General features: G+C 38.2%; 2 protein-coding genes and 1 pseudogene across 3 annotated transcripts; all 3 read right to left on the reverse strand.

Annotated features, from left to right (window-relative positions):
- Positions 1 to 2,383: 2,383 nt before the first annotated feature.
- On the reverse strand, positions 2,384 to 22,665 carry LOC140934521 (NFX1-type zinc finger-containing protein 1-like; annotated as a pseudogene).
- A 9,003-nt stretch (positions 22,666 to 31,668) lies between these two features.
- Positions 31,669 to 35,904, reverse strand: LOC140933287 (extracellular calcium-sensing receptor-like). The gene has a single exon (XM_073382820.1). The coding sequence runs from the start codon at positions 35,521 to 35,523 to the stop codon at positions 32,686 to 32,688; it is 2,838 nt and encodes a 945-aa protein (XP_073238921.1). The 5' UTR covers positions 35,524 to 35,904; the 3' UTR covers positions 31,669 to 32,685.
- Positions 35,905 to 40,862: 4,958 nt separating this feature from the next.
- Positions 40,863 to 60,433, reverse strand: LOC140933288 (neuronal calcium sensor 1-like). 2 transcript variants are annotated; one of them, XM_073382821.1, is made up of 10 exons: positions 60,294 to 60,433; positions 58,109 to 58,249; positions 49,297 to 49,362; positions 46,165 to 46,286; positions 45,410 to 45,479; positions 44,827 to 44,897; positions 44,345 to 44,452; positions 43,428 to 43,538; positions 42,914 to 42,976; positions 40,863 to 42,054 (listed from the first exon to the last, which is right to left on the reverse strand). In XM_073382821.1, the coding sequence occupies exons 1-10, from the start codon at positions 60,331 to 60,333 to the stop codon at positions 42,007 to 42,009; spliced, it is 840 nt and encodes a 279-aa protein (XP_073238922.1). In that variant the 5' UTR covers positions 60,334 to 60,433; the 3' UTR covers positions 40,863 to 42,006. The 2 variants fall into 2 exon arrangements, with proteins under 2 accessions (XP_073238922.1, XP_073238923.1); XM_073382822.1 differs by lacking the exons at positions 58,109 to 58,249; positions 60,294 to 60,433 and adding an exon at positions 49,443 to 49,568 and having other exon boundaries at positions 40,868 to 42,054.
- Between the last annotated feature and the right edge of the window lie 11,656 nt (positions 60,434 to 72,089).

The following is a 72,089-nucleotide window of genomic DNA, read 5'->3' on the forward strand; positions in this document are numbered from 1 at the left end:
TTGCTCCATAAACTGAAATAATTTTCCTTCCATTTCAATCGAAAGGAAAGAAGTCGCACAAGTCGAAAGAGGGAGGAGGAGAGGAAGCAAACCAAGAATAGTTAAAGAAACGTCAACTTAATTGGTAAACACTTAATTTAAACAGTTTTTTTCGAACTCTGTCTTGAAGAACTGAACTTATATTCAACATTTGCTTGAATAAGCAAAGACGCGGTTATCCCTTTTGCTAGAAACGGCACACAAAAATGTATACAAGCAGAAATAAAGATTGTTGATCGATAGGAGAGGAGCAATATTACCGGTTAAACTCCGCAATGGAGAGGTCCCTTTCGTTGTACATTCATGGATCTCAATTTTTGTTTTAAGATTTGCAATTATTGCATTTTAAGTTTTGCTTAACGAGAAATGGAAATTAATTTTGAAGTTCAAATAATGCGCAAATAGTCGCGAATGTTAATTTGTTTGAAAATTTGAAAGTAAATAAAATTATTCTCACCAAAAATATGCTGTTTCCTTTTTTTTTTTCAGATAAACAGCAGTCACGTGGAACATGCTAGGAAAAAAAGTAAGAATCTCGAAAGGCAATCACAGAGTTAGGAGAAGAGCTTCAAAATTAAGATAAGAATATATTTTTTTTAATATCATTAACAAAATAGTGGCCGAAAAAATGTGCCTTTTACACTAATTCCCTGGGGTAACAGGCCACATTAGAGGCACATCAATTAAAAAACTACGTTTTCCATTCGTTAAAAGCAGGCTACTGAATTAAGGTCAGGTATGATACAAGATTTCTTCTCACAAAATACTTTTATCAACCTCTATTATTCCAAAAGAAACTGGATCACAATTTCAAACAGCGTCCTAATTCAGCTTCAAATAAGGGATGGAAAATGCTAAAGATGATCAAAATAATTCACAAATGTATCGACAAAAAGGTTTCACTTGCAGTTTCAATTACTTAAAGCCTAACAATCTGTACCATAAGAAAACGCTACTCTGAGCTTTCATTCGAACTGGTCGCGCTTTAAGATTTTCATCCACGACTTAAACCTAACATTGATTAAGGTTGTTCCTTGTTATTGCATTGCGCATTACTGCTGTGCATAATTTCACTCGTAATAAACGCGCGCACATTTAAACGTGGTGACTTTTGCGTTAAGGCTGTAGCTCCCCAATGATGTAAATCTGTTGCCGCGTGCAAGGGAAGAGGACATGCGTAAAGCCTACAGGTAGTTACCATACAACCATTCTCGTCGCCAGAGCGACTCCAAAGAAACGAAGGGCTCTGGGGACCAGAATCAGTGCCATATACAACAGGGGCGAAACTAGAAATTTTTCAGAGAAACTCTACCCTGTTTCCTAAATCGTTTTCACACCGGGTGACTTGTCACAGTACAGTGAGGCAATCAAGGTTTCTTGGTCTTAGAACCTTGTTCTTCAAGCGGCAGTTGACACTTCGGCTGTGACAAAATCGGAGATAACACTCTATTCTGTTTTGAAACATAATCTGAAGGAACAAGTTGCAGTGGCGTTACATAGGTAACTGTGCGGTTTCTAGCTATCCCTTATTTACCCTCTGATCATTTTGCTTTTTTTCAATTTTTTTGTTTTCTTTTGTCTTCACTTTTCTTCGACATTTTGCAAATGGCGCACAGGTAGCAGTAAGCCCCTGTACAATTGTCTTTATATCATCCAAGTTATCAAAAAATTTGTTCAGGCGTTCGCGACGATCACATGGAAACGCCTATAAAGCGATGCGTAAGGGTCCGGTCAACTGGGCGACTTTGTTATTTTACTCTATCTAACAATACCAGAGGTATGGCGGGGAGTTGAAGCTTCCGATCAGTCGCGCAAGTCTGTAGGGAGCTTTAGCATCTGCGACAGGAACGGCAGCGAAAACGTCAAACAAAATGTGAAATCGCGCTGCTTCAAACATCTTCGCTCCTATTCCACCTCGTTTAATTTAATTTTCAGAAGTTAGCGAACTTTAAAAGACTGTACCTAAGTTGAAGAATGGAAAAAATTGAATCGTTTTCTCGTGTTCACGTCCCTTTAAAATCGTGAACTGTGGTAGTTTCACGTCCACTTGTTATCGTGCAACGAAGGCAAAGAAATGTACCAAATGAACATACTCATTGCTTTCTTCCGCTCTCATTCCCGTCACCGTAGTCGTTACTAAAGCTCCCTTGTGACGAGGGGGAAAGGCGCCCTGCCCATATTCCAGGCCTTGCGTGGAAGTCTTCTTGTTGTATAACCTGACACTCAGGTATAAGGTTATATTATTCAGTGTCAAAACAGCCCCTGTTGTTCAAAGTTTGAATAGCGGTATCCAACGGATAAATCACTCCTAGCGGACACATATTAGGAAAACGGTGTTATTTTATTGCCCTGTCCTTTATTCAGTGGATAACACTATAGTTTCAAGCTGAAGTGTAGAGTTCAATATAATGACACAATTGCAGTTTTACTGACCTAAGTAACTGAGGTAATCGAGACAGGTCAGTCGTCTGAAGTTCTTTTTATACAGTATTTGAAACATTTACAAAATGTTAACAAAAATTCAAGAGTTCGCGGAGCTTCCCGCCACACTCTCAACTATTGCTTTCCTGAGAAGAATTCATCAAAAATGAAAGTATTACGTTGCTGTTACTGTATTTAACTTTATTGTAGTTGCAGAGTGAAAACAGTAAATTTCTTGTTTTTATTATATGACTTGCTTTTTTTCCCTAATTAATACAATCAAGGTTCGTGGTGAGTTAGATAGACATTTTTTAACGCAAAAATTAGAATTTTAATTTAATACCAACAACCAAATGAGGTCAAGTTTATGGTTCAAAGAAATCAACTTTAACAGTTTCTGAAAGGAGGTTTAAACGATTCATTCATGATTACTCCGTAAGGTGTGGACTTAGTACTCCAATCTTTCCTTCTAATATATAATCATATAAATGGTTTTAGGACGAAATTACCACACCCGCCTAATTAAAGTTTGAAAAGCTAACTAAAATATCCAATCTGCCAGCGCCCAGTCGCCATCCTTATAATCATAAAGTGAGGTCAAGATTGCTGTATATATACCCATATTTTTGTCATGTTAATCAATTAAAAAATAGATAATATAAGGTAATCACAAGAAAAAAAAAACCTGAATCTCGTTGTGCAGGAGTTAATCTACCATGCAGTTTTCGCTAGTGGCCAAAACTCTGTCCACACTATGAAATGCTTTTTTAGAAAGCTTCGTTTTCCCTTTCACACTTAACGTCCACTTTAAGCCATAGAAAGCGAAACCACATGTTTAAACTAAATAAAAGACCTCTATTCTCTATTCAAACGTGCCCACTAAAGTGAGCGTTTTGTTTTCTTTTTAAAAAAAACGTGAGTTCGAAAGCCCCTTTTTTTGGAGGCTTCAGTGTCGGTTTTAAGACCCAACCATCGAAGGATTTTGAATCTTCTTCCACGTCACATTAACAAACTTTCAAGTCCATTAGCCATACTACTCCACAATTCACCCCCTGAAGGGGACAACGACCATCCATTCCTTTTAGGATAACAGTACTATTTACGAGGTTTAGAATTCCTGCGGGGCCGTGTTGTTTTATTTCTTGTGACCTGCCGTGAATTAGTTGGTTTAGAAATAGAAGCCATAGCCATCATCTCACTCAGTGTAACTTGAGACGACGCTTGAGTCTACGAACAGGTGGAAAGAAAACAAAATGAATTAACCACTCATTAGATAGTTAACAGAGAAAATATATATGTATTTTTAAATTTGGAATGTTACGGCCGAGATCTATCCTAAGCTCAAATTTTATTTTCCTAACCAAGAGCAAGACATTCATTGACTTAAAATGACAAAATAACCTGTTAAACTAGTTTAACCACCATAAGATAACACGTGATCTTATCTTAATGAACTTCCCCACATTTTATTTAGATATAGACAAGAGGCTATGACGATTCGACTTTAATGTATTTCTGTGTAAGTATATGAGATTCCCGCAGAAAAAAGGTTACATTTGTGCTCCCTATACTATTACTGGTATCTTTCGAACTAAGGGAAAGTTCATTTAATATGACAAGGGGGGGGATGAAGATATTGAGGGGGGGCTCCGAAAATTTTTAGACACCCGAAGGGGGGGCTCTGAAAAAATTGTTGCGCTAGGAGGGGGGGCTCCGAAAATTTGTATACTTCAAAACCAACACATGACATCATCATACAGATCGGATGGTTTTCAACTCAACAATTTAATGACCTGTGCAACTCAGCTATATCACGTGGTTTACAGATATAACAAATGTAGTCTCAGTAATTATTACACTCTTGTTCATCCCAAAAATGCTTTAGAAAATTGTATCACAACTGTATCTCAAGTTTGTCATAGTATAAACCATTGAAGACAATAACGGTAAATATATTTAATACAGTCTAGCGATCTTTTTTCAGGGGAGCAAAGGAATTGAAGGAGGAGGGGGGGCCTCTGAAATTTTTTCGACTACCAAGGAGGGGGCTCCTAAAAAATTGAACCGCTAGCGAGGGGGGCTGCTAAAATTTCAAGCTTCAAGTTTCAATATCTTCATCCCCCCCCCCCCCCCCCCCCCCTTGTCATATTAAATGAACTTTCCCTAAGCAATCTAGGCGGAATCTGGAGTGTACATTTATGTCTTAAAAAAGACATGCATGAGTAGTCAAAAAGTACAAAGTGGTCAAAAAAGTTTTTTCTATGTATGATGGTCCACTATTTACCTTTGTGCAATTTTTTTTACACAGTACGTACCTGTTGTGTCACGTGGTCTGTTGTGGCTGCAAAACAATCTGGGCACTTAATGACGCCTTCCCCTTCAATGCGCTCAGCAGTAGAATAAACATGCGCTGTTTAAAAGATCGAGGAGGTCAGTTTTTAAGTAGTTTAACGAGGGAGTTATGGGATTAGTTTAAGTTGTTTATACAAGGGAGTTGTGAAATATAAGAAGTGCATACTTAAATAAAACATTCAATTGGGTTTGGGGTGCAGGCGCGATGTTTCTGATGTTTCTTGTCTTGTTTCAGTGTTTCTGGTTTTTGTTTTTCGATAATAATTTATTCATGGATAATTGGAAAAGGTGACTTGTCAGGGCGGAGAATGGAAAACTAGTCCATCACAAAAGGCTCCGTCCCATTAATTACTTACACGTATAACACGTAAAAAGAATCTGATGTTGTTTTGACTTAATTAGTCCCGGGAACAGCACTCGGCGAACTTAATAACACTTCTTAGTAACACTGTATAGTTGTTTTAAAGATTTTTATAAGATACCTTTCCCACACTTGTACCAGGGTCCTTTTACGAGGTTCCTGGTCTTCATGATCACTTTCTGTAACTTTGCGTCGAAGCCAGGGTCCTCCAAGCTCTTGGAGAGCCCGTATTTCTGCTTAAGTTTGTTAACATCAGCCATAAACTCTTCTATTTTCTGTCGATCTATAAAAGTGGTCATATTAAGCCGAGACTAAAGTAACTTGTTTCCGTTATCATTACTTGTAAGTTAGAATGAAGGGAAATATAACTTTCTAAAATTGGTACATTAAATTGAATAGGCTCTACGATAATCAGATCAAGAAAACTGAATGGATAGCATTCAATCAAGTCAAGAATAGAAAATGCATTAACTCTTTACTGGGATTGCTGTACCTCCAATTCGGTGGAGTGTTGCATGGAAGTAGTGCTACAGAGCCGATTTCAAAATTGTTTTCAAACCAAAATCTCAACGGCTAAAGAAAAGAATACGGATTAAATTACACAAAATGCCAACGAAAACACATTGAAGTAAATCTTAGTAGTCCGTGTGTCTGTAAGGATTTTTTGTAATTTATTTCTCGGTCGAGAAGGAAGCAATGCAATATCAAAGAATTGGGAACTTTATTTCTACACTCGATTAAAAACCTCTATCACAGTGTTGCTTAGCCTGAGAACACAGTCGACATTTGGCGACGCTACCACTGGTTTTCCCGCCAAATGAAGTCTGAGAAACGAGCGCAGACATTCCATACTGATGACGCGTCACTACCCAGATCTGGGTAGTGCTTCCGATTGGTTGAATCAAATTTTTCACGCGGCACGAACAATCAGAAGCACTACCCAGATCACGGTAGGTGACGCGTCATCACTATGGAATTTCTACGCTCGTTTCTCGATCAGACTTCATTTGGCGGAGAAACCAGTGGTAGCGTCGCCAAATGACGGCTGTTTTCTCAGGTTATATGTTGCTATCTTCGTTTACCTATTGCTTTTCCCGACTCCAATGCAGCTTGGGTACAAGTCACACAACTATTGTCTTCAGAATTCAACTTTACGGCTTTGCTCTCCAAGAAATTCTTTAACCCTTTAAAAGAAACTAAGAGCCTTATTCTTAGAAGTTCTTCACAAAATTCTTTGATTTCCTGCTCGCTCAAGTGAACACTTTCCACCAATCGAGATTTCAAAGGTCTGAGTTTTTCAGAAAGCTTTAAGTCGTGTTCATCCTTCGTCGAAAGACTGTGAATGGTATCCAGAGCCTTTAACAGAGTGACTTGATTTTGAACCTTCGTAACTTCTTCAGATGTTAAACTTCTTTCAGTATTGATCGACCGAGTTATCTCTGAAGCCTCCTTCTTGAATTCTTTGATGTCTTGGGCATCCACCAAAATCTTATGAATTTGTTCTCTGTCGACCACATTTTGGAGAAGTATTCGACGCTTTATAGCTTCAAAATCAGCAAGGGTCTTTGAAATAGTCAATCTGTATCTATGACTTGACAGAATTGGGGTTTGACACTCAGGTTTTGGACATAGCTTGTGTTTGATTTCAACTTCTTTAGTTTCACTTCGTCCAAATTCTGGTCCTTCAATCCACTTGTCTAATTTCCTCACTTCAAATATATGACCACAGTCATTTAGCTCGATGAACATAGCTCGGGAATCATTCTCCTTAAAGCAATCAGCTTCTTCATTGCAAACGCGGCACAGCTTTGGACACTTTTCACCACAAACACCGATACACGAATGACCGCAAGGTGTCTTCTTTTGGCATGGTTCCTCACAACTTGATCTATCATCGCTTATTTCTCCGCAAGGCACCAACAGTTTTTGATGTGAACATTCCCAGGAATATTCATTTTTACACGGCTCACAGGGATCGCCACAGCCCCTCTTGCACTTTTGGTGTTCACAGTAGTTTCTGCATGGCAATGAACAAGGTGGACAGGCACGGACACAGATGTCTTGACAGGTGTGACCGCAAAACAGGACACGACTGCACCTGGACTTACATGGTAAGTGAAGGCGACCCTGTTGACACTTACTGCAGTTACCTGTTGAAAAACAATAAGAACTCTTGAGCATTTTCGATACAAAAACCTTACGAAACTACAACGGCGACGGCGACGGCAACGGGAACGTCAAAAATGCAATAGGTTTAATGAGCAAAACAACACATCTGCACGTGCATCACGCTTTTTGTAAATTTCTTTGCCATCTCTGCACGACTACGACGTGAAATGACCAAGTGAGGGCGCTTTCAATTCAATCCAAAATTCCGGAACTTTCTGTTGGTACATCAGATGGAAAAGTCCCTTTCGGTTTGGTCGGACCTGATATTCGGGACCAGCTTTGAAGGTGGTCCATTTTGACCGGTCTGGTCATTTCCGTCGGTCGGTCGGACCGAAATGACCTTTTCCATTTACCAAAATTGTTGTCCCCAGTATCGCTCTTTTGAATCCTGCTTACAAAAACAACTAGTTGTTTCCAATGGAAAGTAACAACGTATATGACACTGTTAATGGCAACTATTAAAAATTCGAAAGAAATTGCAGCTGATTCAAACTATTTGATACTCGCAGCACCAACACAACACGACACGTAGGTGAAAAAAGTGTGTGTATCAAGCTACAATTGTATAAAAGTCCGTGAGAATAAATTCGTATAATTCGTCTGAAACCTGTCCACGATAAGGTTTAGAGCACGCGAGCGGTGGAGTGAATGAAATAGTGAATTTCCAATCGAGTTTCAATATTAAACTGGATCATTACGATTAGCTAGCGTACCAAATCATTTTCAATCTTTGCTTCTGCTGTGTAGAAAACGTTTTAGTACCAAGGAAGAACAAACCAAGTCATACGTTCCAGAAAAGCTCTAACTAGAGCAATTTATTTTAATTAGTTAAAGTTAAGCTTAAATGAAAATACAACAAAACCTGGCTGAATACAAATTTGGCCAAAGTACCGATTTCTTTACCGTAGAGTTCCAGGAATTGATTCGAATATTCTGAGAAACGTATCGCTTCAATTCACCAGAATTTTTTACCTTCACTTGTATTCATACTCTTCGCTTGCGAAAACGTGGCTTTCTACACGAAACAGGATTTCTCCGCCTTTAGTTTTCCACCGCCCTTTTCGACAGTCGAGTGTTCTTTAGGATATGTACAATATTTACTTTTCCCTTTTAGAGTGTAATTTTGAGTCTGCTGCGAGCAATAACCAAACGCGCCCGTCGCCTGGGACGGGTCTGTAGAACCGGAATGTACCGTTTCATTGAGCACGTCAAGTTTGCGAAATTTCAAACCAGAATTTTTGCTGAATGGTAAGTGCCCTTCAAAATTTAAGTTTACTTGAGAACGGGAACGGCAAGGCGGTAAATTCTACCATCTCTATCTGAACTCGGACGAGGTCCCTTCTCCTCAGATCCAACCTTCTTTTAAGTAGCAGGGCGACTTCGGATAATCACGAAATAGTTTGAAAGGATGCGAAGTCTATTTTTCAGTGGAGTTTCAATGGACGAGGCCGTTGTCCGATCGTACGGTCTCCCTATGCCAACGGATATTGACGAGATTCAGTTAGGTGATAACTCGACGTCTGGAATGCCCTCGCTAGTGGTATGTTAGGCTCCGTACCTGAGCTACCCTGGAAGAGCTAACTTTTCATACATTTCCTTACAATACAAGGCGAGAAACAAAAAGTAGAGTCTGCGAGAAGGTTTACCCGTCCATTCGGGTCTCCAAGCTGGATTTTATAGGTTTAGCATACTGATAACATATTGCCCTCAATACGTCTTAAACCATACTGAGCATAGATCCAGTTTCTTACCGACACATGGGTGACCACACTGTAATTTACCACAGGGCTCTTTGCATTCGATGTCATCAGGTGATTTGGAACAGGGCACCTTATTGATGTGGCCACAGGCGGAGGCTCTCTTTGGCACCATCTTTGTACACTTGAATGTAGACTTATCTTGAGAACAGGGGACTTGTTGCTCATGTCCGCATTCGGGGATAATCTTTTTCACTTTTTCCATGCAAGGACCACACGGTTGGCCGCAAATCTTGTGACACCTGTGCCCAAGATCGCATAAAGTTTTAGAGCAAGGTTGCTGGCAAGCGAATTGGTCCATGTGTTCGAGATCTAAGGGATGACAGGGATGTTCACAAATGTGACCACACGTCAGCTTTATTTCGCATGGTTTTTAACAGCCTCCTTCGGGCGCTTTTTCAAAATCTTCAGCAGTTGATGCCAAGATCACATTTTCTGGATGGTTCTGACAGGAAAGCTTCAGCTCCCCACCCATGTTTCCTTGTCTCTTCATATCTGCGAAGATTTTTTTCCACAGATCGCTGTTCCGTGCCAACAGTGTGGCGTTTCCTATGATGTAAAAGCCTTTACGAGCACGGGATAACGCGACACAGACCCTGTTTGCGCTCTTAAGGAAGCCAATTCTGTCACTGCGAACAAGTGATAAAAGAATGATGTCATTTTCTTCGCCTTGGAAGTTGTCTACTACTGTGACGCGGACTCCCTCAAAGAATTTTTTATCCTTCGAAATTGCAATGTTTGACATCACTTGTTTCAGCTGGAAAAGTTGTCCACTGTAGGCGGCCAAAATAGTAATCTGGTCCCGCCGATAACCTTGTTGGATAAGGTAGCGGCACAAAGCAGCCAGAAATTTTGCTTCGTGTTCGTTTTTCTTACTTTTTCCCTCATGGACAAAGTCCTGCGGACATAAAGATGAAGGTTAAAGTCAAAGGAGTTCTAATCAAGAAGTCCTGTTCAGTAATAATATAGCATGTCTTTTTGTTTAGTCTTGAATCGGCGTTTATTTGCTGACCCAGTACGACAAATTTCTTGAAAATAATAAAAATGGTAGAGAGGTATGCCGGTCAGTTTTCCTACTTTGCCTGAATTGAACGATTCCTCGTTCCAATGACATTCATCACGAAATTATTATGGAACTGGAAACTTAATCTTTAAGCACTAATTCAGCGTTTTCAAAATAAATTAATGACCGGTATTCCCAAACATTTTGAAGAAGGTTCAAGATTTTTCGAAGCTAAGAATAGCAAAGGGTAGTAAAAGAGATCATCCTTTTCCTATTCTTTATGAGGCGCAAAATGAAAGGCAAATGTAAGTTAAGCGTCGTGTATACATCAGCATAAAGCTTTTTTTTCTGCCTAGAACCTTTCATCAAAGGCAACCTCTAACTGAGTTTAAGACCTTTTGTAAGGAATAATCTATTATACAGTAATGAGATGTAACTATAAAAGTTTGACTGAGCATTTAGTGCCATCTATTCAAATGCCATTTGGCGGTGTTTTCTACCGTAAACAGATAATTCCCTTTTTCATGAGGAAAAAACAGTTTTTAAATCACCTCAGGTGTATTGTGATCAACAAAAAACAAATTTCGCTGCACTCCTTTGATGGACTCAAACTTCAGTACAGACTCGTGGTTTTGTAGTTTTGGGTTGACGTAAATGTGATCCAGCATCGTAGCGATTTCGGGCCGCATTCTGTGCTGTAAACAAAGCCTTGAAAACTGTATATCATTCTTGATCATTCTCTCAAACAGAGACACATCAAAGTTGTACTCAATCTGAAGATCGTACACCGTGGGACTGGGGCGAAGTTGTTGATGGTCACCAATTAAAATCAAGTGCTGGCATCCAGGAGTTAGAGATGTAATTATATGTGCTTCAAGCACTTCAGCGGCTTCCTCCACAATTGTAATCGCTGGTTTTATATTCTGCAACACCTGGTGGTACCGAGCTGCACCTAAACGAAGAAGTGGACGTTGCCATTACTAACAGTGCAAATGTGGACGTTTTAGTGGTTAGGGGCATGTAAACAACCTTCAATAGGGCTGAAGGGTTTGTTTTTTCTGTGGTGTTTTACATTAGCGTGCAACAGCACTATGTGTGATAGCCGGCATTAAGGGCGTATTTTCTCGGAAGCAATGTAATACCGTGGCCGCCACAACTGAGGAAACCTTGTAAGAAGAGAAATACCCCCCCCCCCCCCCCCGGCCTGGTGTCGAAAGGAAGAGACCGAGGAGGGAGGAGAGGTAAAAATTAACCTCTTGTTCATTGGGATATACTTTTCATTTTATATCATTATGGTACAGACCCTGACCAGCACTTTATCAAAGATTACTAGACATCTGTACATTGTCTGGGCAACTTTAAAATGGAAATAATACTGTTTTGCAATGTATGAATTTTAGTCTCTTTATATACTGGTAGTTTACTTAACTATTTGTGTGTGTTTCTCTGTTTTCTTTGTTCTTGTGTCCCTGACCTAAACATTTAAACATCTTTACTTTTAACTGGCTGCCTGGCATTTTTAACTCTTAGGTTATTTCGGGCAGCCAGCGCCCCTATCGTCCTCTGTACTATTGTTATAAATTTTTATTTCTTGTATATTATGGGGTGAAATAAAGTGTTGTTGTTGTTGTTGTTGTTGTTGTTGTTGTACCAAATAAACATGTCGTATGTCGATTTGATGAAACTCCGAGCTGAGATATAGAGTTAATTATATTCAGACATGAAGCCCTGCCATGTAAAAAATGTGCACAAGTTCTGGAGCCAGTTGCCAAATCACTTGAGCTATTGATAGTAGAGATAAAAACGTGTCTAGTTTTAGTGTTTACCTGTCGTGGTCATTCCAATGACATCGGCGAAACTAAGGATCTTAAAATCCTCTATGTCTTTTATTCTTTTGAGCTTGGCCGCTTTGACGTCAAACATTTCTTGTAATTTTAAAATGTTTAAGTGCCATTTCTCACGAGCATCGTTTACCCATCTGCGATACAGCCGCCAGCGATCTATTTCAGACAACTTCCACGTATCCTCAACCTAAATTTTTAAATTCTTAATTTGTTAAATAATTCAGTAAGTAAAGGATTTCAGTGACGTATCGATGATAACAAAAAGTGACTTAATACCAGCTGAATACTAGGCATATTTGTAAGGAAAACAAAACTGGCAAATTTTAAAAGAATTCACAGCAAATGTTTCAATTTACTCTATTAATTAGCTCTTGGCTGTAATTCGTCAAGTTTTATGAGAAAAGCAATTTACGTTATAAAGGGTTATCTACAAGGCGTAGCATTTGTTTCGTAATATTTTAAATTTATCTTATATTTAAGTGCAAAAAGGACTTTTCACATTTGTCACCAAATTGCATACTATCAAAGCGGCCACAAGAGACGAAAACGATACCTGATTAGCTTCTTCGTCGCTCATAACGTCTTCACTATTAAGTTCTCTCTGAATTCGCCGCTTGATCCTCTGTTTAATTCGGCTAGGATTCTGGAACTGCCAGCCACCACCGCGACTGTATCCTGCACATGTCGTATCAGGACTATCCATTTTTGTTTCCGTCTCTGAGCGCTTGTCGTTAAATCGAATGACGTCTAGATCATCGTCAAGGATCCTCTGATCTTGTATGACAAAAGCGTCAAACCTGACATCTGGGACTCGTCCGACTCCGTTACTAATACCTTGCAACTCCCCGTCTGTTACTGCGCCTTCATCGGTGTCACCGACAAGACCATTGCCATAGATATTCTCATTATCTTCATCTTCATCCATATACTGTGCTATGCCATTTCCAAGCTTCTTATCAGCTCCGACGTTTTCAATTTTCTCGTCCAGCTTGCATTCCTCTACGAAAAAAAGAAGATCCTCAAAGTTTCTTGTTAAAATAAAGGGTGAATGGTTTTTGGGAAGAAGGCGTTGAGGCTGGTGAAAAATATATTGGGACAATGAATCTGGTAATAGAAGGACATTTCCTTTCACAAAGAACCTTAAAGAGCTCACTGATCGATCATTAGCCTGTGATCAAACGTCTATTTACCTATTTATTTATCTTCACTTTTGGAGGGCATGATCGCAGGATAACTGATTACTGCCAACGGGAGGGGTAAAAAGAAACTGCAACCCATGTTCATGCAGGTACGCTTTTCGTTAAATTCAAAACATTTATCGATCTTAGAAAAAAAAGCTAATTGACAAAGTGGTCGAAGTTCTTTAAAAACATCAATGACGACAAATAGAAAATCGACCTTTCTCTGAATTGCATCCAACAGCTTGAATGTTTTCAACGGTCAGCGCCTCGGAATATATATGTAAGTGCGAGATCCTTCCTGTAAAGAAGTGTTCCTGCCAAGGGTTGTTCAATGCGCCAATTCTGATCGGGAACTGTGTAGCCAGCTCGAATCCTGAGCCTATCAGTAAAGCTTCTACTTCTTCGCCATTGTGCCATAGTCGCGCTATTCCAGTGGTGTAATCGTAAGATGCACCAATATAATTCCAGGCATTAATGTTCAAAACGGCTTTTCTTATGGGAATTGCCACTGTCAAATCTCTTGTAACAAAACAAGCCGCCAGCGTTCCTGTACCCGATTGCGAATACTCTGGTTGTAGGGGCTCTTGCCAAATTTGAACGCCATATTCACATGTCCCATAGGTGATGATTGGTCCACAATCTCCCAAAGGATAGACAAACGCTAGTATAGTGATGGACGTTCTAGTGTCTGCATAGCCACCATCGAAATTTCCAATCTCTATGAAGGAGTCTTGGCTTCCGATAAGTTCCAAAGATCCTCCTGGTATCCCATCAGCACCTAATGCTGGTCGGACGTATGGAGATATATAGGCTAAGTCTCGTTGGGAGAAATATTCCAGTCCTCTACAGTCAGCATTAAAGGGAAACATGGCAAGTGGCTTGGAAAACCCTGAGAATGAAAATGTAAGGTGATAAGTAGAGCAACCACTTCATCTAATGCTATAATACTAGAGCTATCGTCTTTGGAAAATGACAAACCAAAGCCACTTTGGGAGAGTATGTAATTCTAATTCTTATGTTGAAAATTTAGGGAAGGTGCGTTTTTTCTTAGAGAGGGGGAGGGCTGAATTTTTTCTTCTTTTTTTTCTGAGTTTAAGTTAAAAAGTTCCTGCCCCCGCCCCTGCCACCTTTAGGTGACTGACAAAAGTGCGACCCTCCCCTCTGTACTAAATGGTATGCCATAGAAACCTCAGAACATTTCACTTGGGAACGCCAAATGTTTGAATATGAATGTATCTCAATATTGAATGTGTGTGTGCGCGCTGAAACAAGAAAATGCAAACAGTCAGTGTGGGATATTTACGTTTATAACTGAAGTTTGAAATCCTCCAACCTCATCCCCAGGGCGCTTTCTTGGAGGTGGGGCGACACCACCTCCAAAGCCAGGGAAAAGTGCCCTGGGGAAGAGGTTGGAAATCCTCATTATAAAATTCTGGAAAAGATGTGTGATTCTCCCCTTGAATAGCTCACAAAGAGGTATGGCCCTCCCCTTTTGGTGCTCACTTTCGCTGATTACCCTCCCCCACTGAGGCCTCAGAACCCCCCAAACACCACCCCCCCCCCCCCAACCGCCACCACCACCACCACCACAAGAAAAAACGTACCTTCCGTTATTATTATACACCAAAAATACCCAGAAAAAAAAGCTAATAAAATTTAAACCCGGCATAAGATCAAACTAAAAAAACAGTTATGGCGTGGGTTAACGGAAGATTCTGTGTGGAGTGACTTTTCAATTGAGTGACTTGATGTAAAAAAGTCTGAACCTCCCTTAGACTACCAGTTAGTGGGTATTCTTGGCAGAGAAAACGACAAAGGACAGAAGGATGGGCAAGGGGTGGGAAGAATAGGCTAAGCGGTTGAGGTTGTCTGTGTAAGACTTTACAACGCCCGTCCTATCAAGCCAAGCCGGAGAGCTTAGATGACTAACCTTTCCCATGAACTTGCATTTTTTGAATATGAAATTAATGAAAAGGACTTGACTGTGAATAAAGAAATTAAAAGATAAATGTGATCATTGTAGCTACGATGTTAGTCTGAAGATTCGATAAGACAAATTTGAAAATTCAGCTAATGGAAAAATGTAATTGCAAATCAAAGTCGACAGACTGCAAATTATAGTAGTTGCTAAAAAATATATCTACGTGTCCCAGCTGTTCATCAGTAGGATGCCCAAAATGCGTGCAATTCCACAATTGGTTTCGGCTCCATTAAATCCTATACCAGTTGCAGAACATTTTAGGCCGCGTTTATACTATCATAGATCAAATGGTTTTACCCTCTTCGTAAGGGTTAGCTGGCTTCACTGGAAGTCCTAGCCAATACTGCAACATGATTGCAGGTTTACGCTTCCCCGTGCCAGCTGAAAAATTACGTTGAAGTGAGTTATAATGCTCTGGCGTCATGCTTATGGCGCTTGTTGCAAGCTCGGTCACACCAATCAGGGTTCTTGTTGAATTTTCAAGCATTCTGCTGTTAGAAGAAATTTTGTTAAAGAGCTGTGTCATTTCCTGTTCGACCTCGTACTTCTTTGAGTCCTTTAGTAGCAGTCGTTTCTAAACAGAAGATCAAAACGGAGTATAATTAATCATAAGGAGAAAATAGGTTGTTTTCTTACATGGCTCATATAGGGATGTCTCTATCGACAGGTTAATTAATTTCGCGCGAGTCTGTACTAATCTAAACAGGGTATGCATTTATTCGTCCGAGTTTGTCCTAGCATAAACAGGGGATTTCATTGACTGTTGAGTTGATTTTCTAGATGAAATTTGTTTCTATTTCAAGTATAAAGCAATGAATTTGCTCAACTTCAATAGCTTTAAAAAAGACAGGGTGCATTTTGTCCTTTCTTAGCTTAACAGAGTAAAAAATTGAGGTGTGGTCCTTAACGGGGTATGTATTTTAGTTTTGTTTTTTTTTTTTGTTTTGTTTTTTTGTTTTGTTTTGTTTTTTGTATTCCAGAGAGGGCTTGGGTCTCAATTCTTAGCCAAAATACAATATATATTTTCAAGCAACGTATTTATAAGCCTCCCGCCTCACAGGGCGTCCCTTCGAAGCAAAGCTTAAGGCAGCTTCAACGATAGCAACCATTAGTAAGGTTGTACAACTCAATATCAAGGAGTTTAAGTGAGTGTCGTATGCCTTAAGGTCTTTACCGCATGGATATTAAATTTGGCGTGTTATTGCAAAACAACGCTGTGTTTTGCTGATATTGCAGGGAATTAAATCCAAAGCACTAAACATGGTCAGTAAATAAGCAGGTAACTAGACAACAATTAACGTCGATAATCAACGCATATATTAAGGTCAGTACCCTAACCTACACCTTACCCCGAGTTTACATTTCCACTTAAAAAGACTGCATTCTTTCATCGTCTCACTCTGGCTTCTCCCTCCGACTCGAACAATTACGCCCTCGTGAAAAGCGTGGATTCCTTCCAAAAACTGGTCAAGTGCGTGGTTGGTATAACAAACCACAAAGATGGGCCTTTTACCAGACACTTTTTGCCAAGCCTTGGCGTTGTGCAGCAGAATCTTGGCTATCTGTAAGAAACACAAGACAATTTGTGGTATTTTCTCTGATTTGGAAGCAAATAATTTGGCCTGATGACATGAAATAGCCTTAATTAAGTTTGACAAACTATACGACAACAAGAAAATACGTTGCATTTTCGCCTACAATGTAGATGGTGCCTACACTGCATACAGGAAGTGTCTTGCTATGGAATCCATTTTCATCCCGTATAGTACACAATTCGTGCGTTTTCGCACCCTACAAGTTACAGTTAGTTGGTTAGCTTTGGGTTTATACAGTTGCCTTTGGTCCATAGAAAAGCCCACGTTATATGCGACTAACAACTTGTAGAAACGGAAGTAAAAAAATATAACTGTTATTAATACAAGTGTATTTCCGAGGTTAACACCTTCAGTCCAATGTACGTCTTTCCAGTGCCGGGTGGTCCTTGAACGACTGCAAACTCCTTGGTCAGCGCTAACTGTAAGGCTTGGGACTGTGAATCATCTAGTTCCAGGTCCTTCGCAGATGGCCAAGAGGCTAGGTTCAAAACTGTAATACTCGATGCTAGGAAAAGAGGAAATGTTAGAAGTAATATATTAAGTATGAGACCCAGTGTTTCATCACCAGATGAAACACCGAGAAGAGAGTTGAAAATACGAACGTCAGCGCAGTATGTTTGACGAACTTCGAGGTGATTTATCTGGTAATGAAACACCGTGTCGGATGCTTGATATTACTTCTCAAACAAAATGATTTTAGAAGGATAAATTAGAGATGCAAAAATGACCAGTTTTTCATCTGATTTCCAAACACTCATTAAACAATAGTTTCTTTTGTATTTTCTTTATGAACTATAAATGGGTTTAGGAATAGTACTAAGCTATTCAACGACCGGCTGGTCAGATAGCTGATCCAGCTGCCAACTTAATATCCACTTAATTGAATAGCACGGAACTTCTTCGCATTTTAAAGACACTCGCCATAATGTTGTGAACCATTCTGGTTGCTTTCATATCTTCATTGGCCTATTCTAACTTTCGAAGGTTTATAAATTTAGAAAGGCCTTTCAATGGAAACAACTGTCTCTACATAGTACTAACTAAAAGCAACTTACAAGATCTGGCCACACCACAACGCCTTCTTATTGATCTAGAAGTAGAATACCTGTAATTAGAAGCATCGGTTAACCCTTTAAGCCCTATTGGAATGATCAGCGTCAAATTTCTCCTAGTAATATCAATGTTTTATAAAACAGAGTGGTCATGAGAATTGAGGACATGATCACACAAGTTAAATCGAATTGATGCTTCAACAAATTCTTTCCACTACTTCTATTGAAAACGTACAGAGTTAACAAATAAGAATTTCCATTGTGATGTTAGGGTTTATAGGGTTAACAGTGAGAAACAAGTTTTTGACTCGAAACATTGCGTAGTCATCAGTTTTCTCTTCTACTTAACATGTCTCTACTTGACTTATTCTCCATTCCACAAGAGAGTATAAGTTAAAGAACATCATTTAATGAAGGACGATTAAGTACAATTTTTAACTTGCCCATGCCAGGAAGTAATTCAGCATACTTTACTCCCGGTAACTCAAATAGAAATTGAGTTCCCCGGCTAGGAGTCGCTAAAAATAATTCTCCTAACTCGAAGAGAAATCCTCTTTTACCCCTTGGGGCTTTTGTCCATACTTTTATCCTCTTAACCGAATCGCTTTGAGAATGTGTCATCTGATTACTGTTACATGATATTCCAGTATTCCCCTATCTGTTTGTTTTGGTGGCAAAATATAGTCTGTTTATACTGAAATAATAACCTTGCTTAAACCGCGTAATCGGCAAAGTTATTTTAAGTATAGAAGACTGTCTACGTTATCTATTTTTAGTTTCCGTCATTTTTCCCCGTCTACCAATAGCTCAAACCTTTCATTTGTGCTTTGAATGAAGGTTCGAGTGACAATCAGCTGCTGTTAAAAGTATTTTCTTGCCTTTTTTCCGGCGACATGATAGGAGAGAAATCAAACTTTACTTGCTCACCATCTGGATTCGTCAAATAAGCAGGAGGCAAGATGTCCTGCACACATTCAACAATATATCTCTATGAAGAAACGTCCAAAAAGGTCTTTTTAATGATCAATACATAAGTATCAACTTAGCCCAACGTACACAGTCCTTAAACTCTATTCCAGAAGCTGAATGGTTACTGCTACTTAATGAGATGCCGAAACATGAAACCTGACAATGCATCTCTTTTATCGGATCCAGCCTCCCAACCATCATTTTAATAGAGGAGTCAAACTGAACCAGCCAGTGAGGAGTTTTGAGCAGCCAATAAGGAAATGTTTACAGTCACATATTTTCCCGTACCATCGTCGTACCCAAAGGGTTTGATGCCAAGCTCTACGTGATGCTTTCAATTCTATTTCAGTCGCGAAAGCTAAATGAGCGAGGTGCATAAGTACGTAAATGCAGTCTAATAAACGCCCAGGGCGTTTATTTAATTTTAGGGGTCCAAGAGGGGGCGTTTAATAGATGGGAGGTATTTATTCTCGTATCCAGGATGTCGCAACTTATTTTAACGAATTCAATAAAGTGTATATAGTATGCTTTCGGCCGGAAACGTTTTTGCGTTAACAGAATCAATTTAATTTAATTTTTGGCTACAATCAATAGGGCGTTTTAACGAGTGCGCAAAAATTGCACGTCACATAATACACAAACCGATGTTGATCAAACAATAAAATTAACAAATTGATTGATTTTCCTCTATTTCGCCAGTTCCTAGTATTTAAGAGCAATTTTCAGTGGTGGGGGGGCGTTTATTAGAGAGGGGCGTTTAATGCAAACTTATTAGCGTAGCGGGGGGTCGTTTATTAGATAAGAGGCGTATATTTGAGAGTGGGCGTTTATTAGATCATTTACGGTAGTTAAGATAGATCGTGTTTGACCATGCCAAGAGGAACACAATGAAGCAGAATCGGTTCGACAACTATATGCTTCTACACTAACATAATTACACTACACTAAGTCGATCCGAATCCCATTTCAACTCGCCAAAAAGCCGTTTATTATTGGAATTTTAGTAATGATGATAGTTAACCTGTAGTGGAAACTTCCCGTACGCCATTGATTGTAATCCTTCCAGCACTGGGCGGTACGCCTCAAAGAAAGCTATTGATTCAGCCATCTGACACACGTCTCCTATCCTCAGCGCCTCTTCACCCGCCGCAGACACAAAACGCACTTCTATCTCACCCTGAAAAAAATCATTTCCAGGCAACCTACCTTGTAACCTGAATTTTTAGACACCACTTCGAGTCGCACCTACACCTACTTTGTTTGTCGTTAGTAGCTTTCATACCTGCTCAGATTGTTAATGAAGCATAAAGAACGGTAATTTAAAAATACCAAGAAGAAAGATGGCACTAAGAGAGAATCTTGGGGCGTTGGTCGGGATAAGTGATTTATCATTATTATTATAGGTTAAAATTAAACGGAAGTCTAATTCCTGAGACATCCGCACATTGTTATCGATTGTTTGAAACGCCATCAAGTCCACGTGCGACTGCCTCAAAACAAACAACAAAGAATATTATTGTAATGGCGACTGTTGATTCACTCTTGACAACACTGAATAAATTTTTGCGGCTCTCTCCGGAAACCAACTTCCGATTAATTTTAATAGTTCAATTGGTCTAAAAATAACTTTGTTGAAATTCACAAATCCCAAGGGCTGGACTGGGCTTTTCCCTCTAAGCTTATTCTCTTTTGAAAAAACACAGTTCCATATTCAAATGCCTGTTTTTGCTCACCATAAACTATACTATGCATGAAGGATCCTGCTCCTTTACAGCTTCGTCATTTTCGTGCTGCAAAACAGCCTTACTATAGAGCAATAGATGCACTGGGACGAAAAAACACACAGCGGATATTAACTGTCTTGTCCCAGTGGTACCCTTGCAGCCAGCGTATTGCGGTTTTGTACCACTGAAAGAATGACTAGCTGCAAGGGGCCTTTTCTAACCTGTAGAATGTACGGCGTCACACTGTAGTTCCAAAGACTCGATTACGTTAGATTACGCCGCAAACCTTAATTCAGTAAGCATTAATCTAAATATAATGCATATTTTAGATTTACTGTTACATTAACCTATCGTATTATAGCGCAATTTTGCACAGACCTAAAATGGTTCCCTGTCGGCTTCATTTTTAAAAATTATTTAATCCTCCAGTCATATGTTTTCCCTTACCTTGACAATATCCCTTAGTTCTCTATTAGCAACTGTGGCGAAAACAAAGTTCTGAAATTTGTCCTTCGACAAACAAAGAAGTGATCCGAAAATGAGCCTTTTACTGTTCTCCCACTGGACTCCACGGAACCGTGAAACATCGAATCTCACTTTGTACGCAATCCCGTTCGACGTAAATACTGGACTGAGTATCCTGACATTGTCGTAGACTCTGATATCATCCAAATGGTGTTTCCTGTTGTTCCTTGGATCACCCATGACTACCAATTGCTGGATTCCATCTCGCAGTGGCCTGACGAAGTCCTCTCGAAGGAGTCGAAACTGCACGTCTAGGTAGTGTTCTTTATTATCGTAGCGCCCTATGACTTTGTTCTCTCTTAGAAAGGGCCTCTCTTGTGGAAAGATGTCTTCGCGGGTTGGAATAACGCTCAATCGGCGAAAATCCTCAGGAGGTAATGGTGTTGCCATCGCTACCGTCTGGCTGAAAAAAAAAACACAGATGTATCATAATTCACTTATGTTGAAATTCATGTAAATGCTTTTTGTAATGTGTCAAGCAGGATATTCTTTGAACTGCCTTAAAAATGTGCCATTGCTCCTTAAAAACAGTTGCTACAACGTGGACGGTAAACTAAAGAATTCGCTCTTGTCACGGCATACTGAAAGGTTCTGACTGATTTTTTGGTGCTGAAATCGGCTGAAGGAGAGAATCTGATTGTTAAGCTAGTGCTGAGTCGCTGACAATTTAGTCGTCCACAGACTGTTTCTTTCTGAAATTAATAACTTAAACCAATAACATTAGCTACATATTTATATTCCATTGTATGCGAGTCAAGAACTCAAAATTGGCAAATAATTATAATCAATTTTAATTTCCTTTAGGGCTAGCAACTTCATCACAGTATAAAGCAAGTAGTCTGTTCGCCTAAGGAGTCTTTTGCGACGTTCAGTTTATTGCAATTTTTCATGAGTAATAATAACTATTAATGTTTAATTTCAATCTTGAAGGAGTTTAAATGATGAATAACTGATCCCTGGTGTTACGGTGGAATCCGTGAGAAACTAGTATTTCAGAAGGAATAGAAAGTAACTGAGTTCTGATGCTATTTTTGCTTCACATAAACAACATAATATGTGTTATAGATATTTTTTTTTTTTCATCATTAGTTTGCACCATTATATATTCTGTACACTACGTACTATGATCCACCCGCCAAAACAAGTGATAAAAGTTTCCGTTATTCTAACGGAAAGAAAGTATGACAAACAGTATTAATTTTTCTGTCAAAAGTATAAACAAGTGTGGCACCGGCGCAATTTCACCAAAAAGGCCAAAATTTATCAAAAACGAAAATTATGATTTAATCGGCGTGGCTGCGCAGTAAGTGGCAAGTTCATTCGATGCGGAAATAAATTCTCCTGGGCAGGACTGGACAGGTTTCAGAAGTTATTCATAGCGTTTATTGAAAAGCATTGCATGAAACTTTAATATTAAAGGCTGTAAGTTTATATTGCACATAATTATATTATTGCACATAATAAAGATACGTTACGAGTTTATTACGTCTATTGCGGCATTATTGATTAGACTTACCCGGCTAGACTTGCGAACAGTAACTAGCAGTCTTGAAGCTCTTTACCCGGTCTCCATTTTGTGGTCCAGTCTCCGGTATCATTTATTAATTTTTACAGACAAAGCCGCTCTAAAGAAAGCAAACGTTTCACCATGTCAATGAAAGTTTATGTTTACCAACATGGAAGAATGCTAGATAACTAAGTACTGCAAAAGAATGCATTTATATCATCAGTATACTAACCAATCAAAAAGCAGCATGGAGTGAGTTCGTGGAATCCGCCATGTATACTTCCGACGTTTCCCTTTCTGGGAATAAAAAAAAAACATTTCTTGATAAAACTTGAATGAAACGCGTTTTCTTATTTTTACTGCAGAAGCCTGTTGGTAAGTCGTTTATTAACTTCGAAAGAAAGCCGAAGAAAGTAGAATTTGATTACCGAGTTTGAAGAAATCAGACTGATTTAAGGATTAAGTGTTCTTCCAGAAAGAATTTCTACACTTCCGCTACATTTCTCGGAATTTTAGAAGTTCACCTTAGGAAAACCTTCTAGGAAAAACAAAGTTTAAGTGCCACTTTATCAAGTGAAGTTGGCCACCGTTTCAGTAGGTAAAACATTCCATCTAAATTGTTAATTGTAGTCTCCTTGATTAAGTTTTAAGTATACTGAAGTTTCTAGTTTCGACTGGCATGCATCTCTGGCTTGCAGCGCAGAATAAGTTCTAACTCATTTTGAAAAGAAATGGTTCTTGTTTCCAAGAGTGGCATGGCAAGCCTCCAGGACTGGTGGATTATTTTTACTTAATTACAAAAAATGTTACAGTATTAGCTGTCAATATATTTTAAGTCTTTTAAATATAAATGAAAGTCTCTAGTTTGTTAACCTGACTGAATGTAACTTAATCAGGGTAAAAATCACGATTATCAATGCAAAATTCCTATTCACATATTCTCTTTAGGCTCTGCCAGTTATCATATTTCAAAAATAATGATGAAAATGTAAAAATTTCTATCCATTTCCCTTTCAAAACGAGAGGTAGTTTTAAGATTTCAGTTAATAGGTCTCAGTACAAGAAATGTTTAGTCTTGAAATAGTATAGAGTTTTGTTTTTCTTCTCCTCTTTGATGTATTGTGGCCCCTTCAGGTTGTATAATAATTTTTTCTGACCTGTTCAAAGAAGTCATTATAAAATAAAACTTAGTGTTTTTTTTTGTTGTTGTTGTTGTTGTTTTCTTTTTGTTTTTTGTTTTTTTGTTACATTCAACATGAGTTCAACGGATATCAATGAGTCAGCCCCTAATAGAGACGCCAGGAAATAAAAGCTTCAATCTCTAGCTCAGAGCTAGCAAGAAGTTTGGGTGGACCAGTGGTTTGTATAAATAAGGCATTTTGGTCACATTTTACAAGAATTCAGGTTCAGACACCTGACATAAACATTGCGATCTAAGAAGCATTTACATTTTTTTGTATTATAATTAATCAATTTTTTTTTCCTTCAGTAATATTTTACTAAATATGCATTTAGACTTCAATAGACCCCATCTTTGTTGACAAAATATCATCAATTTTGCTTTAGTTTTCCTTAAGGTGGCTGAAAACAGTTTTGCGGGCGGTCAGCGGCGACTCGCGTGACGGCGAGTGTTTTAACTTCGACAAACAAACATGGCGGCGAAAAAGCAATGGTACACAGAAGACGATTTCTCAAAATCTACTCATTAAAATTTTGTGAAATTTGGCAGAATTTTTACTTTTATTGTATTCTAAATAATGAGAACTTTAAAATGGAATTTGAACAGACGATTTTTGTGACACATTTAATAATTACAGTACAATTATATTATTGATTATCTGAAAACCCCTTTGTTAAAATTTGGTCAAATAAGTTTCAAATGGTAATGATTAATTATAGTAAGCTAGGTGCAAGTTTATAGGAAAATCTAATGAGTGAATTTTCTGTAAATTGAGCAAAAGTGAAATTTTAAGGTTGCATTCAATCGTTCATGTTGCCATGAAAACTACGAAAATGTCAAATTTTACCTGTCAATCAAAATTTTTCATCAAAATATTTTCCACTTGCCAAGTTTCAGCTTGTGAGCTGCAACCCTTCTCTTGCCATAATTTAGCAAATGACATATACTAAGAAACTGCCAAAACTGTGTTCAGCCACCTTAATCTGTGTTTTGATTGTGAATGATTAATCTCTGAATGATTTGCAAACGATTAGGAATTTTGTGTCCTGCGTTCTAGGGCAAAGCAAATTCCTCCCTTGGTCTTAAACGTCAGAGAACAACATATTAAGCAAATGTAGGCCACTGTTTCTAAAAGACAATAAACTATAAGCGTGACAATGCTGGAAAAAGCATTTAACTTTTCTATTTTAATTTTGCAGATTTCATTGTTACTTTCATTTCATTTCTACATTCGTTTAATTCCTTAAAGGTGCACATCATAGATCCCAACAAGTAACGTCAAGAAGTTGAAACACAAAGAAATTCCGTATTATCCGAGTTTGGATGTCATCGTTGCGTGTCTTTTGAATGTCTCATTGCAGAATAGTTAAAACTTAAAATGTTAGGTAACAATGTTAAGGAAAGTTCAAAATTCTTAACACGTTTAGTCCAAGATTGTATTAGTAATAGATGGCCCTTGGACGAGTACAGTTCGATTTTGAGGTAAACATTTCAGAAATAGATCGCATAACTAACTGAAGAGGTGGGAATCGTTACTTACGATCCTCGTCGTTGTAAATTTTCCCAAAAGATACTTCGTTTTCCTATGAGCACCTGGTGTCATTTTATTCGTCTAGTAAAATATAAATACTTTAAAAGAACCTATTAATCCCTTCCCAGCAAGATATTTCAGCGAAGAGACCCCTGAAACATCCAAGAGATATAACCAACGGTTACACACAAACCCAAGTGAGTTGTAGGTAATGGAAGTGAATTTCAAAGTTCGGAATAAACTAATGCCACAGAATGAAGTTATATTTGACCATCGAGAAAAAACCTTGCAAAAAGCAAATATTATATACAGAGACATTATGTAATAATACTGGGGTTTCTTCAGGGCTAATCAATGAAGAGTTTTAAAAATAATTTCTTGTAGTACGTTAATGAGATTTACTGTACCTGCTTTTATAAGGAGATCAGCTCAAAGAGACGTACACACTATGACTTCGGGCCAATGAAATATCGTGTTTTCTTCTGGGAATGTCTAGCCAGAACTTTTTTGTCAGCTAAATTTAAGAGTAAAGACCTTTAGTGTTGCGTGGGCATGCCTGAACAGACTGGCCAATCAGAAAACAGCAAAATATGGTTTCCCAGAATATAGAGAGCGACTTCCGGTCTCTTCATTTCTGAGAAATGATTTATTCAATCTATTAACCTCATTTCATTACGGGCATTTTTAGTCCCTTGGGATCTGTCCGTGATTTCTTCCACCCTCTGTACCTTCAACAGGATTTAGGTTGCGACAATAAAAATTAGCAAGTCAATAGTCTGTAAATTCAAAATTGGTCAATTTGGACAGCCGCCATCTTGAATCCGCCTTCTTGAATAGACCTTGTCACAGTTTTCGACGCCATCTTGACGGGTAGGCAAACGTCTGAGAAATTACAGTGTTTGTATGAGAATCTAATGTCCAATAATTTCCGTAAAACGGCTGTTCTGAAAAAAATATGAATTGTAAACTAAAACTACAAAGCAAAGGACTGTACTAAAAAATTTGGGGGGCGTACCTGTGCTTAAATTTCTCCAGCGGCTTGCTTTAAATTTTCCATATATTTGTCTGTAATTTTTCCCGGGACTTTCTTAAAGACAATTGCATAGAAAATGTAAAAAAGTAGGGGTTCTAGGTTTCCTGGCGCATGTAACGCCCTTAATTTTTTACAGTAGAATCCTTAGGAGTACAGCTTTAGTTTTAAATTCATATTTTTTTTCAGAACAGTCATTTTACGGAAATTATTCGACATTAAATGCTCATACAGACAGTTTCATTTCTCACGCGTTTGCCTACTCGTCAAGATGGCGTCGAAAACCGTGACAAGGTCTAATAATGTCAAGGGTAAAGAGGTTCAGTCTCAAATCACCTGAAGTTTAAACTACGTAGCGGTGCTGAAAAGGTAGTAAGCCGTGTAAAATGATGGAAAAATAATTTAAGTTAATTTTTTGGACAGCTAGCTTCGTCAAATCTAAACATTCAAGTGGTCTCTCTAGATAAATATACTCAAATTCCTTTAAGATCCATGTAGCAAGCGATAACAGAATCAATCGATGCTTAAAGAACCTAAAGCGAGGAAAGATGGCAATGAAATTAGATTGCTCTTGTTTTTATGGAAAAATCACGCTGCCAAGGAAAAATACATCCCGTTAACGGCTCTTGGGCGGTAAATGAACTGGATATGAAAGGTTAACAGCTTTAACCTTTAAGTTTCATTATCGTTAAACGGTTAACTAGTTTCTCCTTTGTTCGTTTCCAATAATATTTCATAGCTTTCATAAAGCTCAAACTGTAAATTTATTTATTTTTAAGCGCGCATGATATTGTCAGTATTCAGTTTGTTAAGTGTGGCTTAAAAGCCACTTGTTCCCTAAAGGTGATGTTACACGAGACGATTCGCAACGACGATTTTTAGCGCAACACAGCCTTGCAACATTGTTTCGAAAGGTTACAGTAGGGCCATTTATGCGAGGAAAAATAAGACGCGAACTGGACCATTTATACAAGCATGTCTTATCTAAGTCTTCTGCATACTTAAACTTACTTTTAAAGTGTAATTTTATAATACGAAGATAGTTTAAAGGTAAAAGGGTCTACTTACACCAACAGATGTCACGCATTTTTCCAGGAGGTTTGTTATCGCCTTCTCCTTACATAATAACAAAAAATCTTTTTCCTCCGCGATGGACCAAGCCTGGTTTTTTTTCACCTTTAATAACGGCGTGCTCATTATATTTGAGCGAAGATAAAAATAAAGCAGAATAGGCAACGAAACGAAACGCGTTGTAATTTGTAAACATTTTTTCCCCGATAGTGGCCTGCCAGTCCAACGCGGGGCAAGTGATAATTTTCCCGCCAAAAATAAACGCATGCGTACCATGCGTTCGCGTCTTATGTAAGACGCGAAGGTCATTTATACAAAGTTTTTCTCGTCTTAGCTAAGACGCGTCTTATCTAAGAACAGGTGTTAAGGGCTGTTTTAAAATAAGACGCTTCTTAGCTAAGTCGCGTCTTATTTTAGACGAAATGTGCCGCTTATACGGAAAGTTCGCGTCTTATTTTTGCTAAATGGCCCAAATTGTTCCAGCATTGCAGTTCTCTGTTGCGCTAAAAATCGTCGCTGCGAATCGTCTCGTGTAACATCTCCTTCAGGTGGGATGAGCTGTAGCATATTTCTTCAAAGCTACGGATTTAATTTGCCTGTATCGTAGCGCGGAATTAAATAGGTAGTGTCACACAGAAAAGGACGGGATAAACAACATGCGACAAACACATCACCTAGCTGCTCCCTTAAATTTTTGCATCACCTGTTATTTGTAGTTTCATTTCTTCTCTTTACACAATTCGTCATGGTCTTGCTCGTTGCCATCAAAGAGTACGTTAGGGCAAGACAGAATGATCTCTTGGTTAGGGTTTCCCCGGTGCCGTACTTGTAACTAGCAGAGTAGCACTGATAACATAAATGGGCCCTCGGGACCAAGCAATTTGCTGAAGCAATAAATTTTCTTCCATCCAATACATATTGAACCTCTACCTTCTGCGCCTGATTTGGCGTTAATACCCCTTCTTCTCTGACTCCGACTAAGTTCAAAATTCTCATCTTACTGATGAAAGCAAATTTTAAAAGAGGAGTAACAAATCTATCAGTACCATGCTGGATTAAATTCGCGCTTTAAATACATTGACGTGAGCAAAAACAACGTTTTGGTGTATTTAGATATGCATCTAAAGTTGGCTAAATCTTTTTTTGTAACCTCGCAATCTCTTTTTCATGAAGTGGTATAATCATTAATAACTCGCGTACGGGTAATTGTTTTAAATGACTTGAAACAAAAAATACAGAAAACTTGGAAAAGTAAAATAATCTTATCTACGACTCAAATCTCAAGCCATCTTTTGGAGAGATTTAACATATACGACAATGTAGAGACGGAGGAAACAAAACCGCACAGTGACAGGTACAAAATCTTGAGATTTATTGAGCACGGTTACCCGAGCTTACCAGTAGGCGCCCCTGAACTAAATGGACCATTGTGTTTTTCCCTTTATTTTTCTTTTCCACACAAACGGTAAGCAACCTTGATTTATAATTTCCTCAGTATCCTAAATATTAAAAGTTTCTTTTTCAGACCACCACACAATGCAAAGAAAACATGTCCTTGAAAACAACAGCACGCTGTTACATGCTAAATCCACATGCGGCGATGACCGTTCAAAGTGCTCAATTATTCAATATTTTCCCAAGTAGAAAACCATTAAAGCATACTTATTTCTTTATCACTCCGTCATCGTTCAGTTAAGGCCTTAATAACTTATCAACCGGGATAGTAAATAGAGGATATTACATGGCCCAGCGGAGATACGAAATTTTCTCTTCGAGTGTTGAGAAATATTTTTCAACACGAGAAGAGAAATTTCGTATCCCCAAGTGGCCATCGTACGTTATGTTCTATTCATTATATAAAAACCAATGAATCGCGAAACCATTTCAGTTAACATTTTTTTTTGCTGGGAAAGGCGCGATTTAACATGTAGCCATTGCAATGGTGACCTCTTCACATGTGAAGATAGCATGTATTTTTCGCGGCTGACAAGCGTGAGAATGGGAATCTCGAATCTGTTGTTTAGAATCTTTTAGTGATTGGTTCCTTAGTTTCTCATCAAAGATTCAATATTCAAAACGTTTAACAAACCGAACAAAGGCTCATTTTGTTGAGATCGTTGACAAGTCCGAATATCAGAATCCAAGTCTCACAATAAAACTATGCCGAGAGACGGAAATTGTGGGGACTTAACTGAAGGTACGCAAGGCTTTCAGAGAATATCTATAGAATAATTTTCAGTTCCATAATCCGAAATAATATTCCTTCAATTCCAGTCGAAAGGAAAAAGTTGTCGCAGAAGTCGAAAGAGGGAGAAGGACAGGAAGCAAACCAAGATTAGTTAAAGAAACGTCAACAAAAGGTGAGCACTAGATTTACACTTTTTGCGAACTCTGTGTTGAAGAACTATATCAATATTCCAAATTTACTCGAATAAGCAAAGCGGAGGTTGCCCCTTTTTCTGGAGGACGGCACACAAAGATGAATACAATTTTGTTCGCTTTTCAAGGACTTTAAAGAAAAAATGACGAGTGTTGATCGATAAGAGAGAAGCAATATTTATTGTTTAAACTCCACAAAAGAGCGGTCCCGTCCGTTGAACATTCATGGAACTCACTTTTAAATTTGTTTAGACATTTGCAATCATTGCATTTTAAGTTTTTCTAACCGAGAAATGTAAATTAATTATTTGAAGTTCAAGTGCTACCCAAATGTTCACGAATGTTAATTTGTTTGGAAATTTGAAAGTAAATAAAATTGTTCTCACCAAAAATATGTTGCTTCCTTCTTTCAGATAAATAGCAGTCACGTGGAACATGCTAGGAAAAAAAGTAAGAATCTCGAAAGGCAATCACGGAGTTAGGAGAAAAGCTTCAAAAATAAGATAGAATATTAAATTTTTTTAATATCATTAACAAAATAGTGGCCGAAAAAATGTGCCCTTTACACTAATTCCCTAGGGTAAGAGGCAACATTGGAGGTACATCAATTGGAAACTACGTTTTCAATTCGTGAAAAGCAGACTACTGAATAAAGGCACGCATGATACAAGATGCATGTAGTCTCTTAAAATTTTTTTTACCAGCTACTATTATTTCGAAAGGAACTGAATTACACTTAATTTCAAAGGGCTCTAAATTCAGTCTCAAATAAGGGATAGAAAATGCTGAAGATGATCACAATACTTCACAAATGAATGAACAAAGAGGTTTCATTTGCAGTTTGAACCACTTAAAGCATAACAATCTGTACCACAGGAAAACGCTGCTCTGAGCTTTCATTCGAACTGGTCGCGCTTTAAAATTTTCATCCACGACTTAAACCTAACATTGATTAAGGTTATTCCTTGGCATTGCATTGCGCATCATTGCTGCGTATAATTTCACACGTAACACGCGCGTGTAAATTAAAACATGGTGACTTTTGCGTTAAAGCTGTAGATCCCCAAAGATAGTAAATCCGTCGCAGCGAAATATTGTACCATGTGCGTGTAAATGAAAACTGATCGGAAAGAGAGACACTTCTACCGGCCTCCGATGCGTTTTCTATCACTCATGCACTGGCGTTTCCTTAACAACCATTAACACAACTTACACAACTTGTTTGCGCAACTTGTTTATACAACTTGTTTGCGCGATAACAACTGTGGGTTCAGAAATTTTCAGTGTGCAGTCTCAACTTGACATGCGCATTCCACATAAAACGAAACCGGTTTTGGAAACCAGTAAATTCCGGCCACAAATGTGGTCGGTGGCTACATGAAAGAAGGCGTCTTCTTTTTACTCTTACCGTGTGAGACCTCTGCTAGTAGGGAAGTCGCGTCGCATCGCGTCGTAACAGACTTTCGTGTGCACAGTTGCGGAATCATAGTGGGGGCAAAGATCAGAATCTTTGTTGCTCGCATTCTGTAGCAGGGGATGAGCTTAAGCCAATGAAACATGCTCCGTTGTAATGGTTTTTTCCGTGTCTGCAGACATGGTGATTCGAAAAGAAACTGCTACACGTCAACGCTTTAAGTCACTGTTTCACTTCCTCCTGTTTGTGTCTCACCTGGTTCTGTAACTGTTACTAAGTCGTTGCGACATGTCCTGATTTGAACCCTTACTAAATTCGTCCCCCCCGCAAAAAAAAAATAAAAATAAAAAAAAGCAGTAACAACAATAACAACAAAAACAGTTTTATTACCCAACTCGACATAGCACTGACTTGCCAGTCTCGCGCGCAAGCTCAAAATGGTCAGTACGAATCGTCTGGATAAAACTTAACCCCTTAGTCTGGTCCTCCCAATCACCCTCTTCCCCATCCCCAACCCCCTCCCCTTCCCACGCCAAAAATACACACAAAGTACCCGGATTATATAATAACCAGGCTTAACATCTACTAAGAAAAGTACAAAACATTTATTTGCATGTATCGTTACTCAACCCATTTTCTTCACAGAAAAAACGCATAACGCAAATCAGATTACACTGATATGATACCAAAATACTTAAAGAGTAAAGAGTAAAGAGCGACGAAGAGAGGGTGAGAAGTTTGGCTGTGAGGTTCATAAATCATAAATTGCGCTTAGTAGTTTGGAAGGAGTCTTTAAAGTCCTTGTGAGCAGTTAAGAGTTTGTTTGTACTCTTGTACATGAATTATCTAGTTTCTTTTTAAGTTATAACAAAAATTGATTGACCAGGTAAATCTGGTGGCGAAGAGGTTTTTAAACAATCTCAGTTGTACTGATTTAAAAGACTAAACACTACAGAAAAGCATGCCAAGGAAACCAACGAGGCTTCGCATTCAACTTCTGTTTCAGGTATCTCGCATCTAGACGGTACTGCTTCCATTCAGAACCGGCTTACAATGTCTGTTAACAAAAGCTTAAGGCCCTTAACTTAGACAAACGCTGTTAATGAAGTTAACTTTTGTCAAAGAGTTTACACAATTTGTGCGCTTAAAAATCGTTTTATGCCTCTTTCGCACAAGCAAGTTTCACTGCATTATTAAAATCTGGGAAGCTGTCTACCTTCTCCACCACACCCCACACCCCAACGTTAACACTAGCCTGTTCCAGGCGTCTAGATTGTGGACACTGCGCAAAGAGATGTGTGCAGGAAAAAAAAAACAAAACAAAAACAAGCAGGGGAGAGTGGGGTAGTGGTGAGGGCGAATGAATCCTACTCTCTCCCTCTCTTCCTGCTTATTTTTTTACCACTCTCTAAATTCGCGTCGCACTCCACTATCTGAACGCCTGGAACAGTGAGTAGTAAGGTAAACTGTTAGGCTTTTTAAAAAGAGGGGTTAGCTGTGAGTGGGCAGTTCCTACTAAAAACTTAACTGACTACCTCAAGTTTATAATCTCTCACTGAGTGAAGAGTGTGGAAAACGATCTGAATCATGAATTTACACGTTAGTGACGAGCTAACTTAGGTGAAGGTAATATTGTTCGGCCAATACTAACTGCTGATGTCCTTCCTTCTAATACTACACCACCGTCGGGAGAATTACGTCTTGAGGGCACAGGGGAGGGCACGGGCGTTATTCGTGGAGGTGTTGCACTATTGGAAGACACAACAACCCCGGCCTTTTTCATTGCCACCAAAGTAGTTGCTCGGAAAGCCTCTGCGGTGTTACTCTCCGGGTGAAAGAGTATGACACGCAGCTTAGGAGCATACATGATACCCAGGACGGCGTACCCTGAACCAAGCACCGCCAGACAGAACAAAAAGTTACGCGTGGAGCCTACACTGTCGTAGAACGCTGGGAAGAAACTCAGCCAGAAAACACAGAAGGCGAACATAGCAAAACAAATGAACTTGGCCTCGTTGAAGTTTTCAGGGAGCTTTCTGGCTTTAAAAGCAAAGTACGTACACAATAACGCTATAACCAACACATATCCTAGAATAACAATGTTTAGAAGCTCGTTTGATGCTCCACAGCTTAATATTTGCCAGCCTTCTCTGGTGTTGTCTACTTTGATGACTACTTCAGGCGGATGGACTACGAACCAGATTGTTGTCAGAGTAACAGGTACTAACGTCATTACCGACGCAACGATGGCCTGCATCTTGTTGCTAATAAGATAACTGCCGCCGGCGGTCAGCCGTGATCTTGCTTTAAATATACGTAGGAGCCGATCAGTTTTGAGCAACATGATGGAAGTACAAAGGGTAAAGGGAATTCCGAAGAATAGCGGCAGTACAGTGCATCCCCCAACTGTAGGCTTTCCCATCATCAAGAACGGATGCACGAAAATAGCTACAATGCACGCCAAGTGTACAAACGAAAGTTCTCGATTGGACGCTTTCACAACTGCTGTGTCACGATATTTGTAGAAGACGGCCAGGACGCAGTTAGATATAATCAGTCCTAAAGCAGCAAGCAAAGTGGCGCTGACACCCTCTGCATTCCCCCATGCCAGGTAATCGGATTTTAATTTCACACAACTTGTTCGTTGAATGTTCGATGCATACCCCTCACTGCATTTTCTGCAAGGTTCTGGACCAGTCGTGGGTTTTACAGAACCTTTCTCGCACTTGACGCATTTCCAGCAGCATGCGACACTTCCCTTGACCTGGTAATATCCGGGAGTACAAGGGTCGGCACAAACAGACTTAGGTCTTCCTGACGTCCACCCATTCCATGTGATCACAGAATTATTATACACTAGAAGTTTTCCATCCTGGCCGTCCCAAATACCGATCTCTTTGAAATCCATCTCCTTGTCATTGATTTGTTGAAGGTTCTTTATCGCGTATGATCCAAAGCGGAGATCGCCATTGTTGTCGAACATGATTTGAGACCCAGACCTACCGTCGAACGACACATTCTTCAAAAACTGCACGATGTCGATAGGTTTTATGGAAGAGTCAAGAATATCAGGACATTTTTCACTCTTCAGGAGATTTTTTACATCTTTGCAATCAAAGATGTTTTTCACTGCATGAGCAACTGCGTACACTGCATCCATGACATTTGTGTACTTGTTGCGAGGCAATAAATCTGCGCTTGGTGGCTTAGACGATGTTTTCGGACATAGCAGGGTCACATTTGGTCGCTTAGTCGTGTAAACGTAAAATTTTTCTTCCAGAACTTGGAGATTGGATACCGGAGTAGAGTTGGAATAAGCTGCATCGTGAGTAACACAGCCAAACTTGTCGGTCCAATACTCCCACATCCAAGGATTGTAATCAGTGTTGTTTGGCTGAAGGCGACTTAAGTGCTCCTCGTAATCTTTATGCCGTTTCAACAGAGGAAGAACGCCGAGCATTCCCCCAACAACGTTCTCGTCAAGCGTTTTAAGCTGATATGCGTCCCCCCAGGTCTCGGTTCCGATCCAAGTTTTACCACCTAGCTTTTGGCGCGAAGCTTCATTTAAGAATCCTACCGCGTTTGGTCTTTCACACCACAAAATGATCACTTTGGCTTTCTGTTCGTTCTTTAACAATTCAATAATATGCCGAAGCTCCTGCTGCGAAAGCGAAGGATTAAAAATCTCTTCTAATGCTATGCAGATTTCCCGCTTTTTCAGCTCGGTTCGCAGAGAATCGACGCCAGCACGACCATACGCATTATCCGAGGCCACTATAGACACGTAGGTCCAACCGAAATGTTTCAACAAATCAGCTAAGGCTTGGGCTTGGTACGTATCCGACGGTATCGTTCTGAAAAACGAGGGATACACTGTCTTATCGCTAAGAAGAACACTCGTGGACGAGTAGCTGATCTGAGGGGTGTCGTCTACACCGAAGACATTCGCTACACTAATAGATATGGGTGACGAAGCCGCCCCGATGACCGCCGATATCTGAGTCCCCTTGACATTACATTTGCAATATACGCTTGAGCAACTTTTGTTATTGTTTGCGCTACTCATATTCCCCGCATCGAGTACAAGATCCAAGGCAGCTTGCAATGCTACAGGGACATCGTTGCACGAATCTCTAATGTCATAACCCAAGGTGAAATTAGGCGGTAATGGATTGTGGTTGCTGTTAATTTCTTGAATCGTAAACAACATGGCTTCAACCCAGTTCAGTCCGTACAGGTTTATATCGTGCGCTTGTTTCGTTGACCCTTCGGTGGGCTTGATGATATGTACTGGGAAAAACCCGCCAAGAATCAAATCAGCTTCCAGGCTTGAGACCCGTTCCCGATTAGCACAGTGTACCGAATGGTTTGTTTTAGTCGACTCGCCTTTGTTAGCAGTGGCCACCAGAATCCCAACCGCAAACATAAAGAGCGACATTGTGTGCCCGATAATCTGCCTTGACTCTTTTTGTTAGCACTGTAGGGTCGTTAATGTTCCAAAGCCTAATTCAGGATGAAGAAAATATCGTTTACGTGTGGTATGTGGCCATTGGTTCTTCGTTGTATATGTAAACCTCGCTTCAGGAAACAGATCAACAACATTTCACACCAGTCTAATTAAACATCGTTCCAAAGATATGCATGGAAAAAATTGGGGTGCCCGGTGGCAAGCATTTAAATCAATCAAAAAATACATCGTATTATTATGAATAATTACTTCCAGTGGCTCTCTGCACGATTTCTCTCACTACGCACATCTATTAAATTATCAGCACATAACATTTATCGGCTACAACAAGACTCAGGCAGTTACTTAAATATTTCAGATGTGCGAAATACAAATCAAAAGTTTCAATGTACTTTATGTTTGGCGAGTTTGTTTGATCTGACATCAAAAACAGGTGACAGATATTCATATGAACGTGATTAAACTTTTCCTTCACGATATCGAAGTCCTCGCCAAAAATGATCGTTATTGTTTGAGACAGGAATATAAAAAAAGTGTTTCTCTAAACGATTCAAAGCAATGAAACGGCATTTCAGACTTTCAATTAAGTAAGAAGAAACATTAACCTCAAGCGAACGATGTCATTCAAGGTAAATACAGCCCCACAAAAAATCAATCCGATTGAACAAGTGCATATGGAAAAGCTCTTTGCACCAATCAGACACAAGCAAATTGACGTTGTATGTTTTACAGCATGTAATTGCGCTGTCACGCGAAATGGAAATGGCATTATCGAATGGATAACTTATTCACTTTAAATTAGGCACGTTCTGTTAACCCGTCCAAAATTGAAAAACTACTTTAATTTCACTTGTTTCCAGTATATGGACTCAATGGGATGAATGGGCCTAAACTGTTTGTCGAGGCGTTCAATTATACGACAGCCAAAATTTTGAAAAGCAATTACAAAGTCAACGGCGAGCTGATGCTAGTGTTTATAATATGAGGTTGGCACAAAAGGACTAATCTCTATGCAAATCGAGGAACGATCTTATGGTTTTATTAATGATTTTGCTTATCTTGTATTTACTGTATAGTACACAACCACGTTATGTCTAAGCCAATATCCCACAATTTCCAGGAAACTCCGATTAAAACTGAATGAAAAAAATCAAATCACTCTCCGTGTTGGTTATGACATCTTACTCCACTTTGTAACAAACCCAAGTGCAAAAAAAATCCATTAATGATGCATTTGGTGAGGACAAATAAACGGGTTTAATGAATAGCTTAGGGGAAATGGGCAGTGTAAATTTGACTTCACCCAGAAGCGTCGCCAAAACGTGTCGCCTTCAACTCAAGTTGTCCCTCGAGAAGTTCCCATTTAAGTCGCCGTATGCTGTCCAAAGTCCAAAAACTACTGCAAAGCTGATCATAACAACGTATATTGCTTTTTCATAAATAAGGCCATGACTCTTGAACCTAATGGCCCAAGTCGCCGTGACGAATTATTGTAATCCATATCCTTTTTAGTTTTTCTTCTCTTTTTTGATGTACGTCATTTCCGCCTCTCCCTTTTAAACAATTTTTATTGCAACATTCTCCATCCATATAATATTGTAATTCCTATCATAAATTCAGTAACATCTGTAAACCTAAAGAAGGCTGGTATAGCCAGCCGAAATATTGTTATGAAAAAGCAATAAACGTTGTTTAATATGATCAGCTTTGCAGTAGTCTATGGAGTTCTTAATATTTTAGCCGATTAGATCTCTTTTCTAGAGATCCAACGTTGACAACCAGCAGGATCTTCGTCCACCGTTTTTGCAGTTAACTTCGTTTTAAATAATGGGTAAAATTGTTTTGAAACTTCAATTCAATTAGCTGGTTTTTTTAAATTTAACATTTTTTCGTTGCGTTTAACAAACAAGACGCTGCGCAAGACGATCGAGCGTATCACGTAGATTGTTAAAGAGTCTTGAAGGTTTTTTGATTCTTTATTCAAACCTTATTTAAATAAATCAATCAATCATTTTATTGTTTAACATTGACGAATCGCTTTGTCCATGCATTAAATTTATTTCAAGTAGTTAGCCAAGCCTTGTACGTTGTCAAGTAAATGATGTATAGGACTGCCCATTTTTTTACCATGCATTTCGGTTTATTGCTATAAAGGGTTTTTCGTATATAGGAGTGCACGAATACTGTCGGACTGCGATCCAGTCCTGGACGACAGAATTACTTCCGAGATAACAAAAGCTATATTTGCATTTTTCTCAAACTAATGAGCGTCTTTTCTTTGAAAGTACTTCCCATCCGAGTAAAATGGCGTCGACAGTAACAGTTTCAGTTTTCAAATAGTGAAAACCTTTTTTATTAAACTTAACGTACTAAATAAACAGCATATTGGTTTTGGTATTATGTTGAACTTTAAACTGTTAAAGCCGGTGGTGTAACGGTTGTTTAGCTCAATACAGTTTGTTAATAATGCCAATTACGGATCCGTATTCGCTATGAAACTTGAGAAATTATTTGGAAATGGCAAAATCACAACTTTGTGTCAAACAAATATGTATCTCAAGCAGTATTTTACACGTTACAAATAACAAAAATGAACTAAAAACTAGGCTAACAAGTCTTCAAAAAGCACAATTGAATCCATTTCAATCTTCTTCAAGTTTGTTCATCTGTGACTCCTTTTGCATTCGCTGTGTTTTTACCTTAGTTTATCTTCTTTTAACATTTTGAGCGGCTGTTTTAATCTTTCAATCAGTTTGGAGGCGATTCGCACTGTTTGAATTTTGATAAATTTCGTGACACAGCTCCTTTAATGCAACAAACTTTACTTTGAAGCAGTTTGCTAAAGATTGGCAAATTTCTGTCGTTTGACTGTGGCGCTGTTGAGGGTGGAGGCCATGTGGCTATACGGTGTTACCGGGTGTGCTTTGAACAGGAGCTATTAAAAGGAACTCCGCGCCGTACGCGCGTGTAGCTTAGTGGGGGCGCTTAAGGAGGGCTATGAGCAGGGCGGATAAAGGTTGGGCGGTAAAACGAGCGCGTCCAAGCAAAAAGGTGTGATGCAGTGGACTGGGACTCTGCTTAGAAATGTCGCTTGTTTTCGACTTCGGTCAGGGCTTGCGAAACTTGCGATATGATGCGGTTTGTACATTAGAAACTGCCGCTGTCACTGAATTATGGCGGCTTGAATTGTTCTCTTGCACTTCTTCCTCGTTCCTTTGTGCTGGTACGCTGTCTCCGAGAGGCAAATGTTGCTTTTTTTTGCGGGAGGTTTAGTTGGAGTAGACAAACATCTCTTTCAAAGGGTTTCTTTTATTACTTCCATGACTCTACGACTGAATTATATTTTCGTTCTGCTACTCGCCAATGTTGATGTTATTCCAAAACAAAAACAACTAAGCACTGTCCAAAACACGAAGGAAAATCTCATCCATGTCATCCATCGCAAAACTAAAAGACAGCAGATCGTGTTTCATAACTAGATGACGTGTGTTTTATAAATGCGTGCAGCTCGTGCAAGGTGAAATTATAGCTAAATTATGCTAATTTCAATCACCATCATCCTTCTTTTTAATTTTGAAAAAAACATCTCAGACGTCTTTCTGTTTCTTCGAAACTTCAAAATTAGTTTCCCCTCAGTTTTTTCTGTTTTACCTTGCTTTGTTTTAGAGAGAAAAACAGAGAAAAAACCTTACAACTAACCTCAAAAAATTTTGTTTACATGCGGTTGCCGGATTTGCAACGCATTGCGCGAATCGCCGTGGCGCGTTGCACCCGAGAAGCAAAGTTTGAAGAAGTACAACGCCACTATATCAATATATATCAATCTAATTTTTTGTTATGTTATATAAGATTTATCTTCCTTTTACATATGTAAAAATTGAGGTTAAGAAGTGTTAAGCTTTTGCAAACGAAACGGCGAAAGACGATTAGGTGATATTTAGTGGAAGGAGGAGGTATTCAACACTTTCAAATTAAACTCAAATTTTGGCATTATACGACCAACAAGTTTCACTTACAGACGTACAGACACAAACATATGAAACTGTTTATTGATACTGTTATGAAACGAATTTATGTATTTAACATTGTAGCCTGAAATTACAGAAAGAAAATAGGATTTCCGGTTTACAAAAAGGAAAATTTCGCCGGCCTTGAAGCGCACCGGAAGCGCGGAAAGAGCGCTCGTGCCAGTGCTACTCCGCATCACACATTAAATGAAGAGCGGAGCGCTCGTTTCACCGCCCAACCTTTATCCGCCCTGGCTATGAGGCTTGAGCGCGACACGCGACAAGAAGGTAAAAGAGAAAAATAAGATTTAAGTAATGACCCTGGTAAAAAGGAGCGCAATTTATTTTGTTATGGTGCAATACGCTTTCCTCGCATAGTAATGTTTTCATTTTCACACAGAGAATGTGTAAAACTACAAAAGACAGTCGAAAAATGTATTTAAACTCCATTTTAAAGGGTTTTTGTTTGTGTAAAAAGATTTCAACCAATCATCAGAGTTGAAAACAATAGCCACACATAGGATTTCTGTATTACGTAGACTCAGAATAGATTTTGTTATAAGAAAGTTCGTTAGAAAACAAAGCATTTATATACATACTGCTTTGAGAAGTTTTCGTAAAATTTGATGTTCACACCACTTGAATCAGAAGTGTAGTAGAGACAATAGTAAAGACAGGACTTTTTTGCATTCCGATGTGTTCATTGCGTTTGGTTCTCTCCTTCTTATCTGGACCATTACTTAAGCAAGATCGCATTAACAACTTGCATCAATTATACATTAGGCATCACATGACTCGGCTCAGGCAAAAGGAACCTACGTACTCATGTCTAGAGAATTTTTTTCTCTTTTTCTTTCTCGCGAGTGTTTTGCGCTTGCGTCAGACAGTTAAACAGGTAGTACAATGCGATTTTCCTTTTTCACATAAACCATTGTCTTCGATTTCTCCTGGGAGGATTGTAATGTCCAGGAGAAATTGGAAACAACAGTTAACAATTTTTTTTTTTTTTGGGGGGGGGGGGGGCGAGGGGGATAAACAAGGTGCATTATAGTTTAAGTAAAAATGGTGAATAGCCCATTTTACAGTTACAGGTGGGAACGAGGCTAGAGTTGTTTTGATGGAGCCCTTCCTGTTTTATTATGTAAATCATGTTGTTCTTATGCTAATTAGAAGTTTTAAGGCAAAAATTAAAATTGGAAAAGGAAGGAAGTTAGTATCAAAACAAGATCAACCTCAGCCTCACTTTCCCTCAGAAGCAAGGTTACTAAGCCCACAACTGTAAATGGCCTATTGCATTGCACTGCCTAGCTATCTGATGCAAAACGTCAGATATCAAGCCTTTGTTATTGGACAGATCAAATGCAATCAATTTTGAGGCTGCAACGATGCTGCAAAATAGACGCATTAAGCAATAAATAAGGATTACAGATTACAAAAGTTTGCCATTGATACCATTTATCTGATGCATCTTTGGCAATTCCTTGAGAAAAAGAAAACATTTGCTGATTTTGGCATACAATCTGTTTGCTTTATTTACATCATATTTCTTGAGTATTACTATCACTACTATCGGCGCAACCTAGAGATTACTTAGATATCTGCTAGCAGATAACTCACTGTAGGTTGCGCGCCCAATGCATGATTTCCATATCAATGTCAAACTGTGTTTCGTGCGACGATGTGTGACTTAGATGAATCCTCGTCGCAGTTAAATATTCAATTACTCTATTATTCCTTTAATGATAAACGTTATTTTAAAAACTAAAACCGATGCCGCAATTCAACTTTGTCAAATGAAGGGTTCAAATTTTTAAAAATCCTTTAAAATGTGACTAAAAAAGTGTCAGTGTAAGATTTTTATCCACTTAAGAATGACCGTAGAATATGACAATAAATACTTCAATATTTTAAATAACGCTTTACATGTTTAAATATTATACAATTTGTAACATAAATAGTAAGAAAATGGGCGACCGACGAGTGAAATATTTATCCAATGTGCAAAATGTTGACCGGTTTCATAGTTTATAAAAAAGTTTAACTTCCTACTCTGGAAACATAATATTCTGATGTTTCCTCAACACCTTACTTGTTGGTCATCTGATTGTCTAGAAATAGCTGATCACGAGATGATCACGTGACCGACTGCAACAAAAAAATGAGGACTGACGTTGAGAAAACCTCGATATATTTCGCACCGCAAAATCTCTTTGCTCTGAGTCCTTATTTATTCATCTTTTTTTTGTTCTTCTCTCTGCATTACAACCCCCTAAAACAGGGAACTAATAATTTTAAATACTGGCATAATTATCCGTAAATACTAAGGCTAAAAATGTACAAATAAATATTATATAATGGCACAATCAATTCTTACTTTAATTTATGGATTAGGTACATGTTATATATTATCTTTTATCATTTTCAACTCTTCTGTTGCTTTATCTCTTCATCTTACGGAGTCAAACATTGCCAGACTTTGTTTAATAGATTCATCCTGAAAGAGAAGTTGTATTTTGTTACGATCTCTGAAAACAAAAACCGACTTAAATCGGCCTGTTAATCTACGTTCTTATGTTTATTTCTTACTTAAGTAGGATTGATTTCAAAATGACTGAAAGTCAAAATTATTTTCGAAGGTTTATAATTCTTACACAGTGGATGCTACCTCCAAGTGCAAAACTCAACAAAATGCCATTTAAACCGGCCAAGACTGACAAGGAGACATTCAGCTAAAGAGGTATGTAAGCTTCATTTTGTAATACTTTGATTTTAGGCTCTGTTTAGTATGTTAATACAAGGCTCATAAGAGCATCAAATTGAAAGAGGAACAGAGCAAAATTCACTGGAAAATTAAACAATGATATACATAAATTCTAAAACAACAGTTATTAAGAATTATCACTTTAATTTTGAAGGAAAAAGGGGTATTTTTAAAAATTCAGTGGAATTTAGTCGACTCCGGTCCTCTTTTGTTGATCTTTATAATTATTGTAAATGACATACACAGTATTCAGCATGTCTGGGCTGCCTGTGCTGTAACTTAATCAGGAATTATGATACAGATTCTCATCCAGCCTAGAGAAACCCAAGGAAAAATTGTTTCTTGATAAAATGTCTCTCATTATTATCTCTTCCCTTAATTACTCAGTTGGTTTAGGTTTTAGACACTTAATTGAACACATGTTATTTCAGATGTAGTAGTATATACTAGTGTAATTAAACATCAAATAGCAAACTTTTACATTGTTAAAACGCTTTTAAAAATACCCCTTTTTCCTCCACATTGTTATTCCTCACTTCCAAAGTCTGTTACATATGCATGCATTTACTAAGCTATTTACATTATTTCTTACCCTCTCACATCCGTCCAAGAACTCCTCTTCTGAAATAACGCCATCTTGATTCTTGTCCATTAGCTAAAAATTGGTTAATACGTTAGTAAACAAACTTACTGTAAACCTCCTAGAATTGATACCTTTCGCATATTATACAGTGTAAGCTCCAGTCAAATAGACTAAATGCAGAAAGATTGACAAGATAACGTTTCCCTTTTTCTTTCTCTTTTTTTCTTCCATTTTGTCAAGCATTGTAGTTTGTACTTTAACTCCTTTAACCTTCTTAGCTCTGCTAATAGTATAATAATATCTAATATTTATATTGCACATTTTCTATAAAAATAATCAAATGTATAACTATTATTGTAAAAGTCTGTCAATTAATATAGATTTTTGTAATTTCTAATTTACACAAGTGCAATACAACAGTTAAACCAGTGGACTCTGTCAGAATTTTTCCCTGCTGTTACTGCTGCTGCTCCTCTATAATTTATAAAGCCGTCGTTTTTGTTATCACATAACTATTCCTTACCACAAATAGCCTCTCAACTTGTTCCTCAATACTCATCTCTTCACTACCAGCTGATGGCATGGAATCAAGTCCCATCATACAGTGAACTGAATGAACTACTGTAGCCAGCTCCTGAAAACAATGTAATCAAAATATTCAATTAGCCCAATAACCAACCAATTTGTTTTGCTGAATTTGGTGACATCTCCCCAATGTGCAAAGAAAGTACTGTCTGATAGCGCGGGGCTAGGGGATTTTGCTATCGGGCAAGTGAATTCTGTTTTTAACTTGCCCAACAGGCAAGTGATGTTTTTTGAGGAATTTGAATAACAGAAGAACTGTGAAATCAATTCTGCTAGTCAAAATGTTTTTGGAGCTAGTTGAATGACGTCTGGGCTAGTAAATGCTAGCTTCAACTTGCCCGAATGGAAAGCTGTAAAAATGATTTTCTTTGCAACCTGCATCTCCCACAGATGGGATATTGATAAATTTTGTGACACAGCTCCTTTGAAGTATCCAATATTAAAGGTGAAGGGACCTCAACCAATAATGTAATCATAAGCTAAGGGTAACACTCCCCACATGCAAGAGCTCAGGTACAGTGTAAAGTTGAGTACAATTCACAGAGTAATTGGGCTGGTAATTTCAAATGGGCCAAGGCATGTGGTAATGATGCACTAGATGCACTAGATAACAGAGCCTGCGTAGCAAGCGTTTCCAATCGAGTTATTGCGCGAAAGTTAGAGCGGAAGCAAAAAAACATTCATTTTTCTTTTTTCTTGTTCCAGTTTTCTAGACAAACCTCGCGAGGAAACGCTTGCTACACAGGCTATAGATAACCAACAAAAATAACAAATATGCCACATAATTTCTTTTCTTCTCCCTCCTACTTATTAGTCACTCAAATTGTACCAAATTTAGAAGTAAACGTACAGTACCTCTCTTGTTATCCAGCCGTCACCATTCAGATCATACAGCTTGAATGCCCATTTCATTTTTTCTTCTCTAGAGCCGTAAAGAGACACTGACAGGCCAGTCACAAAATCCTGGGGTTAATTAATTAGATACAATTACCACTAAACACCTGATTACCACCATAACAGCTGTATCTATGCACCATACCATGCTTAAATGAGACCTTTATACATATTTGTAAGTATGTAGGGGTCCTACCAAAAGAGATTCTTAGGAGATCTGTTGTGCATTCCACAAGGATACTTTTTTGGAGAACAGCTTTGCAAATGATACAGAGTATAATTATTTGTGACATGCTTGCCAGCAACTACAACTGTCTAAATCACCACATTTTAGATTAAAATCAGTTGCATTCACAAATGGCCTCTACAACTGGTAAAAAATTGACAGTTGTCAAAGGTCAAACAAATTCCAATATTTTATGCAATATTATTCTGACATGTACCTCAAATGAAACTTTTCCATCTCTGTCTTGGTCAAAGACATTAAATACATGATTTGCATAAAGGCTTGAATCTGGAAGGAAGACAGCACGATGTGAATATTATCAAACACACTAGTCTTGTTGTATTGCTTAGCAGTCACAGTTATATGAGCTGTCCCATCACTATGGGGAAAATGTCACTCAGGGTGCCTGCTTATTTGCAACTCCAGACCAGCTATACAATGCTAGTGTTTGCTGTTCAAAACACTCCAAAACAACTCAACTCAAATGCTTTTCAAAAGAGTTCAAAAGTTTATACCTGAGAAACAATTTAAAAAGGATACAAAAAGTACAATTTTCAAGTAATCCTACATTATTTTCCTCTGTTTTAATTTTAATAAATTGGCACTAATTCATTGATTTTAAAGTATGTACACATTCATGTAGATCCTTTTTCAGTGCATGATTTTCTATTTTTATATTAATTTATGTAAATATTTTATTGAGCATCATGCTGATTTATAGATAGCTTAAGGGTAAATATCATTTTAATGCCAGTTCATTTCTTTTTTTCATGACATTTTTACCTTCAGTTTAGACATACCTCCATAAGGAAAAAACTGGGCATAAATTTTCTTAAAAGTGTCTTTATCAACTGTTCCATTAGGGCATTCCTGTCACAATAAAGCATGATATTAATACAGACCTTTTATTTCAAAACTCTTCAGAACATTAGCACATAATAATTAATTAATTATTTCTTTATTATTTGATTCTTCTTCCTCTCAAAAATTTTTATGTGCATATATGCATGTAAAATAATTAACCTTTTTAAAATAAATTTAAATAATTTAATTCTTTGCTATTGTCTAGCATTTGTGATATTATCAAGGAGTTAAACAGGAAAATAGTTTTTTACACTGGGAAATCACAAAAGAAAACAGTACAGTGTACAGTCTCGAACTTCCAATAATTCATTCTATTTTGATATTTAAACATACATGTAGCTGTTCCATTTTTACAATATCACACTTTTTAACTATGTTTACCTGGCTGATTAGGTTAACATCATAAAGCTCAGGGTTTTAACTATGATTTTTATTTTTATTACTACATTAATCATACAATATATTATTGTAACCACAGGGACCACATCTATAAAATGCCATGTTGCTATACAGTGATACATGGTAGCTGTGGTACTTATTTGGCTTTGACTGTTTTTAGAGATAACTGAACTTTTTAAGCTATTTCAATATTCAGAGATTTCATTTTACTTCGTCGGAGACTGAGAAGCATATGCTATTGAGGCATAATTTTGAGGAAAGAAAAAATTAATACATATGCCTGTGTACTTACATTTTTAAACCCTCTATACATTCTTTGCAACTCCTCTCTTGAGAATTTTGTATTTGACATCAGCTCATCAATACCCTCAACTCTGACTCCGAAATGGAGACTTGATTCCTCATTGCTGTGGTCTAAAAATACATTGTTGTTGAAGAGCTTTAATAATTTATTGTGCAGCCAATAATTAATGCATTGTTTAAAAACTTCATTTGGTTGTTGTGGTTCAGCCTGGAAGGAGAGTTGAAATAATGACAATGCTATGTATCCCGTTCAACTTTCTCTAATCCATCTACTAAAACAGAGAAAATAGAGTCCAAAAAATTATTACAAACACACAAAAAGGAATTAAGTCACTAAATACTTCTCTCTGTCAGCATACATTTTATAATAATCTTTCACATAAAATAGGTGATCAATCTTGCTATCAAAGAAACACTGGGAAAATTTTTATTTTTCAACTACCTCCCTTCCTAGTGCTGGCAGGTGAATGTATAGGCAGCTGTTCTGATACATTGTACATGTAAATGAAAAACATGGGTGAACACATACATTGTGGTGACTATGATACACAACTGTAATGCTAATGGGCAAAAAACTTCTTTTGGTGCTTTGATTTTAACCATCAAAACATTTCTTCCGCCCCCCTCCCCCTAAAAAGATATGTATTGTTTCACACATAGGTGGATACATGCACGGAGGTAGAGTAGCCTACTAAATGTACCAGAAATTATGTCCCTCCCGTGAATGTGACACTTTCTAAGAAGAAGCAAAATGTATTTACACAAAATGAAAAGTTTGTTTTATCTTTACTACAACACAGACCCCAAAAAATGGATATGGACACAGTGTACATGTATTAGTGAAGAGTTGTCCCAAGAGCATGCATGGGATAGAATTTGAGTAACATTGATTATGAAATGTTATAATCCTGAGCCTCTCTTTAATTACATGTATCAAGAAAGTTTACACGTACATGTTACACACTGTACTTTGTATCTCAAAGAAAAAAAACAAAGGAATCGAAACAAAACAGAATCACAAAACTAACAAATTTCTCGGGTGACAGAAAGGTTAAAAAAGTGCCACATACACTGTAATTCTTTGTAAGACTTTAAATATTGGACAGTTGTGTTAAGTATTAAGCAACAGTTCATTCCCAATTCAAATTTTATTGAAACCACTGTCAGTTAGAAATAGAACTCCACTGTTGACAAAGAGTGAAGTACATTTTAGGCTAGGGAATCATTTTTTTGCAAAAACAGCAACTAAAATGCGTGTTGGCCAAACATCATAGGAACATGTACACTGTACAAAAACAACAGCTTATAAAAAGAAATACATGTTACAGCAAAAGTGAAAATCAGTGCCGACCAGCAGGTATAGCTAATAAAAAATTTATACAACTTTACATTTACATAAATGAAATAATAAAATAAAAATAAATAAAATCAAAATGTTTTTGAATGAATATTTTGGTTGGATTCATTTGACACATACACAAGTATATGCATAACCATCACATTTGCTATTGAGCTTTTGAACTTAAACACAATAACAATTTCCCAGGGGAAATGTGACGGCTGTACACATATACTGCAAATAAATGATCCACCATTGGTCTTTGCATTTGAAAAATAAAACAGTAAATGATTAGTTTGATTTCCCACAGGAAAAATGGTTTCTAAATTAGAATAGAAGTAAATTTAGTAACTAAATTAAAAGTTACATAGTGGTAAATGAAGTACGTTACTTTTTTTTCCCCTTAGATTTGCTTTTGTCTGTAATTTTATAAGGCAATCTGCCTTCTAATTCTAATGTTCTTTCATGAAAGTTAATTTACAAAGGTGAGGTTCATCACTCTAAAAAAATCAAACATGATAACGTATTCTAAAGTGGAAATTGCATATGGCTCTTTACATTTTCCCAGAAAACATGTACATACATTTCTCTGGCTATTAAAGGAAAAAAATATATTAATTAATATGTAGTTAGAACAAAAGAAATAATCCACCACCAAGATTTTCAGAGGTTTTGCAAGAATTGATGTTAAGGTATAGAATTATTACAAAATGCACATGTTGTGTTCTTTTCTTTTTTTCTCTAAAACGAGATTAAATGAAATTGTAGCAATAGTGACTTGTAGACTCAATTTACACCACTCAGGTTCAAAATCATGAGATTGTAGAGTATTTTAGCCACAAAACTGATATGTGAGCATGGCATTACAATCTGATATGCCGACTGTTGTTGCCAGTGAGCAAGCACACAAGTCTTTTGCTGTACAATAACACCTGAATGACAAAGACTAATACTACTTCCATGATAGATCTGTATATTTTCTGGAAACAAAATGACTTGTTTATAGGGGACACATTTTGCGTGATTTAATTTATACATCTTATTTAAGCAGGTATTGAAGCTATAAATTATGAATACATGCACACCAGTTTTCATGTATTCCCAAGAGAACTAAAAATATATATACAGTCATTTTTTCATACTGTATATCAGTCTGATGTTCCTCAGAAACATGACATTTTAAACTCTTGAAAACTGCTAAAGAGCTTTAAATAAGGATGAAAACATTCGCTCCAAAAATTAACCCTTACAAGCAAATACCAACACTAGAGTAAATTTTGATAAAGGATCTTTGGTGCTAACATAGTATCCTTGCGAAACTCTGCTTGCAGGGAAATATGGGTTTAACAATTCATATATAAATAGTGTTGATCTTTTGTTTGATAATTTCGCAATTGGTCTTCATACGTACAAATAGATAGGGCATCTGGCATGACGAATCAAATTAACACATAGAGACATGTTTACAGAGCAAACTTGGCATCACTTTTTGTGTTACTCAAGGCTCTAAAAAAACCTAAATGCAATCGTGCGCTCTCACAGGTAGAAATTGCGCCAAAAAAAAAAATAGCCTACAAAATTGGTTCTTTTCTACTAAGCTTAAAAATTCGGAGGCATAAGCTTATCATGTTGAAAGTTAGAAATTAGCTAAAGCAGGCTAAAGTAGATGTAAATTATTGTTTGGAGATACGCCAATCCTTTCGCCGGAACGTATGACAATCTCTCTCTCTCTCTCTCTCCTCAATCGACTACTTTCGAGAAGAAAAAGGAAACCCAACTTACCATGAGAAGAAGATGTATGATCGCTTTTTGATTCGAGTCCTCTCTTACCACCTTTGCGTCGAATGCCTAAAAGGACATAATAGACAAGGAAGGCAACTCAGTTATGTCAACAAAAAAATCTCCAGGTTTTAATAAACATCTCTTACTTAGAAGCCTGCTTGTTTTTCCTAAATCTTGACCCATTTCTCAAGACATCGGCACTTGCTTTCAAGGCAAAATAGGAACCAAAACACATCAAAGAAACCTTTTCTGCTAAAATAATGAAATTATTTTAAGAGGGTAACACATTGCGCATGACACTGCTTTGTTTTGTAGAGACCGCTGGATGACTTGTCGCAACCTGCTTAGCCTGTGCCAGGCTCTCAGATAGTACAGTGGGAACGTATTAAAACGAGCAAAGCGAAAATAAGACTAGCACGACTTGGGAAAGGGGGCGGTGGCGGCGGGAAAAATGGGAGAGAGAGCCTGTTAGCATTTCTTTAACGACCCTCTTCCGCCCATTTTTGTCACGTCCGGATTCGGCTGTCAAAACTGTTAACACTTCAGTTAGCTACAATCATTCTCAAGTTTCTCGCGTGAGCATTGCACGCGACGCGAATTCCTTGTGCGATGTGTGGAAATTTATGTCTTCGAATTCGTTATCCTGTGAGAGCATCCGTTTTTTTGGCCCTAGTTTATAGCAATAAAAGGGGGCGGTAAGTTTTTTCCTCTGATGGGTATTGAGGTTATGCTCTGGAAGGTTCTACATTGTCACTGAGCAAATGTGACTTTAGCCGCTTGTTTCACAATGAGAGGTCATGGCACAAAAATCGATTTACTACGGCGTTGGTTTCTGGTCGGCAGGATTTGCCCTCTGATGAGAGAGCATTTTCTTTGACCTCTAATTAGAAGCGTAAAGTTTTTAATTGCGGCTGAATAAGGGTTTTAATTTTCTCCAAAGTGCCTTCTGGATCTGACTAACTAAGTGATTTTCTTTAGTCCGTGAATTAATGTAATATTTTTCTGCAATGTTGTATCACGCTGGGCCCAGCTCGTTAGTTTTCTTTGCAGAATGTTAAATTATCACGGATAGTGATTTACAGATCCAGAATTATAAGAATGAAGTGCAGCTTAAACTTAAGCTACATCAACTAAGGAGAATTGCATTGTGACTTAGTAAACTCCAGCTTGATAGTGTTTCTCTGAAAATAGTGTGAGTCTTTTGACTGGAGCGCGTAGTTTCTCCCTTGGTAATAGCGGAATATAAAGCTTAACAGTCTTTGGACTGTTTTGTTATTGCCACTTTGTGATCAACCAGGACTCCGGATTACCGAAAACAATTTCGCACTTTCCTTCTCTCGCTTTCTTCGCGTCCTCCTTTCCCTCTTCACCGATGCCAAATAGTTGCGGCCGGACATCCAAGCTTTTTCAGTTGTTCCACTTGGTCTCGCATTATAGATATCAGCGGCGAAACGACTATTATCGCAGAGTTTTCTAGGATTAGAGGAGTTTTAGCCAAGCGTGGGAATAGCTGAAAGAATAAACTTTCGCCGAAACCGGTGGGCATAATACCGAAAACATCTTTACCGCGAGCCAAGTCGCAGACACTCGTCTAAAGCACAAGACAACGCGGATTCATGAAGATCACACGGGCGATTCGCGTTAGCCATCTTGGTGATGACAAACTAATGACCACGCTACTAGGTGATGATGTTAACTGTCACAATTGACCAATCAGAGGGTATATCAGGAGCTGATATACCGGAACAGGCCGTTAAAAAAATGCGTACAGGCTCCGCCGCCCTGTCTCTCCCCAGCCCTTGCGCGTTTTTCTCATTTCTTATTACTGAACGACTTTCCACCACCATCTCGGAGCCTGGAACAGGCTACAACCTGCTTCGCAGGCTACTTTCATTTAATTAGAGGCAGCCTTAGTAAGTCATTCAAGGACATATTCTATAGATTTCTTGGGGGTTTTTTTTATATAGATTATAAAAAGAATCATACTTGATCTTCTCATTTTCTATCAGGCTTGTTCATTTTTTCTCACTGATTCCTGCTGATTCATAGTTTAGTATTTTATTACTAGTAAAGCTTATTCTAAACACTATGCGATAAATCGCCCCATGTAAGGGAATCCGGATTCCGGAATCCAGGAATTTTTGGCTCGTGGAATCCGGAATCCTGGGCTTTGGAATCCGGAATCCAGCATTAGGAATCCGGAATCCTTCTAAAGATTGGAATCCAGAATCCAACTTACTAAAGATTCACTCCAGATTGGATTGAGCTACTCGCTCGAAAGAAAAACTATCTATGGAAAGCCTCCCCAGGGTATATGCCTCAACGTGATGACATACAGTGTAATATCGGCATATCTGGTGTCAAAACCATACTTAACGAGCTCCATATGAAAGGTCAAGCTCACGGTCAGCGAGGGAACCCTTGCTTATGAGCGGCTGGCAGGATCACAAAATTCGGGGGTTTTCGAGGGAATACAGCGCAGCCTTTTTAAGGTATAAATTGGATTGTTCTGAATAGCTTCAACCTCTGTTTGATTCTTTGTTGTTCACTCTCTTCGATGAACTTAAAAATCAAAAACGAGTTGACCTGGCATAGGACCGGAAAAGGTGCACATGGGGTGAAACTTTTCTTGAACGTTCCTGGTTCTGCTGGTTCACAATTGAAAATAAACGTCAACTTTCAACATTTTACCAAAAGAGAAAAAAATTCACAGTCTCCTAGTCCCTAATTTGGTCCTAGCAGTTTCGGTGAGAACAGTTTCATGGTTTCGATAATCTATATTTCAGAAATAAGCTAGGTACTGTCAGAACCGTACCAATCAGCTGTCACTAAAGTAATCACGTGCAAGGACGCGTGAAATCTCGCCACCTCATCGATGAGACGAGTTTGAAGTTTGTTGTCTGTTGGATTTTTCTTTTCTACGTCATTAAAAAAAAAGGTTATGGGAAAGCACAAGCAAAATAAAAGGCTGAGAGAAAAAGGTACGTGTAATTCTGTGTTGTGAAATTTTATACCAATTTTTAGGTGACTGATAGATCTAAACGTGCCAAAGGCAAAGCTGTATGATTTTTCGTTTGTGTCGATCTGTGGATTGTAAAGTGGCGGTAAGCAAGTCACAAACATGAACGAAAGATTGATTTTTTCGCAATCATAATTGAATGTGATATGAAGTTTACGTCGTCCGTGGAGAAAATATCGTATAAATGAGCGCTATATGGTCGTAAAACGCTAAAAACGAGCCAACGCGTCAGAAACGCTCAAGTCTCTCTTGATCTCTCAATCATCTCAGGCTCGGTCGAGGAACAGACGGATTTTTCATGTTTTCTTTCTCCAGTTGTGCCCCTGAATAGGCCTCGTTCACATTGAGGTCGCTTTTGGAAATTAGACTGATCTGAGATCAGTTTAGCCCGTTACTTTTTTTCTGTTTGAAATGGATCCTAGAGACCCCAGACCATCTCAGAGACCCAGATCTCTTACTGACGAAGCCGAAGATCTGGTCAAATCCGATTACTGCCTGTCAGGAATGTGACAGGCGATGAAAGAGCGCATGCTTGAAATAAATCCTCAATTTTCGACGTGTTAAATAACGAATTTGATAGAGCCGTGAAGTTTTTTCTAACAAAACGTGGTTATACGCACATCTTAAGTATGAACCAACTAATTTTTTGTTGTTTTTGTTCTTTTTAACATCAAATTCAACGTGACAGTTAGTTTGAATTTCATTATCATTGTGCTCGCTAAGACCTCAAAGCAGTACGCGTCAACTTCTACGCGAGAATTTTTTTACCCTCTTCAAAAGTCTTCATTGACACGGGGAGAGAGTTTTAAAAAGTCTTAAAAGATAAAAATAGTTTTTCAAGTTTTATTGAGACGGAAAACTATTCCTTAGTGAACAGAACCAAAGACTTTGCAAAGAATGAATTGCACACGCCACAGCGTATGTTTATTTGGCCAGTTACTAATAAAACGAGAAACTAGGCAAAAAGAGCCAAAACGACATAAATGATCAACAACGATCAAAACTAATAGACAAAAGATCCACAACGACCCAAAACAAGTTCCACCCTCCTAGGAACGTCGGTTAAAATTGATTAAATAATAAATATTTCACTGCTTTTTCATATCCGGAGTGAAGGATGATCTGTATGGTCTTTTAATACAAAAAGACTTTAAAACAAAAGGATAACAGGCGAAATCTGGGCGTTGCATGCATTTTTCTATCAGCATGGCTGAAAATAGCGTTCACAAAAGTAGACTAAGTGAAGAATAGAGTCCTGAGGTCAGTCTCACTCTCTACTAATCACTAACCAGCTGAGAGATCCTCCATCCCCATTTACAAGGAGATTTGGATTAGATTAATCGTAGGACAAAACTTTAAATTGCGATGTCGGTGTTTCGCTACGTTTTTTTGCGGCGATGTGGTGTTTGTTATTTTTTTCTGCGGTGTTGCGGTGTAGACGGCCCCCCAATGTCCCCCTCCGTATACCATAAACCCTTACGGAACTGTAATACATTTCTTCCCGCAATTTTGTAAACCGAAAAAGAAAACAAACTTGTTATGCCTTCTAACAACGTCTTTCAATATAGCAAGATTCGAACACGAAAACGAAGTGCGAAGAAAAGCATTAAAACCGGAAAAAAAATGGAATCCAGCTCTTTTTGGAATCCGGAATCCACTGTGCTGGAATCCGGAATCCTGACCCGGAATCCGGAATCCACAGCATGGAATCCAGAATCCAAGACTGTCCTGGATTCCCTTACATGGGGCGAGATAAAGGTTTGTGTTGTGTTCTCTATCATCATCATCATCATCATCATCATCACCTTTGCTGCGAGCCCCCAAGAGAGCAGCACACTGATCTTTTTGTGCCCTTTGGTTACTTGGGTGTCCTGACGCTATTTAGGCGTTCTCTTACAATCTTGAAAATAGTTGGCTGGATGATTTTTAGCAGCAGAATCATCTAAACATAAATTTAAATGGTAACACCCTTATTGCGTATGCGCTAAGTTTCGCACATTATGACGCGCGCTAACAGCTTCAAATTATTTTCGTACGACTATGTAAACTGGCCTCTAAGGACCCAAATTACAAAGAACCCTTGATTGTATAGGACACCCTAGTAGTCCCTTATCCCACACTGTTGATTGACCCAATAATTAACAAAATGTGTATTTCAGTTCATCGTTTCTCACATGATTGTTTACTGCCCATGCCAGCACACCATCTGTAAACTCTAGTCAGTATCTCCTAATAGTAGAGCAGATATGTGCTTCAATTGTTCACTTTCTGTTAAAAGCATGAAATTTGGCATGATGATAGTTTTCAAGGCCCTAAAAAAGATAGGATATGGTGCCATCGCCAAAAAGGCCGTTAAGTGCAAAAAATAAGAGTTTTAATATGGCGGCCATTTTAAACCGGAAGTGAAATTAACATTTCCTTTAAAACGTCTGAATTTTAGCAACTTGGATAAGAAAATGTCAGAAAATGCCTAAGGCAGCTGTTTTTTCATACGAAGAGATATTATTTCAACGCAAATCGTCTAAAAAATAGAATAACGATGATATAAGTGCAGGCCGCCAGCTAGACCGGAAGTAAAACTACTAGAGTCGGAACTTTTAAGGAATGAGCTTAAATGCTAGTTTTCTTTACTTTAATATTTTCTTTAAATCTAATGTATACACTCAATTTACTATCCTCATCATGTATAATCCATCACTAAACTTGAGCCTACTTTGGCCATGATAAAGAATATCGAAGAAGAACTGGTGATATCTCGGTGACCTAATGACTTGATACTTCATGCAGACGAGTGCTTGTAATCGAAAAAAGAGTTTGGGATTGCCTTCCACGATTGTCACTCTTCTGGGCCTAGCCCTTCTTACTAGCGTACTTGACTAGTTCCACCCTCAACTTTGTAATTTCTGACAGTGGTGTGCAAGAGAGTCGCCACTCTCCTCTTAGAGACATCCAGCCCCAATCTTGCACACTAGGAACCGAGATGCTTGATACCAGTGCCTGCTGACTCCATATGTGGCCAGCATGGTTCGCCGTGCCCTTGAAATGTTTGAGTAATGCAGGCCGGGTCAAAGAAACTACTTTTGGCTTCGTCAGTTGACTGTAAAGAACTACTTTTTCTATCGTATAGAAGAACGTGTAAGGGAAAACAACTCCGATTAGAGAAAATAATCTTTTCTTGTCACATCTTGTGAATGCATGGAACGGAGGAAGTGCAAGGCAGCCTTTTTAGTAAATGCGTTAGCAATCTCGTAGGCTGGAAGGTAGCGTATATGTACATTAGCACCAAGATATATGATAGGGAAGCTAACTTGGCTTCATGGTAGAGGAGCTTCATGGAAAATGTCTTGGACACAAACAACATGGAGACTTAAAAGAAGGGAATCTGCTTTGTGATATAGCATCTGAAAAGACTGGACATCTAGCCCTAGACGACATGCGTTGCTCAATGTGCAAGGAATCCAAAAAGCACCTGCTTGTTTCGATCTTTACAAAAGAACTAGCTTTTTCCAGTTTCTTTAACTTTCTTAGTATAGCTCCTGATAGACGTTTACCCGCCCAGATCTTATTTTCAAGCTGTTCTCGGCGCCACATATTTGCCACATACTATGTCCAAGAGAATACGTTTTACATGCTCAGGGGATTAACGTAAGTGATGCACATTCGGAAAACGCTTTTTCCTTATTTTCTTGCACGTGGACTTTAGCATGATAATCAGTGCTGCTCAGTGCATGATAATTAAATGACATTCTGGGGGTGGTTACATTGAAGACTCTCACTTATGTCAAGAGAGGCACAGATTCACTTGATAGTGAAATACAGCTGAATTAAGCCGCCGCCCGGTTAGCTCCAGGTGGATAAACACCGGTCTACTGAGCGGGAAGCCGCGGTTCCAAACCCCGGCCGGACCAACTGTCACTCAGGATCTTTAAATAACTGACAAGAAGTGCTGCCTTTTTAATGTCATCTGCAAACGGTTAGACTTTCTAGTCTTCTTGGAATAAAAAAAAAGCTGTAGGCCCCATCTCACGGTCCTTGTTCATATAAAATGCTGTGGGAAGTTAAAGAACCCAGACACTGTTTCTGCTTTTTGTAAAGAGTAGGCTGAGTAGGGGACCCATTTACCTTCCAAACGGATTTCCCGGAAGCTTTTTGAAAATGGTAAACTTTGAAATGAGCAGGCGTTATCGTGAAAGCAATCTCAATCCAATATGTACATGCACAGAGTGTCATTTATACTCCTCCATAACACAAAATGATGGAGCTAGTATACCTCAAATTACTTTGAAAGCCGCAAAGCATTCTGCATTCTAGTTAATAGTGGATCAACTCTTTTAACCCTTACAAATTCTTCAAACTGGTCTCTATACATTTCCTTAAAAGGATAAGTTTAGAGAATTTGATAAAGATTAAAGGATTTTCTCTTAGGTGACAATTTTATTAATTCTAAAAACCTAATCTCTTGACCTTGTATGGATATTGTGAGTCAGGAGAAGATTGATGTCGGTCACTATTGGGACTTAAAGGGTTAAAACAAGTAAAAAGAAATAATCTGTTTTTTGGTAGTTAAATCTGTTCATATGTTTGGCCTTTCCTATGCTTAAAAATGTGAATCATTGTTTCACACCTTTTTTAAATTCACTACTGAAATGAATTGCTTTGAATGAGCTGCATTTCCATTTTATTATATAGATACTGATGAAATACCAGTATTTTTCCTTTTACTAAAGAATCATATCTTCATCGCGCGCAGTGAAGATACTATTTTTATCTTTCACGTGTGCGGATATTGGTGTCGCCATGGTTACCAACGTATTTTTTCTCTTCTTCATTAAAATTTTGACTTTTTGGAACAGAAAATATACGTATTATTGTCTTTGTTTCTCCTTTACAACTTTATATCCGAGTTTCATAACATTTTTGTGACAGGCATTTTGCCATAGGTGACCACTTTAATTGCACTATTTTACTGTTTCGAAAATGAATATTAAAAAAACTTGTGTTTTATGTTGGAATTTTATCAGTATCTATAAAATAAACCGAAACTTACATGGCCGCTTGGGGATACGAATTTTATCTTCTCGTGCTGAAAGTATCTCTCACTCGAAGATAAAATTCGTATCCCCGTGCGGCCATGTAATATCCCCTATTTATCCCGCTTTTACCTCAGGTTCTCTCATTTAAACCGCTAATTTGTAACACGGTTGACTTTTTTTATACGACATAAATAACCGAAAAAACATAGAACAAACAATTTTGTCGTCATTTTGACGTCAACATGCTAAATTTTGTGTACTTTCGGTTAGGTGATATTTACTTCCGGTCAAAATGGCGGCCATTTTAGTAATAACTCTAAAAACCGGTTGAACAGGAAAAACTTGCGATGGCACCATATCACATATTAATAGCCACGATTAGTTTATATAATAAACAATTTCATCGTCATTTTGGCTTGAACAAAAGCTTAATTTTGTGTACTTTTGGTTAGGTGTTATTTACTTCCGGTCAAAATGGCGCCCAGTTTAATTTTCACTCCAAAAACCAGTTTAACAGGAAAAATTTGCGATGGCACCATATCACATATTAAAAGTCATAATTAGTTCTCTCATTCCTGAAAATTTGGTGCTTTTAACAAAAAGTGAACAATCCGGCCCCAAATCTGCACATATCCGCCCCACTATAAAGATCGTTAACATTAAAATTACTCATCGTCACGGATAATTGCGATTTGCAGGAGGAGCCGAGGAATGTCAAAGTCATTTTTTTTTTTTCTAATTTTAAAGGCTGTTCCCTTACCGTTGACGACCTCTTTTATTTGCGCGAACTTGGAATGATGCTGGTGAGATTCCTGATTTCTCCTGCTCGGTGAAGGGCTTCTTCCTGGTAACATGTGCCTATCCTCTCCGCAGTGCGGTGATAAAGTTGAATGCTTTGCTACTACAGAGAAATAAAACAAATATGATAATTATTGTGGTGAGAATTCGTGGACAAAGTTTAAGGTTCATTAGAATTAATTTTCCAGCTCTCAGAGGAATTTGCGCAAGCAAAACCTAAACTTTTGTTAGTTATAAGGAATCCTTGAGAGCTTTACTAGCAAACAATTTATCTGACGGCTTCTTGACGCAACATACACTGGGCAGGGGCAGCCAGCAAAATCGTGAAAAACTTCCCGATAAAAGTTTTCAAACTCTGACCCTGGGTCTCCGAGGTTGTACACCAAACCTGCTCAGAAAAATGTTTGTGGTTGTTGTTGTTGTTTTTCGAAGACAAAAATGAAGAAAGGGTTAACTTTCCTATTATAGAGATCGTGTTCGTTTCGAACGGAGTCGCGCTGTTACGATTTCCTTAAGTTCAGTCCCTGTGTTACTACTCAGACTTCGGACATCAGACAGAGTCCGAAGTCTCAATTCTGAAATATGAAACTAAAGCCTGCAGTCTAACGTTATTAGTCATGAGTCGGAAGTCTGAAAACTGAGTGTCAAGTCTGAAGTTATTATTTCAAAGCTGGAAGTCTCAAGTTTGTAATCAAGGGTCAGAAGTCAGAAGTCAATGGGCAGAAATCAGTGAAATCTGCACTTCTTCCTTGGCTTTCATAGTAAAAAGAGAATCACAGTGGGCCGCAGTTTCTCTAGGGCGCTTGGAACCTGATTTGAAAGCTTTAGTGGAAAAGGTATTTGGCGTCAAGACAAACGAGCCCCATTAGAAATTTGCTTTGGTTATGTCAATCAAAAAGTGTCCGCCCCAATAGTCTTTTTCTCTACCCATCCCAGTCGTTCGTCACCTTCAAAACCCGCGAATCAGTAGCGAATATCGTGTGAATATCGCTTTCACTGCACCTAGACTATCAGAGTCGACCATTTGATCGCGCTCTTCTACGTAACGCCGTTGGAAGCGAGGCTGTTATCAATGACCTTCATCACCAGTCCCACACGCAGCCGCATAACAAGACAAAACGGTCGCATGGTAGATTGTTGCCGGCAATCAAACTGGTGACAGTTTTTTGTAATAGGCAAAATACAAAGTGATGTGTTTTTGTTTTTGCCTCTACATACAGATATACTGAAATTACAACATTTACAGTAAAGAAAAAACAGGTGGTAATTCCACCTTGTTTTAAAGGCAGAAGCATTTATTGTTTTAACGAAAAAATAGAGATGTTTCGATCCAATTGCCAAAACAAACGCCTTCATCTAACTAAAATAAATAAGAGTTAGGTGGGTTAAAACGGTTTGCGAATATTATATATTCGCTTAGAATTTTACAAAAAGATTATTATGCGTTTTAGGGAAAACGATCAAACAAACAGTCTTATATTATTTTTTAGAGCGAATATGATAGTGCACAATTTAAGAATTCATTGAAAACTATAGACTAATTTTAAATGACTCTAATTAATTACTTATAATCCCTATAATATGAATTCACCCAGCTTACAACAAGATTTGTATTTGCAAGAAAGTGAAGTGTCATAGTTTGAACTTCTAAATATTGTTTGCGCGGGTGAAATCATTGTCAGATAACACGCTTGCATTTGCAAAATAAATTCGAAGCATCCTTCACCAAATCAGAATCGTTTTCTGTAAGATCTTCATGGATGATATACTGGAAAACCTGGCTCAAGACTGCTAACTACGATTGACAAAAATTGGTTTGCTAAGGAAAAAAGTTCATCTAACGTACTATTTCTGGTAATTTTTAATACTCGATAATTAACTGTCACCAAATATTTCATGAGAAAGCTAGCTAGATCGAATCGAGTCGATAACAATTAATCCCTTTTCTAGCTATGAAAAGTGCTATACTTCGGAGATTTTAACTTTAAATGCTCTTTACTGATGCAAGAAGAGACGGGAACTGAACTTCACAGTGGTAACTATGACATAACTACAAGCAACTCGAGGCCTCAATAAAAATTTTACCCTTAATGTGAAAAATTTTAAACGACGAATAATTTCGATATGTGTATGCGACAAAACCGTACCTTGAAACATTGTTTTGTCCGAGCTTCCAGCATTACCCATGCCTTTCCATCATGTCGACTACCGAACGTCTTTAACTACACCACAGATTTAGTCAAACCAGCTCTCATCAATATTTCGCTGGTTCTGTTTTCGCTCTTTCTGTGCCCACTTTGAATTAAATCAATAATTAAAGACTTTCGAGCAGGTACTCACGAAAAGATTTTAACATAATTAGCTCGATAGGAAACCATGGTGACATGCCAGCTGGCTGGTTGATCGCTATCGTTAAAATACAAACTCCTAGGATAAAGAAACTGGTATTTCCACGAAATCCTTCTGTACATGGAACTGCTTTTCTCTGATTAATTTTTATTTGTTTACTATTTTGTTTTGGCAGCAATCTTATTTCAGTCAAAATAGTTTAGAGGCCAATAGTCTTTAAAAATGATGCAACTCGACATAGCTTTACTGACAAAAATTAGCTGAAAGTGGCGAAACAATCTTTGTAATATAAATGCAGGAAATATGCTACAACAGCTGTTGTAATATAAAACAAAAAAGCTGAAAACGGGGATAATTTTTGAGGAAACTTGGAAACGAGTTGAATATATCTCAGTTTACAATTGTTTTGGTTGAAAGTCAGTGTAAGCTTGCACTAACTACAGTGTATATCATCGACAAACAAAGGCTGGCATTAACCGCTAAGTTCTCAAATTAGGTCAGATAAACTTACGTGGGAGGAATCCGGGTAGCACAAGTTATTCTGGGTTTTTAGTATCCTTGCACTTGAGCACCCTTTCGATAAAGAGCAATTCATATTCTATTTTAGAAAGAAAACGCCATTCAATACCTTTTTTTGGCAAGAATAGGAAGCTCATTTTCACTTCCAGACGTTCTATCAGTGGCAGATGAAAGTCTAGCATGTAAGTGTTCTCAAATAAGAGACAGCAGACGATAATCTGCTTCACTTTTAGGGTGCGCGATTTTGGGCAAAGGTGGAATCCGCGTAGTTTTTCAGCTGCGAGGGAACTGAACACGTAAAAAAGGTAGATTATTAAAGGAAAAGACACACACGAGTCAAAGGCCCACACGGCCGGAGCTTATTTCCGGTTTCGGTAGTATGAACCAAGCCTGGAGTATTGCTATTCCCCCCTGGACGGGATACTAGTCCATCGCAGGGTTACCCCCCGGCAGTATATATGTCGCCGGTACCCATTTATACACGTAGGTGAAGAGAGACAAAGTGGAGTAAAGATCCTTGTCTAAGGAAACAACTCAACGGGCGAGGCTTGAACCCCGGACCTCCAGAGGCCACACACGCCTCCACTATGACGAAAAAGTACATATGTTAATGAAAGGTGAATTCAAGGAAAGGACCAAAGCAAGACACTAGAAGAACTCCCCATCGCAAATTGTGACTGGGACATCGGACAGGGACCCATTATGAAAGGAGGTTAACTGACAAATTAAATTTTAATTGTACCCTTTATTGTTTTTTCACCGTTCTCGTTACCTTCGCCGCTTAAGGTGATGTTACACGGGACGATTCGCAACGACGATTTTTAGGACAACAAGGCGTTGCAATGTTAGAACAATTTTGTAGCAATTCGTTATGTTGTAACATGTTCGATATGCTAATTTTGACTATTTGGCCCTTAAAAACATCAAGGCTGGCAAACCAAGCTCTTGGATATGTCAAACAGCTGCACGCTTTTTACCCTTTTTTAAGGTCAAAAACCTGAACTCGCTGGATAAATCTACTGAAAATCTGGGCGGATGTACCATCTACAGCACCTGTCTCATGTGCGCCGGTGAAGTCTTGAAGGCGAGAATCTCTATCTTGTATATCGATGATGCATCTCAAAACTCAATGTATGACCTCAACTTTTGATCAGATGTCAGCCCAGATTACTGCAAACCCGTCTGACATTGTTACGTTATCTGAAGCTCAAAGGCCAAATCAGCTGCTCCTTAATCATGCTTCTATACTTGGGTTTGTTGCCACGTATCGCAATCGAAATGTGTGCAGTGTGATTTCTACTGACCCGTTTTTGGCTACGCACGTTAACGAACATAAATTTTAATCACGTGAATAAAATAGAGGCAGGATAAAAAGTGCTGAGCTTAGACGAGAAGTTGAGCGAGGTTCAACTTTTACGCTTACGAGCGACCTTTGATGCATTGCCTCCATTTTATTGGCGAACGTACATTTTACGCACGTACGCAGGTAAAAATTACGTCACACTGGGAATTAACGCTGAAGGAGGAGGGTCGGTGCATATATTAAGTAAAGTGTTAGTTTTGAGAAAAGGTTTGATATTGAAGATTTAGAGCCTTTTTTTGAGCGCTTATGGCTTATAACAAGTTTTCTGGTAAGAAGAGGAATAGCAAACTCCTGATTGGTACAATGTATCACTTAGAACGTATCCTCGACACAAAAGTATGGCTGGATAAATTTGATGATCCTCTATCAACAATGACATCATCTTGGGCTGGAATTTAATCAGTGACTGGGGGAATGAATATTAACCTGGGCTGGGTTGTTCAAAGTTAGGTTAAGACAACCCAGCCTGTTATTGTGAAATTTTAATTCAAATTTAAAGGTTTAAAAAGCATATTAAGCTTAATTCGCTTTGGCTACAATTTGATGATTCGAAGATCTAAAAAAAAAGCAAATTCGTCCGAGAAAATGCTTTTGAACAAAAGTAAAGGAAACTCAAATTAAAATTTAACCCCAGGTTAGCGCTAATCGGCCTTTGAACAACTGGGCCCTGTTGGATCTGACATCCAAATGCCGCGCTGTCATGCAGTACAGAGATATCTTACAGGCACTGAACTTGACGCAGCATTATGATTACGAAACCAACTCATGTTATCCCTACCTCTAAATACGACCGTATTATCTCCAATGAGGCATCGAGGGTTGTTCATTCTGATGTGCTGCCCTCCCCTTCTATAAATGATCATGACGTCGTTTATGCAATGGTCAATGTTCTTGTCATGGCATACGCACCCTGTAACAAGTACATCCGTAATGAGAGATAATCCACTGAATCTGCGTTCAAAAACAAGACTTCTCCACTTTACCTCTGGATACAATTTATGGTGTAGAATCACCCGACGATATGGTGGTCATATTAAATTCTCTCATCATTGAGATCGGCATGCACCACCAAGGAAAATTAAAGTCACCCGACTCCACCTGCCTATATCCTAGCCCCAGACCCATTCGAGCCGACCCAGATAAGTTGAATCGTCGTTTCATCTCGAAAGCACAGAGAACTTTAGGTGCCGTATCAGACACGGTCAGTAGAAGTAGTGAATTTGGTAAACACCATTCCTGATCCTAACGGACATCCTTAAGGTATCCGGTGGAGAAGTGAAGAAAGAACAAAGTCAAATTCGATCAGACTGTTCCAGTAAAGTATGTCAAACTCGTTAGTGACCTACTCATGAGTCCTCTCAAACACACATGCGTACAATATTGATGCCGCCAATGTTCTTTCACTATTACTGACATAAAGAAACATACAGAAGTATGAGGGAGAGGGTGAATCTTGCTTCCCCTGTCTCAGTGAGCCAAGGAAGTCTGGCCTGAAGAGGATTAACATAGGATTTCAAAATCCTACGGAGGATTGGGACAAGAGGGGTGGTGGGGGTGTTTAATAATGCCAGTAGAAATCGGGCATCAGGAATTGCTTTGGCCTGTTTAAATCAGCGGTTGCGGATGAATGTTACCAAAGTGGGGACGTTTGTACGATTCAGTGGACTATGGAAAATATATGGGGACGAGTTTTATGGAAGAAATGGGCTTGACAGAGCCACTTTCTTTCTTATCAATAACAAAGTATCAGTGTAGTATCTGTACTGCTTTTGCATCACAGTGTTGTAATAATTATAACCCGAGCGAGATACAAAACCGTTCTTGGTATTATTAATGAAAGCGATATTTTCATTCCCCCTGATGAACTTAACACAAGGCAATAAAACTTTTATGAAATTTAAAATAGCTCTTGCGGACGCACAGAACGGCTAGTAATCGACTGAAATTGTTCTTTTAGCAGAACACAATTCAATTATTAGCTTTCACTAAAGCAGATTTTGCACAGTTGCTTCAACGTGGAGGTCGCCAAAGTGAATTCGCAATGTTCGATCACCTGCCGTTTACTCGCCTTTATAGTTCTACAAACCAACAGTATGACCACCTGATCTTTATTGTCGTTTCAACTGTAACTTATCCGAATTAGCGCTCTTAATATCCTGCGTAGCATTTCTAAACAGTTTTTTTTCTTTGAAGCGCTCGCTCAAGGACCTGATGTGACCTAACGAAACGACTGCCTCTCTGAGAATTAGAACTTGATCCAGACTATATTACAAAAAATCGAGTCAGAGTTTCTTTCCGCTAAATGTTCGTGCCCATGCTTTTCGGACATCGAGTTTAGGATGAGTTCTCATGTTGAACGCTAAAAAGACACGAAATAAGCCATTGGTGGCATTCAAATCAAGGTAACAACCACAATTCAAATCAAATTGTATTCCGATTTCAAAAAAACAAATGTTTGAATTATGGAGGGGGTTGAATCCTTCCCCAGTAAGTAACCGAATCGATGATCAGGAACTTAGATATGACATCAAATTCTTGCGGGAGAGAACCCTGCATTTTTAATTTGGTCCAGTCGAGAAGATTTTTTTTTTTCGTGGTTTCGGCTTGAGACCAATGCCAAAACATCTGGCCGGTATCCAGGCCAGGGTTTGCAGGGAATGGCATAGAAACAACATATCATAGATGGTAAACACACTTACAACGGCCACTGCCCTTGAAAGCCGGTTCTTCACTTCGTCTACTATGCCTTGCAAACTTGACAGGTCTTTGGGGGGTACTGGCTGTTTCTTTGCACGTGATAGTTTTGCCATTGACTTTGCAATCTTTTCTTTGAAGCTGGAAAAACTCTTCGGTAGAGTTCAAAGTGTCGCTTCTTTGAAACAAAAAGGGGATCAAGGGCTTAATCAGTATCAGTGGTCATCTATTTAGGGGGAAAATTCATTTCAGCATCAGTGGGAACCACTGATACAATTTACGCTTTTGTGATGGCCTCCTCGTCTTGAACAAAACGAAGATGTCGCTGGCTTATAGTTGGTTAGCCGGGTAAAGGTAATACCTTGAGTATTTTTTAAACAATTTTGAAACTGTACACAGTTTAAAGTTATAAATGAGACTTAGACGCCGTGCACACCACAGTAATGCATTTTGGTCTGAAAATGCATACATTTCGCTGCGTGTTGGCCTTCCGTCCACACTAATACCTTGAGGGTTTTCATCAAAAACTCATCGATTTGAAAACGCTCTTGAAATTGGACAAAAACAAAAACTCATACATATCGTATTTGTGTGGACGGTGGAAAACGGTCGCAGGTGCCTGTGTTTGTAGTATGCGGAGAGTTCAACTCACGTCACAACGTGCAATTCTATCGTTTTCGAACGTTTTAGTGTAGACAGTCGAAAACGCATCGAAACGGTAGCGTGGATGCAAAACCAATTAATGTAATAAGGTTGACAACAAAAAAACATACTTTTGAAAACGCATTGGAATAGACAGGACCTTAATCTTACCGATGCATTTGTCAAGCTGGATAAGTTCATATCTTGCATAACCAAAGTGACAGGAGAATCACAGTTTGGATTGCAGGCAGCGTCGGTAATACCGTACTTGTAGTCCTACAAAGTCAGAGATTGATGAAACGAAATTTAAGGCATGGCTATCAATTTTGACTCGTTCATCCCGTCTTCGAAATGTTTCAGCATGATTTAAGGATGATTTAAATTGAGACTTTGTTTCTCTGCCTAAACCAAACCCAAAGAAAAACTGAGATGAGCGAGTACTTTTAAGAAGCCAATCACTATTCATATAGTATATTAATATTATATAGATAAATAAAAGAACTCTGCAAATAAAGTTAAAATGATTTCAGTTCCAAAAAAGGTAACTTACCGTAAAATTCTGAGCTAGGAATGCTAAACGAGCTAGACGAGGCGCTTCGTGCTGTCGTAACTCCCAAAGAAGCCTTTTCAGTTCCAAGGATGAAGTCCGTATACAACCACCGTACGAAGAACTGGCCCCAGTCACAATCAAGACAAACACTAGAAATAAGCATTGCTTTGGGTGGAGTGAAGGTTTTAAAACTACAAGAAAAAGTAAGAAAATGTAAAGCTAAGGTGTAAATTAAAGCCCCTATCAATCCCGTAAGTTTTGAAAAGAGAAAAAGAGTTTGAGGGAATTAACGACCGCACAGTCTTTTTGTATATGTTTTTCCTCATCTACGAATGCTGTGAATACAGTCAAAGTTAGGATGTGATGTTACATTTGCCTTTTTTTGAGATTTTTGTTGCGACTGAGCTCTCGGATGCCCTATACGGCAAAGAAAAAACAGTCAAGTCTACCAACGGAGTTCGAAAATCTGTTTTCCCATCTTAACTGATCGCTTCGCCCTTACACAAAAAGGTAGGTATTCTTAATCCCAAGGAATTCAGTCCTTTATATATAAATGAAACTTCCAAACACTTTAAGGAAACTCAAATAAACAAGCATCACTTGAATCTGATTTCTTTAAGGGCTTCTCAAGAACAAAGTCATATCACTTACATGGCACAATGGAGCTTGAAACGTCTATCTTGCGCTCGTGGATTCTCGTGTTGTTTAGCTTGAACTTTCAAGTTTGATTGAGGAATTGTCCAACCTTCCATCCTTATATATTTTGTAAAAAGATCCTGTGTTGTCATTTCATTGGCTAAATTAAGATTTTTTCCCGAAGACCTGAATGTGGAGGTTGCCAAAAATTCTTCGTGTCATGAAATTTGGGTTATTCCTGACTCATCGAGGACATTAACTGGTGGCAAATAACATTTTCCCTGAACAATTAACTTCCTAAATTTGATATTTTACAAGACATTGCAGATCTTCCTTTAGTTCTCACCTTTTGGTGCTTTAAGAAACCTTGATCGAACAAGACCAAACCAACAGCCCTACTTGTTGTATCATGATTGTTTTGAATTTTACTTTCATATTGTTTATCACAGTTTGGCGCTAAAACCTTTAGAACAATACTCCGAGTTTTTATGAGAAATCCGATTGTATTTCCTATATTGTTTTAAATACTTTATTAGTTGAAACGGAACTTATCAAACTGATAAAACAGTCAACTAGGCTTCGCCTGCTGCTTCCACAAGGCGGGGTTCCATAGCTTTTATTAGTGACAATAAAGCAATAGAATTATCTGTTTTGTAACCCATGGTATAGTCTCGCATGAAAAGTTACAACACGCTAATTCATTTGTTTGTGATATTTGAGTTGCTAAAAAGCTAGAAGTTTGTGTTAGTTTTCACACGTCAAGAAATGTTGAATACTAAAAGCAGCAGAGCGATTTTAGTTCCTGATGTTGGCAACAGTAAGTGTCATGAGCTAAAATTATACGATGTCGCTCCGCACTGTAGGCAGGTATGTGGAAGATGGTTAGTGTATGTGAGTCGGGAATTCTGAAACATAGTTGTGTATACTTCACATCCTGTCATTGGGTGGGGAACCTTTTTTATCTAAGATTGCTGACAAATAGACAAGCTCTTCATGCTCTGTGTATGCCTGTTAAGTTGTGAGGATCAGTTCTCATCGATGTTAAGATTACCTTTCGAGGTAAATGCCGCCAGACCTCAGTGTTTCAGCTATGATACGAACTCTTTGATTGCATAAGGACAATCAGGACTGGCTTTTAGTTCAATATTGTGCGCGTTTTGTAATCGCTTGTCACATTAATCTTATCCTCTTAGCGTCTATTTATGTTCTAGTTAGCAACCATGAACGAGCACCGAGAGTTCTGCGAACGCATTACTGGCCAAAATTCTAAACATGTAAAGCAAATCTACTCGTACTCGACTTTATACTAGTGCTTTGTACTCGAATCGGTAAATGAGTCTATAACTGGTACCAGCAATTTCAAAGTGCTCAAACACAATGGAAGTTAGTTTGTTTTACAACAGCTAAGTCACGTTTGCCATTCCCTTCAGTGTTTTCAGGTGTTCTGCCTTATAGGGAACGTCCGTCAAAGTGTAACAAAGTCGTTAATGGTCATCATGATTGTCAGTAATATTTTGTTTCTTCGAGCGCCTTTAAAATCCTTTCCCATTAAAGCTGAATCGGTGCAGGCGATAGAACTTAATAAACTTCCCAGGAGCAATGGAAATCCCTGCTGCTAACAACGATTGTTTTTCTGCCGTTCCCTCGTGTGTCTCTATTTTACTGGTTTGTCTAATGCGGCTAAGAAGGTCTCTAAATGTAAAGCCTTTTTTTTTTTCATAAATAACATTGTTACAAAAAAAGTCGACAATTGTTTGAGTCTTTCAGAAGATTCTCCCAACTTAAAATCCTAGCAGTAACAATGACTGTGAAAACGTTTTTTGAATTCGATCGAACGCTTATTGCTTATGTTTTGTACTTGAATCGGTTACACTCATCATAATTATACTGCACCTATACACAGTCATCTGCTTATTCATCGATCTAAAGGAAGATTGGCATCCCACAAAAGCACACAAAGCTATGGTTTAAGTGAAAAATTATCAGGCTGATCTTGTTCTAAATTGGGGTGACAGACTCTGCAGCGTGGAGTTTGTTTGCTTAAGTAAAACATGTCATAGAATAAGAGCTAGGTGTATTTCAGATAAAACAGTATTTTATAGACTAAAGAAAGGTTGCAATAATTAATTAACAGTTAATGAATGAGGCTGAGTTTCTTATGAAGAATTATGGAGATCGAGGAGGGTGTTATCCGTCGAGGCCGTAGGCCGAGGCGGATAACACCCTCCGAGATCTCCGTAATTCTTCATATGATACGAAAACCGAATTCAATAACTGTTTTATTATTCATTCAAAATAATTCCTAGTTTAAAAACATAGCTACAACATGCTTACCTCCATCGATCCATCGATGTTCAGTTCATCTTCGATAGTGTACATTTAGGTTTGTCCAGCTCCGCAAATATTCTCCAAATAGCACATGTCGCCCTTCGAGTTGTCTTCTTGCTGTTCTTGCCATGTTTTTAGCTATTTTTAGCCTAGTTCTTACTCTTGAAACGAGTGAAATGTCCGCCATTTTTTCAAGTTCACAACCAAAACAACTCAACCTCGTCCCCAGGTCTTCTCGGTTAACGGTGCCTTAACCTGCGAAAACGCTGCATTTTTGACGTCATTTCCTCGTTAAAGTCAAAATTCTTCCAAATTTGGTCATCAGAAACTGGTTATGGTGAATTAAACGTGTGCTTTTAGCCAATCAGAATCGGGGAAATATTTTGAATGAATAATAAATGAACTTAATTCACATCCCCTTCATTAGTTAGGGGTTCAATTTTATCCAAGATTGCCAGAAACACTGGCTCTACATGTTCTGTGTATGCCTGTTAACAATTATAAGATGTGAGAAGTGCTCATGCATTGATGTTAAGATTACTATCGGGATTAATTTTACGCCAGTCCTCATTCCTTCAGCTATTATACAGACAATTTGATTGTATAAAGTACAAATTCTATCCGCTTTTATATCGTGCGCTTTTGGTAATTGCTTGTCACATTAATCTCAGCCATTAGCATCTCTTTATGTTTTAGTTATGAACGAGAGGATTTCTGCGAACCCATCACTGACCCGAAATTCTAACCATGTTTTTAAAATGTTCTCGTAATCGACTTTATACTAAATAAATGAGTATATAACTCGTATCAGGGAGGTAATTCTTCTTCAACATCTTTGTCAATTGTTAAAGATGTTTCTGGTTTTTTTGCCATCCCCTTTTATTAGTGTTTTCAGGTGTTTTGCCTTATAAAAAACGTCTCAAAGTATCACAAACATTTTGCTCAAAGTAAAAGTCGTGAATAGTCATTGTCTGTTATGTTGTTCTGTTTCTAGGAGTACTTTTATAATCTTCTCCTATCGACGCTGAATCGATGGAGGCCATAGAACTTAATAACTTGCATAAATTGCTCAGAAGTAATCCCTGCTACCAAAAACGATTGTTTTTCTACCGTTCCCTCTTGTATCTCTTTTTACTGGTTTGTGTAATGAAGCAAGAAGGTTTCAATCATTAAAAAGACATTAAAAACAAGACATTATACAAGACAATGTCAAGAACTGTCTGCGTCTTATAAGATTCTGCTAATTCAATCCTAAAGCGGTATCATTGACTGTGAAAACGTTTTTAGAATTCGGTCGTACACTGATGCTTATGGTTTGTGCTTGAATCGGTTACCCTCACAATCATAATGATACTGCGTTGTTGCATTATAAATTCCACGGCAATTAGTCAAGTACCTATCGATCGATTAGCATCCAACAGAAGCAGACAAAGCTATGGTTTAAAAGAAAATTATCTTGGTAATATTTTTCTAAACTGGGGCGAGATACTGTACAGCGTGTAGTTTTTTTGTGTTGGCGAAACATAACATAAAATACCAGCAAGATGTATTTCACATAGGCCAATAGTTTCTGGACTACAGAAAAGAAGGCACATACAGCTAAGGTTGAACTGAATAATCAGGAGCACATGCAGTTATAACGTTGCCGTACGATCAGGCAGGGAGTATGATTTTGTAGTACTGTGGTCATAAAAAAAGAAGGAAAAAGAAGGAAAAACAGTTTGAAAATGTTTGCGAGATTTTCTCAGATTAAAGAAGTGAAGACAGTGAGTTAAGCTCCAAAAAAGTTTACGAGGACAGCCAAGAGCTGATTACGCGTAAGGAAAACGGAGAGAATGTGAAAAAATGAGCTCATTGCTACGTAAAATCGTCTAAACAGAAAGAAATCTTAAACAACAGTTGCCATCGTATCATCGCTTCGAGAATACTCCCAGTTTTTATTTATTTTTTTTTTTTTACGCTTTTCTTCTGCATTTATCCAGTGAAGGCCTTTAAAAACGTTTGAAATAAACTGTTTTCAAATAAGATAAAGAGAAAAAGAAAAAACAGACATGAAATGGGGCTTTTCTGAGTTGTAAAATACCGGCCTAAACTGGTTCAAATACTCGAACAGTCAAGCAGTGCAGCTTTAAAACGAAGCAAGTTTGTCGATATTTCTTTTCTGTTTTGCTAAGTATAAAACGTATAGATTCCATGTTGCCGTGCGTTTGTTCAGTAATAGATCACAGAAGAAGTCAAAGAGTGGTAAAACCATCAGTGACACAATCGTCCGCGACTCGCGAGCCATTCTTTGGTCTTGCCATATTTTAATGTTATCAGCGATCCATCATTGAAAAGACGCACAGGCAACATTGAATCTATTTGTTAAGTAATATTCCATGCGTTTATTGATCTGTCACAACGATGACGCCAATAAAATGAAAGTCCATATCAAGTTAAGTTAATAATCTTTTATTTTGTATTTATTTTGTACATCAGGTAAAGTATCTTGGAATTATCGCCACTCACTTTGTTTTTAACACAATCTATAAATTTTATATATGACATGAAAGTTAAACAACCGATTATACGATTAATTTTCAAAAATCATCTGTAAATAGCAATGTAACTTTAAACCACAGTTACACCAAATAGAATCTATTATCTCGGTATCCAAAACCGTAATATAAGTTTCCTAAATTCTGTCCTTCACAAATTATTCCACCTGTTAACGAAATCTTGGATCATTCTATAAGACTCCTGAAGTATGGTATATAAAACACATCTTGAGAAATGACAGGCTACTGCCGCAATGGACCTGGTTGGAATGGTTCTTAGTGTCGTTGAGTTCCGCATGACTGACTGCTGTGCGACTGCAGTAGT

Source organism: Porites lutea, chromosome 4 (genome assembly GCF_958299795.1).
Source record: "Porites lutea chromosome 4, jaPorLute2.1, whole genome shotgun sequence".
Taxonomy (NCBI): Eukaryota; Metazoa; Cnidaria; class Anthozoa; order Scleractinia; family Poritidae; genus Porites; species Porites lutea.

Excerpts from the sequence above, each read along its gene's own strand:
- LOC140933288 (XM_073382821.1), bottom strand. The coding sequence starts at position 60,333 with ATGGGTAATGCTGGAAGCTCGGACAAAACAATGTTTCAAG. Across the intron at positions 46,287-49,296 it reads TCATACATCTTCTTCTCATG|ACCACAGCAATGAGGAATCA; the intron begins GTAAGTTGGGTT and ends ATGTATTTTTAG. Across the intron at positions 42,977-43,427 it reads AAGTTGAGAGGCTATTTGTG|CTAATGGACAAGAATCAAGA; the intron begins GTAAGGAATAGT and ends ACCAATTTTTAG.
- LOC140933287 (XM_073382820.1), bottom strand. The coding sequence starts at position 35,523 with ATGTCGCTCTTTATGTTTGCGGTTGGGATTCTGGTGGCCACTGCTAAC.